Source organism: Paramormyrops kingsleyae, chromosome 2 (genome assembly GCF_048594095.1).
Source record: "Paramormyrops kingsleyae isolate MSU_618 chromosome 2, PKINGS_0.4, whole genome shotgun sequence".
NCBI lineage: Eukaryota > Metazoa > Chordata > Actinopteri > Osteoglossiformes > Mormyridae > Paramormyrops > Paramormyrops kingsleyae.
In genome coordinates this window covers 21,383,024-21,449,593 of record NC_132798.1, presented here as the reverse complement: position 1 = coordinate 21,449,593, position 66,570 = coordinate 21,383,024, and the positions used below count along the sequence as shown (strand labels likewise).

At 46.7% G+C, this 66,570-nt stretch overlaps 3 protein-coding genes across 6 annotated transcripts; 2 read left to right on the top strand and 1 right to left on the bottom strand.

Annotated features, from left to right (window-relative positions):
• The first annotated feature begins 7,545 nt into the window (after positions 1–7,545).
• hpdb (4-hydroxyphenylpyruvate dioxygenase b) lies at positions 7,546–16,570 on the top strand. Of its 2 annotated transcripts, XM_023802902.2 has the most exons (16): positions 7,546–7,670; positions 7,824–8,003; positions 8,283–8,309; positions 8,503–8,565; positions 9,288–9,392; positions 9,943–9,985; positions 10,146–10,228; positions 10,323–10,412; positions 10,601–10,704; positions 11,264–11,341; positions 11,857–12,019; positions 12,295–12,366; positions 12,717–12,839; positions 13,371–13,487; positions 13,596–13,702; positions 16,399–16,570. In XM_023802902.2, exons 2-16 carry the CDS (start codon positions 8,001–8,003, stop codon positions 16,418–16,420), a joined length of 1,200 nt encoding a protein of 399 aa, XP_023658670.1. In that variant the 5' UTR covers positions 7,546–7,670; positions 7,824–8,000; the 3' UTR covers positions 16,421–16,570. The 2 variants fall into 2 exon arrangements, with proteins under 2 accessions (XP_023658670.1, XP_023658669.1); XM_023802901.2 differs by having other exon boundaries at positions 7,577–8,003.
• On the bottom strand, positions 16,110–51,631 carry LOC111839212 (SET domain containing 1B, histone lysine methyltransferase). Of its 3 annotated transcripts, XM_072708002.1 has the most exons (19): positions 51,215–51,631; positions 50,643–50,760; positions 48,334–48,488; positions 47,870–47,968; positions 47,351–47,621; positions 45,234–45,355; positions 43,125–44,246; positions 31,771–32,505; positions 31,224–31,403; positions 30,640–30,733; positions 29,458–29,678; positions 29,244–29,373; positions 28,604–29,059; positions 23,888–25,305; positions 21,744–21,911; positions 20,330–20,455; positions 20,020–20,139; positions 19,714–19,851; positions 16,110–19,556 (listed from the first exon to the last, which is right to left on the bottom strand). In XM_072708002.1, exons 3-19 carry the CDS (start codon positions 48,472–48,474, stop codon positions 19,383–19,385), a joined length of 5,715 nt encoding a protein of 1,904 aa, XP_072564103.1. In that variant the 5' UTR covers positions 48,475–48,488; positions 50,643–50,760; positions 51,215–51,631; the 3' UTR covers positions 16,110–19,382. The 3 variants fall into 3 exon arrangements, with proteins under 3 accessions (XP_072564103.1, XP_072564102.1, XP_072564101.1); XM_072708001.1 differs by lacking the exons at positions 50,643–50,760; positions 51,215–51,631 and adding an exon at positions 48,648–48,896 and having other exon boundaries at positions 23,888–25,302; XM_072708000.1 differs by lacking the exons at positions 50,643–50,760; positions 51,215–51,631 and adding an exon at positions 48,648–48,895.
• Positions 51,632–53,497: 1,866 nt separating this feature from the next.
• On the top strand, positions 53,498–65,404 carry LOC111839175 (rho-related GTP-binding protein RhoF-like). The gene is made up of 6 exons (XM_023802835.2): positions 53,498–53,689; positions 54,268–54,637; positions 55,824–55,911; positions 60,475–60,584; positions 61,052–61,186; positions 61,549–65,404. The coding sequence occupies exons 2-6, from the start codon at positions 54,539–54,541 to the stop codon at positions 61,714–61,716; spliced, it is 600 nt and encodes a 199-aa protein (XP_023658603.1). The 5' UTR covers positions 53,498–53,689; positions 54,268–54,538; the 3' UTR covers positions 61,717–65,404.
• The last annotated feature ends 1,166 nt before the right edge of the window (positions 65,405–66,570 follow it).

Here is a 66,570-nt window from a genome sequence, read left to right as displayed (position 1 = left end):
ACAGAAAAGGATCTTCACCAAACTATTCCCACAAAGTTGAAAGCGTCAAATTATACAAAATGTCTTAGTATGCTGAAGCATTAAGAGTGCCCTTCATTGGAAATAAATGGCTTATCCAAATCCCTGAAAAACAACCCCACACCATTATCCCTCCTCCACTACACTTTACAGTTGGCACAATGCAGTCAGACCGGTAACATTCTCCTGGTATCAGCCATCAGACTGCCAGACAGAGAAGTGTGATTCATCACTCCACAGAACACTTTTCCACTGCTCCAGAGTCCAGTGGTAGCATGCTTTACACCACGCCATCTGACACTTGGAATTGTGCTTGGGGATGTGAGGCTTGCATGCATGAAGGTTAATACCAGAGGACGTTTGGAACTCTGCCACCGGCCCAGCCCCACGGTCATTACATACTGTATGTATATCCCTGTATATAGTACAGTGGTGCCTGCGGTTCACGAACGCTGTGGTCTACAAAAAATTTGGTGTGCGACCAAAAATTTTGTGGGAAAAAAATGCATTGGTTCGCGTACAAAATTTGGCCGTCGAACAGATTCCTCGACCAGATTCCTTTTTTTATACTACTGTAGCAGCGGCGGCGCGCATGTCCCAGTCATGCCCCGCGTGCAATTGTAAATAGAAGTACCACAACAGGCACCCAACGAGCACGGAACCCAAATACACAGACGGGAAACACAAGGTTGAAAGCCGAACAGCAAGATGCACACACGGTGGAAGATTTACGCACGCTAAATACATGCGAGGGTCGGACCGGGTACACACAAGACACGGGCAAACACACACGGGACAATGGGAAAATGCAACTATTAATATTAACAACAACAGCAATACAAGGGTTAAGGACTGTTAATAAAGAGCGTGATTTCCCTGGCAAGCAAGTCTTCACAGTCTCTGCTCCCGCGATGCCTCGGTCCGCCCGGCGCCACACTATGTTGTGTTTTTCTTTGTGTTAAAATTTTTACTGTAAAAACTAGAAAATTAATTAACAAAAAATATTATTTGGTAGGCTTGTGAACGAATTAATCGAATTTCAATGCTTTCTTATGGGGAAAGTTGCCTTGGTTCGCGTACAAATTGGTTCACGACCACTTTCGTGAACCGCAGGCACAATTCTATAGATAGTACTATATCTAATCTCTCTTTCTCTTTTTATACAGTTTTAAATAGTTTTTACCCATATTTCCTCTGAGCATTGCAATAAGCATTTCACTGCAGGTTATAATATGTATGATGATGCATGTGACAAATAATATTTGAATTTGGCCAAAGTATAGGTGCTTGGTTTTATATAGCCTACCCGTGGCAAGGGGCCTGAACGGAACACCGGCTCTACGCTGGGGCAGGAGGGGGCAACGCCCCCTTAAACAAACGTCCTGCCCCCTTAAATCAAACTTTTAGAAGTTAAGGAAGAAAATAATAATTACCCACAAACTGAATATGGACAAGATTTACTACAGTGGTTGAAAAATCCACTGAAAAAGGCACAAACGAGATGATAAGTTTCACTTCTTGTTCGCTCTTTCCCTCCGCGTTCTGTTTGTGCACACGCTCACGCGGCACTCGGCAGAGATCCCCCACTCACCCTCCCCCCAGCTAAACATCCAATCACTGATAGTATGTAAATGAGCCAGTTTCTCAGTAGGCAGGGCAGAGCGAAATGAGTTGCGCGATTGCAGGAGGTTTAGAGGAAGCAGCAATCTCTCTCGTCAAAATCATAACGACTCGTGAAATCATGGTTCGCATTACTGGGGGTACAGTACCCCCCTATCAAGACAAAAATAACAGTTTGGGGGGGGGGGGGTCTTAACATTATTCTTTTGTTTTTTTTTTGTTTTTTTTTTTTAAAAAGAAAGAACGATAACCTCACCTTGTAGGAAAATTTAATGTAAAACGATTTCAGACCGTACCATTTTAACCACCTCGGCGTTAGAAGCAGCTTAGCCAGTCGGTTGCGTCATTCATTCTCATTGAGCGACTTGTTCGTTGTGATTTCAAGATTTCAAGATTCTTTATTCTTCACATTCATAGTTATTACAAGTACAACATGTAGTGAAAGAAACCCCTATATTTCAAGACTTGGTGAATTGATTTTTTCTTTTTCATAACTTAGCCTACCCTTTTTAGTTTTGTTAATATTGGCAACAGTGAAAAGTGTTTTGTTGGGTTCAAATATGTTTGATATAGGCCATCTAATTAAGGTAAATGTCATGTTTTTAGTTTTTTTTAATCTGATGAGGAATATTTTATTTTATTTTTTGTTGTTTTATTTTTCAGTTTTCCCCCCGAGGGATTGCCACCTTACCGTGGTCAGGGGCTTTGCGTGCGTCAGTGACCCTAAGAGCTACACCAGCAGAAGCTTAGCCTTCAGGTGGGACCCCCAAGTTGGACAGGTCTTAGGGTAGAGGCCTGACAAAGTGCAATCCCATTACATGACAAAAACAGTTATCCAGACCACCCCTTTCCCGCCTTCGTCGCCACCATGTGCCCCCTTCACATTTCTGTCTGCCCCCTCATATATGCCTGTCTATAACCGGTCCCAGGTCTGAATGAAACATCTGAATTCAATGATTAAGAAGTGTGTCCCAATACTTTTGTCCATACAGTGTAGTTCCGACATTTCCAGGTTTGATAAATCCGACTTTTTGTGCGTATGCACTTTTTTAGAATGAAATTTAAGCCAAGTTATATAAACGAGACCCCTTGGTTGTCCAAGTGATGAGTTAGTGGCGCTGAGCACAGGTATTGCCACTAGGTGTCACTGTAGGAGCAGTTTTAAAGCCACTTCCATGCAGAATGACAAATTAAGTTTCATTCTGCATTCTCCCTAACAATAATATATTTCTTTGCATTTTTTCTCAAGCCATTTATGATTAAAGTTTAAAAAATAAAAATGCAATAACAAAAGTCGGTTAAAGGTTGTGAATATATTTCATTTTCTGTATATAATCAGGTGTTGTGCTTTACAATAGTATAGTCCTCTTGGTGTTACTGGTATTTTTAATGTATGTATTTCTTCTGCTTGCATCTGTAAATTTGTATTAAAAAAAAAAAAGAAATTGTAAAGCAACAGACTACATACAAAGCATCCATTTTCCAAAACCGCTTATCTTGTATGGGGTCGCAGGGGGTCCGAAACCTATCCCGGAGGTTATGGGTGCAAGGCAGGGAACAACCCAGGAGGGGGCGCCAAACCATTTCAGGGCACACACACATCTATGGGTAATTTAGCAACTCCAATTAGCCTAAGCATGTTTTTTGGACTGTGGGGGGAAACTGGAGTACCTGGAGGAAACCCCAAAACAACATGGAGAGAACCTGCAAACTCCACACACGGAACCATCCTGGAGACACAAACCCTGGTCCCAGAGGTATGAGGTCACACTGCTACCCACTGCAGCACTGCACCACTGCAGCACTGGGATCCCCCCACATGCACAACAGACAATCATAATGTGCAGTGCCGTTATTGGGAGGAAATTATCTTTATGTGAAAAGAACAGTGGCTTATTTTCATGTTTACTACAATCTGCATTACCTGTTTAAGACAGAGGTGTTTTGTGGTATGACTGCAGTTACCTGGGACATACGGCTCTGTATCTGTAACCAGAAGCCATTTCATTTGTTTGGGGGGGCCTGGCTGATAGCAGCGTGGACGTTCATGTTGCCCAGGAAAGCCTTAATTTAAGCATTAATCTACCCCTGGCTGTAATTGGCAAGTTATATGACTTGTTAGGCAGCTAAATGGAACCTCAGAGGCCATCGTGCTAAGAGGACGTATGCGTGAGGTACAGAGCTTTACAGCGGGACTTCTTACACACGGACTGTTTATTTCATGTGTAATTACATCACACCAGTGAATATACAACAAAACTAGAAATTGATTATTTCTCCACTTTCCTAAAGAAGTTTAGTTATTTACTGGCTAAACTTTATAAACTTGCTACCACAAGTCAGTAACATGTGTTGTATTAATTGTCAATATAACAAGTTGGTTTGGCATTTTTAGGCAAGTATAAAGGCATTGGCGTCCTGGAGACAAGCCTGGTGCCAAAAATATTTATTCTACCAAAATATTTAAAAACAAATTTGATAAAAAATCTAATTAGTGTTACTGTCACAAATCAAAAGAGAATTTCAACATGAATTGATTCTAATTCTAATCATCTATGGAGAAACAGGTGAAAAGTAACTATGGGTCTGATGTCGTTCATCATGCTGACGCTGTGATGGCTTAGCATGGACCATATACTATATAAAACAGCTGACAAACATCTGTAGTGTGTTTGATAAAGACCTATAACTAAAAGCTAAATTGGTGAAAATGCTATAAGAGCTCAATCTTCAGCCTTCACCTGTAGATTTGGAATCATCAGTGTGAAAGCTCCTCGCGCCTTCATACGTCTGTGAGGCCGCACAGTCTTCGCTCGCCTCGCCTGCTGCAGCTCAGTGTGACGAGGCTGTTCCTGCTTTCTGCTTCACTCTTCCTGGGTTCTCTACCTTTGCAGTGCCCCTGACCAAAGCCTTGCTGTGTGGCAGAGCCCCCGCTGCCTTCTTCGTCCGGATGCTCCTCGCTGCCATCACCTTGGAGTCAGCATTCTCAGACAAGCCCTCACTGTTCAGGCTGAAGGTCTCCGACTTTGTGCGGCGGGCTTTGGGCCTGGTGCTGGTCGCAGCCCGGTTCGGGACTTTGCCAGGGAGAAGCGAGGGCACAGAGAGGGACTTGTGCCTCCCTACCAGACTCTGGTCTTCAGTCTGGTGTGGCCGTCCTGCTGTGCCCGGCCCCTGGAGAACTTGCAACTGGAAGTTGGCCCTCTGGCTCAGCATCCTGGATTCCAGGCCTTGGGTGACTTTATTGATGTAATCCTGTATCTCGGCTCTTAGCAGATCCAGCTCATGTTTGAACTCTCTCCTCAGTGCCTCCAGGCCGGTCAGCATCTCCTGCCCATCTGGAACTTCCTCTCCTACTGCGTCCCTATCTTGTGCTCGTTCTTGATCCTTGCTCTGGTCTCCTGCCTCCCCGACCCTGTGCTTCATTTCCTGTGCAGCCAGCTGCACCATATCCACGAGCGCCGTCTTCCTGCCGCAGTGCTTGGCTGCCTGGGACCTCACCTGCTCCTGTACCTGCATGAAGAGAAGTCGTGCCCTGGATGAATCTGCCACCATGGTCCCAGGGAGAGGGGCCGCCTCTGGCCTTTCCGGGGTCTCCTTGCCTCTTTGCTCCTCAACTGACTCCTGGTCTTCCTGCGTCCCTCCGCTTCTTGTGTCTACGGGTGGCTCCATTCCACCTTCAGGAGATCTGGAGAGCTCCTTCAGGCTGTGCTGCCGTATCTGGCCTCCTCTCCGTGTTTCCTGGGTGATGTGCCGACTGAGTAAGCTCGCTGCCTGCTAACTCCTCGGAGGGTCTTCCTGCCCACCAATCGGTTTGCAGCACCTGCATTACCCAGTGTGCCCGGCTGGCACCAGCTTGGCAAGTCCCTCCCCAGGGAGTGCTCTGCTGCTCCCGTTAGGAGCCTCAGAAAGACTCACATCGCTTCACTGGACCTGCACTTCAATGCCAATCTTCAGAGAACGTCACAGAACAAGAGGAGCGTCACGGTCTCCTCAACCCATACAGGTGCTTCCACTCTATAACATCTAGAACTTTTGATGAATTGATCTAATTGATATGCAATTGCATGTATATGTAGTGAAGCTAATAACATTAAATTAAAATAAATTATAATAATTAAGAACTTGGGATAAAATATATTTAACTGATATGTCAGTGGATACCCTGGACCCTGACACACTGCTGCTGTACACCTGAAGACTCTCATTTGCAGACCCTAAATGCATCACTTGACAACAGGGGCCTCTGGGAAAAAGGGTGAAAAAAACAAAGGCCGCCAAGGTGGTGGGGGGCAGTGCGCCCCCAGGAGGTCTGCACTGCTTCAGCCTGTCTGCCGTGTCAATGCGCAAAGTGTGAACAGGTCGAGCTGGGTGGTCCTCGCCGTGGCTTCCCCTTGCAAAAGGCTGCTTTTTGATGCCTATGACCTGGTTGTTTGTCTCTGCTGGATGAGTGTATCATGTCTGGGGACGCCTTTGTGTCCTGGGGGCCACAGCCAGCCGCCTGCCACCTGACAGAGCGAGTGCTTCTTATTCCTCCAGGCTCCAATCAACAACAAGACGGCCACAGCTCCGAAAGCACCCTTGCGGTTCACAATAACACCTCTCTGAGATGGACCAGAGCTAACCACAAGGGGGCGTCCCCTGGGCACCTTCACACACAGCCATGCCGTGGAGACCAACGCACAGTCAGGAATTTGATTCGATCCAAAACTGCGCTCATCAGCTCTTAGTTATTTGCCACTTCTACTCTAATCAACAGCTCCTTTCCCCAAGCCATTCAAATTACTAACATCCACACGTCCCCTGGCAGTGACATCCGTGGCACCTGCACATCATAGATCTGTTATTGTGCTTCAGTGGCTGAATAAGTAAGCACTGCAATGCACCTATTGCACATGGTCATAAAGGTCTTGAATCTTGAAATTTTACAGCTAGGGCTGGGCTCTCAGAAAGTGGCTGGGAGACCAGATCCAGATAACAAGAAATGTTTGGTTTGCAAATTTAGCAAATTCTGAAGGCCAATTTTGAAAACATAAAAGAAAGAAAATAAGAACCATCCTTGTAAACAGTGTTTTGTGACTTTGCATTAAAGCCAAATGAAAATCTCTCCATCAGCCTGACTGATGTCAAAGTGTGACAGTGTGTAGCTCAGTAGGTTTGGGGTCTAGAAGGTTGTGGGTTCAAATCTCATGGCCAGTAGAGTAATCATATCATTGTCTTGCCCCTTGAGCAAGGCCCTAAACCCAAATGTTCCTTCAGCACTGAACCCTGCATTACGTCGCTTTAGACTAAACACACCTGCATCATCCATACTTAAGGTCTGTAGTCTTACAATTTGAGTTGTCAAAATTGAAAGGAAAATTAATCTTAATAGCTTAGTACAGTCGTTAGATACGAGAATTAATTTAGTTGTAGTATGTTTCAGATATTTTACCCAGTAATAAAAAATTCTGCTCCAGCCACTAGCAAAGCAATGTAGACATATTTGAAATATATCTGCACCGCAGTCCTGCACAGGGCAAGTGGTTATGGAAGATGGATGAATGGATGGATGGATTGATGGACGGATGAATGCACAGACGGACGGACAGATGGATGGCTTTGACTGGTTTCCTAATGAACTTATTTTTAAATCTGCATTAATCCGTTTTCAATTCTCTTTGCTTATTTGAGACAAACTTATTCGATCTTATTTGTTTTTTTTTGGCCACATGTTTATTTTACTTAAAATGCAGATAGAGCTTTTAAGCTTTTCGGTGAATTATGAGTTCGTTTGATTCTTACAGTTGCTTGCCGTTTTTGTTACATGTAATGGGCAGACATGTCGCCGCTCCCTGCGCGCGGAGACGGCGCGGCTGAGCGCATGAAGGGCTGCGAGCCAATCGGGAGCCAGTTTCGGCGCAACACCTCTCAGCCGGCATATTTAACAGCAAACGCGCTTCTCTTCACATGGGCGGCCTAAAATCTGGAAATACTGCAGAGCATGCAGTTGTTTGCAAAGAAACCTGGTCATTCAAAAAAGAAAAATAATTGAAGTACTAACTACCTGAATTGTTTCTTTTTATATAGTTTCTGCGGTATATTGTCACGCTTTGCGACCTGTTATTATTACTATTATTATTATTGTTGTTAATATTATTATTATTATACTCAGGTTTACTCTTTCTAAGACTCTTTCTTTATTTCAGCGTGAATACGTTTATATCGCTTGCAATCTCTGGCAAGAAATTACGAAACTTCAGCATCATTACCTGCGGCAACACCCGCCCCTCTGCGCGCTCCCGTGCCTGCGATCTGGGAACGATCGTCAATTTTAAGTTGCCAAGTTTTCTGGGCAGGCTGTCGAGCAAGGATCCGAAGCTAAAATGGTAAGAATATGTGTGATTTGTGACATTTTTCTTTAAAGTGTTTATTAACAATTATTATGTTTAGTGTCTTAGTAGGCCATCTAAAGAATTAATTGCATATGTAAACGAAAATTGTATGCGAGAATGACTTCCTAGGTATGTTACTGTTGAGTACTGTTGATATATATCGATATATCTTTATATAGGTATTGTCAAATAAAGTAACTGTTAGTAACATGAAAAAGTGATGTTAGGCATTTTCGGAAGATATTTATAAATAGTTTTTTATTATTATTTTAGACAACATACATCGATAAAGGTGAAAAGGTATGTAACTAAAGTTTTAACATAAATTGTACTTCTAATCAATGCAAACGTCATATTGTTTATATTTAAATGAGTTGCATGCAGTATGTCATACAAGCCCATAAAACATATGGAAATACAATTACATATTTACAAGCGGAAAATCCGACCGTATGTTGCACACGGTTCTTTCTTTGTTCTCTTTGCCCTTCAGCATGAGCGAGGCAGGTTTATCTGCTTCGACCACATCACCTTCTGGGTCGGCAATGCGAAACAGGTAAAGGCGACCACGCGGAATGCGTTTTTTCTTTTTTTATTTCCGGTTTCCTTCTATTATTTTGAGGGGTGTTCCTTCAGAAAATGACTATTGGCTCTCCGGAGGGGTGGGGATAAATCCGTCAGCTCGTAAGTCAAGCCACTCCATTTTTGCTTTAATTAGATCCACATTGAAAGGCTAAACAATTTCATCTGCGGCTTGGGGGAGTCGGGGGTTAAATTAGACACATCTGGGCTGGTAGAAAGCCTCACAAATAACAGCAGTACAGAGAGGGTGGTGATTTGCCATCATATTAAACAATATTATTATTAACAGTCATTATTTTTGTCATACTTTTAGAAAATGAAAAGTTTACAATTGATGTAGCGTGAGCTTTATTTTTAAACCCAAAAGCAAATGTCATTCATTTATAAGACTGGAATATTCTAGGATTTCATTAAAACATTCCAGGAAATCACAGAGCATAAGGTGCTGCTGCTGCTCAGTGACTCTTGTCAGGATATTTATACGATTTCTGTAACATTTTCAAGTACTTTAATATTAAGTATGTTAGAAAAATAATGGAGACACCAAATAGCAGTAAACTATGTACTTATGATGCAAATCTGAAAGCTTATTATAATGATGTGCTCCATGTGTATAATTAGTGTTCAGTAGTGAATCTGGTTACGGGCCGCACATGGCTGTAAAGCCACCTCTATACTCTTGCTTCCTTCCGTTAGGCTGCTTCCTTCTATTGCAACAAGATGGGATTTGAACCTCTAGCCTACCAAGGACTGGAGACAGGGAACCGGGACGTGGTGTCCCACGTGGTCAAGCAGGACAAGGTGGGACTTAGGAGTTGATCCCAGAGATGTGGGCTGTTTGTCCAACTTAATCAGTACTGTATTTAAGATGGAAGTAAGAGATGAGGTGAGAGCAGAAGTCACTTTAGTCGAATTGACTCAATATTTCTTTTTTTTTTTTTAAATTTTTACATTTTTTTTTTATTTTATTGCCCACCACTCTTCGGAGGACAACTTTATTTTACATTAAATTCAAGACCAAAGAGTGTGGCCACTCCAAACTCACCCGTCCCAGTACCGTGGAAAAAACCCGGGGGGGGATACAGAAACAACGATCGTAACAATAACAGACATTAATCACCATGGGGAGAGGGGGAGAAAAAGGTAAAAAGAAAACAAAGGTAAACAGAAATAATAATAATAATAATAATAATAATAATAAAAAAAAAAGGGTTGAGAAAGTCTAGAGTGAGAAAGTCTAACTCATCCTCTGGGCGAGAAGAAAATGTACAGAGGTAACCAATCTGATCTGAGAACAGCAAGTGAACGAGGCCACTGATGATAACTTTATTTTCAATCTGCCTCCTTACAGATAATTTTTGTTTTCTCATCTGCACTGAATCCCGGAAATAAAGGTAAGAAAGTGAAGCTCCCAATGTCTGCATGCAAGGATTTTATAAGACCTCAGACTTGGCATGAGCAGCTGTAGCGCTGAGAGGGTGTAAGTGGGTTACCAAGCCGGGCCTGACTACACCGGAATCCTGCTCCACTCCCTGCCATGACTCGGCCAACCAGAGATGGGGGAGCACCTGGTGAAGCATGGCGACGGGGTCAAAGATGTCGCCTTCAGTGTGGAGGACCTCGACTTCCTAGTTCAGGTAAGGGCACACTCTGAAGACCAGCAACCATTCGGCTCTGCCTTACTGCCATCTCAGTGACGGGGAGCCGTTCTTCTGTCTCGACGTGCTGCAGAAAGCCAAAGAGCGGGGAGCCGTCATCCTGAAGGAGCCCCATGTGCTGGAAGATGGACATGGTTCTGTGAAGATGGCTGTTCTTCAGACTGTAAGTGACAGTGACGTCACTGCTGGAGTGCTACCCTGTAACTGGCAGATGTCTTGAACTACCCATGTCTGCAGAGTGGTTAGAGCTTGGCTGTGTCTCCCATGAGCTCAGACAGCAGATCAGGGTGGCCCTGCTTGAGGGGGTCTGTGCCGATGCAGTGACACGTAGGCCTTTTGCTCTCTTTGCAGTATGGTGACACCACACACACCCTCGTGGAGAGAAAGGCTTACACAGGCCTCTTCTTGCCTGGCTTCCACTCGCCTCCCTTCCAGGATCCACTGCTTGCTAAGCTGTGAGTACGGAGGGCGTGGCCAGCAGGGGCGGGATGTGAGAACGGAGGGCGTGGCCAGCAGGGGTGGGATGTGAGAACGGAGGGCGTGGCCAGCAGGGGCGGGATGTGAGAACGGAGGGCGTGGCCAGCAGGGACGGGATGTGAGAACGGAGGGCGTGGCCAGCAGGGGCAGGATGTGAGAACGGAAAGCCTGGCCAGCAGGGGCGGGATGTGAGAACGGAAGGCCTGGCCAGCAGGGGTGGGATGTGAGAACGGAAAGACTGGCCAGCAGGGGCGGGATGTGAGAGCAGAGGGCGTGGCCAGCAGGGGCGGGATATGAGAGCAGAGGGCCTGGCCAGCAGGGGCGGGATGTGAGAACGGAAGGACTGGCCAGCAGGGGCGGGATGTGAGAACGGAGGGCGTAGCCAGCAGGGGCGGGATGTGAGAACGGAGGGCGTAGCCAGCAGGGGCGGGATGTGAGAACGGAGGGCGTGGCCAGCAGGGGGGGGATATGAGAGCAGACTCCTCAGGGACATACGCCTGGGTCCTGACTGAGTATTGCTGTCCCTTACCCCTGCAGGCCAAGTGGCAATCTGAATTTCATCGACCATGTGGTCGGGAACCAGCCGGACAGCGAGATGATCTCGGTGGTGGAGTGGTAAGGGTGCTGGAGAGAACACAGCAGCAGACAACCACTAACACACTCACGGGACACCAGCGCATACTGACAAAGAGCATTAGCACATGATACACTGTTCTGAGGAGCACTGTTAACGTCTGAACTACACACCAGGACCTGCACTGATAGAGCCTGTTAGCACAATAACTGTTTTGACAAGTGCAGTCAGAATTCTGTTATCTAATATAAGTTTCAGCCTCATGGAGTGAATGAGTGCACACATGGGGGGGTATTATTATTAAGTAAGCACTTGGCACAAGCCCAGACTACTCTTAATGTTTCTCTACTTTTCTGGGCCTCCTTTGCATCTGGAGATATTTAACCCTCCAGCCTTTCTCAGAACTGCTTCACTACTTCTACTCACTGGAGTAAAAGAATTTACAGGCTTTCAGTTCCTGCATCCAGGGGTGCCCACGGGGTCAGATGGGGTTACAGTTGCTGCAGGGCTGGCATGGCCTCTCTTATTGCTGATTGGTTGTGATGGTCTCACAAAGGTACCGGATGAATTTGCTGTTCCACCGCTTCTGGTCGGTGGATGACAAGCAGCTACAGACAGACTTCAGTGCCTTGCGGTCTATAGTGGTAGCCAACCATGAGGAAACAGTGAAGATGCCCATCAATGAGCCAGCCCTGGGGAAACGCAAGTCCCAGATCCAGGTGAGGAAGCACTCACAGCTCACCCTGAAGCATGTGATTCTGTGACCAGAAGGTTATTGGCTTGACTGCTGTCGGACCCTTGAGCAACAGCCCTAACCTCAAAAACTCCTGGTGTGCTGAAAAAATGGCCAACCCTGCACTCTGACCTCAAGCTGCACTCTTGTAGGAGAACAAGAGGGAATTCGTGAAAATTCACGGAATTCCAATGTACTCATGCTTGTCAAAGTGGCAAATCAAGTATTATTTTTGTTTGTTGTTGTTCTTGTTATTTCTAGGAGTATGTGGAGTACTACGGTGGCCCGGGGGTCCAACATATCGCCATGAACACGTCAGACATCATCACAGCTGTGAGTCAACCTCACGGCCTCTTGACTCGGGCAGCTACACAAAATATTCCAGCTTCAATTTAGCAATGCCATGGTCGTTTGGGTCCAGAAATGATAGCAGCCAATCAGAATGAAATCCATATTTCTTTAGACTTTATGGTATTCAAGCATTGTAGCAAGACACATTTGTATAGACATATGGACATTCTGTCATATTTAGTACAATTACCATAGATATATCACAATACAGTGGAAGCAGAACAAAGCAACAGAAAAATTGGAATATCTGGTGATTATTGTATTGTTCCACTTCTTGAATATGCATGCATGCTGTATAGAGGTTTTTTTTTTTTTTTTTACTGTTTTTTTAGATCCGTAACCTGAAGGAACGTGGAATGGAGTTCATGACCGTTCCGGAAACTTACTACCAGCAGCTAAGAGAGAGACTAAAAGTGTCTAAAGTGAAGATCAGCGAGGATTTGGATGTTCTGCAGGTGAGGGGCGGCACACGGAACTCAGCACAGGACACCAAAAGACGGAGCTCAGAGAAACACTGACATTCAGTGACCCCCCCCCCCCAAGGACAGCGATATTCCGGCCTTTATGACCTATTCCAAATGGGATTCAATAAGTAATATAGCAGTTTTACACAGAAGAACCAGATTATGTCCTGCTTTTCAGTCAAAATACAAACTGAGCTCTCCCATAACCTCCTGAGACCCAAGGGAAAAAGTGTCCTTCAGTTTTAGGTTATTTGTCTTTGGAGGAAATAAGACATCTTACAATTTAGATTTTTTCAAATGTATTATTTTTTTTATTTCACAGCATGTCCTCTTTAGTGTACAACAGGAATAAATACGTTTCCTTACATCAGTAAAAAGATTGATGCAAAAACAAAATGTCCACTACATTGGACATAAATGAATGGGTGGGGTCTCAGGAGGTTATACTGTGCAGTGACCATGGAAAAAACATCAGGGATTCAGCAGCTATTGCTGCTTGGACCCCTAATAGTGGTTTTTCAGGAGCTGAAGATCCTGGTGGATTATGACGATCATGGGTACCTGCTCCAGATCTTCACCAAGCCTGTACAGGACCGGCCTACTGTTTTCCTGGAAGTCATTCAGCGACATAACCATCAGGTGTGTTTCAGGGCAAAGCCCTATGCCAGTGCTTATTGAGGCGTTGGTGCTTAATCAAGCCAGTGCCACACTGCTTCCTGTACAGAAGAGCTCTAACTGCAATTCCAGGGTTTTGGCGCCGGAAACTTCAAGTCCCTGTTTGAAGCCATCGAAGCCGACCAGAACGCCAGAGGAAACCTGACTGTGCTGACCCCCACTGGCCTGTCAGAGTCCATGTGAGAGCCTGCCAAAGTGCCAGACACCAAACGCCCTTATACCCCACATGGGGCTGACACCAAACGCCCTTATACCCCACACGAGGCTGACACCAAAGGTCCTTATACCCCACACGAGGCTGACACCAAAGGTCCTTATACCCCACACGAGGCTGACACCAAACGCCCTTATACCCCACACGGAGATGACACCAAACGCCCTTATACCCCACACGGAGATAACACCAAACGCCCTTATACCCCACACGAGGCTGACACCAAATGCCCTTATACCCCACACGAGGCTGACACCAAACGCCCTTATACCCCACATGGAGATGACACCAAAGGCCCTTATACCCCACACGGAGATGACACCAAACGCCCTTATACCCCACACGAGGCTGACACCAAACGCCCTTATACCCCACACGAGGCTGACACCAAACGCCCTTATACCCCACACGGAGATGACACCAAACGCCCTTATACCCCACACGGAGATGACACCAAACGCCCTTATACCCCACACGAGGCTGACACCAAACGCCCTTATACCCCACACGGAGATGACACCAAACGCCCTTATACCCCACACGGAGATGACACCAAACGCCCTTATACCCCACACGAGGCTGACACCAAACGCCCTTATACCCCACACGAGGCTGACACCAAACGCCCTTATACCCCACACGAGGCTGACACCAAACGCCCTTATACCCCACACGGAGATGACACCAAACGTCCTTATACCCCACACGGAGATGACACCAAACGCCCTTATACCCCACACGGAGATGACACCAAACGCCCTTATACCCCACACGGAGATGACACCAAACGTCCTTATACCCCACACGAGGCTGACACCAAACGCCCTTATACCCCACACGGGGATGACATCAAACGCCCTTATACCCCACACGGAGATGACACCAAACGCCCTTATACCCCACACGGAGATGACACCAAACGCCCTTATACCCCACACGGAGATGACACCAAACGCCCTTATACCCCACACGGAGATGACACCAAACGTCCTTATACCCCACACGAGGCTGACACCAAACGCCCTTATACCCCACACGGAGATGACACCAAACGCCCTTATACCCCACACGGAGATGACACCAAACGTCCTTATACCCCACACGAGGCTGACACCAAACGCCCTTATACCCCACACGGGGATGACACCAAACGCCCTTATACCCCACACAGGGATGACACCAAACGCCCTTATACCCCACACGAGGCTGACACCAAACGCCCTTATACCCCACACGGAGATGACACCAAACGCCCTTATACCCCACACGAGGCTGACACCAAACGCCCTTATACCCCACACGAGGCTGACACCAAACGCCCTTATACCCCACACAGGGATGACACCAAACGCCCTTATACCCCACACGAGGCTGACACCAAACGCCCTTATACCCCACACGAGGCTGACACCAAACGCCCTTATACCCCACACGGAGATGACACCAAACGCCCTTATACCCCACACGAGGCTGACACCAAACGCCCTTATACCCCACACGAGGCTGACACCAAACGCCCTTATACCCCACACAGGGATGACACCAAACGCCCTTATACCCCACACGAGGCTGACACCAAACGCCCTTATACCCCACACGAGGCTGACACCAAACGCCCTTATACCCCACACAGGGATGACACCAAACACCCTTATACCCCACACGGGGATGACACCAAACGCCCTTATACCCCACACGGAGATGACACCAAACGCCCTTATACCCCACATGGGGATGATACCAAACGCCCTTATATCCCACACGAGGCTGACACCAACGGTCATATGTATATTCCATAGTATTTAGATGTGATTAGTTGGAATTATTGTAGTGGAAGTATTTTGTCCTCAAGAAAATTATTAATCATAATACTGAAATCCTAGTAAGAAATGTTTTCATAAATCTATATTTTAAATATTCAGAATACCTTGCTGCTGAAGGTTCATCCAAAAACAGTGTGCAAAGTCTTAGAAAACATTTTCCTGTTTAGTGGAAGTAATTTTTTGATAAATCAAAGCAAATAGCGTCAGATCACAGGAATAAAATCATCCAAATCTGATCATCATCTAATAGCTGTATTTTTAAGTTAATTTAGCAGTGAATTAAGTTGTAGTCTTCTGACATAATCAATATTGTGGCCAGTGACACAATACACAGACACGTACAGCCATACTGCCTATACTCATGCCCATTCATTCAGCTAAGGCCCCGCCCTTCGGGCCGTAAGCAGAATGCACACTTGCAACACAAGTGCAGTTACCTCACGTGTAGCCGTAAATGCTTCAGGATACGCCCTGCGAGAGATCTGCGAGGCAGTTGCAGGCTTCTACCCCTCCCATTGTGTGGTAACAAAAGACGCTGACAGACACTGGTTAAAAAAATGTCAGTATGTTTATGGATTGCTTTATAAAAGTTACTATATACAATGATACATAATCATGGATTCACACAAATTAACAATATGCAGAGCAAGACGAGTCAGAGATACCGAGAACTAAAAAACACAAAACAAAAAGGTACATTTATAAACTAAATCATATTAATAACAAAATAACTTGTCCGTAACATTTTTTTATTGCAAACCTTTCCAACATCGACACCCTTCATTTCAGACAACTTGGCGTTTCTAAATGGCATTTAGAAATGTGATTTTCTTTTAAGGGTGCTGACACGCTGCAGATGAAGACAGATTGCAACAAGACTCATTTAAAACACTTCAGCTGGTATTTGATCCTTTTGGAAGGAATCATTTGTGCGTTTCCGTGTCTGTGTAAACGTGCGCATGTGTGTAAGTGTATATATAAACAATAAATACAGTTTAGCTTTGCATGAACACATCTGAACATTTCCTTGTTTTCTTTTAAAACGTTCTTTGCTCATTGTAATAAATAGACCATTTGAGGAATTCGACAAGCCTCCCGATTCGCTGTGTCACCTCTTCTACACCATGAGCAGCTGTACACAGAATTTACAAAAAAAGGAGCAGCTTGACACAAGCTGGGTGTGCGTCTGCAGCTCGCTGGCCATTTCTGCTGCCGGACCGCAGGCCACTTCTCTGTAGCAAACCCCGAGCCTGCCTTGCGCACACTTACAAACCATTTACACTTTTTTTTTTTACATCAAGAAAATAAAATGAGCTAAGAAAGGAGGGGGAGAAGACGTTTCCACAAGAAACACACTTTGCAGGAGAAGTTATGGATTCATGTACATGTATGAGGCACGCCTATGTTTCAAATAAGTCCTTTACTTTTATTTTACATGATTTAATACTCCCTGAAAAGATCACAATTTTTAAAAAATATTTTAAATATGTACTTTGTTTTAAAAACAAATGTAAAAAAAAAAAAAAAAACTCATTCCTCATCCCCGCCCATCATGCACAAGCGGACCTGTACAGTATAAACAAGAGCACAGCTTTAAAAACGCAACGACCTACACACCCTGTTCAAACTCCGGGAGCTGGAGGCAGGACAGGGGCCCCGGGCTCTTGGCCAGCAGGGGCCACAGCCCCTAGTGCATTTGAAACAAAGAAAATTGAACAATAAGACATGAACAAAAACAATACAAAATGTAGTGTATGTGCGAGCTGCCGCCTGCGGTGGTGGATGCGGAGGAGGCGTGGGAGCTGGGCCCTCATGCTGGTGGTATGTTGCTGAGAAGCACCTTATAACCACAGGCAGTAGACTCTTCCTGGGCCTTCTCCAGGTCACTGATGGGGTGGGGTGGGGGTGTCAGAATTGGCGAGGCATGGTGTCAAACAGTCAGTGTTAGGGTATGGGGGGCATTGTCTGGGAGATGTAAACACTGTGAAGCCCCCCCCCCCTTACAGCCCGGCTCAACCCAGTAGTAGCACCAAGATGTCCATGACCACAACAGCTCCACCAAACCAGTATTAACTGGTGCTATTCCTGTGAGAGGGGCACTAAACATGCTTCAAAGTAAAGTCATCCTCTGTGTGGTGAAGGGAAAAGCTTTGGCATCAAGGTCATGTTCTGGTTGGGTGGGGGGGGGCACCAGCCAATCACAAAGCAGCTGTGATGGAGAACGGGGACCTTGTGGACCGCGAGCAGGCTCCTTAGCATGAACCTGACGCAGCTCCCAACAGAGAACGGTGGGGGGAAAAAAATTGGTTGCTGGTTTCACGTTACTTCTCCTGTGCAACCAGCAGATGGCAGCAGTTCCTACAGAATGCCAGGATTTCCTCGGAGGGAAAACACTCAGTCTGGTACAGTGTTATGAGGACGGAACTCGACGTGTAAACTCTTTTAGCAGATGGGTGGGTTTTTTTCATGAGAACTCAGTAAACGTAAAATAACTTATTATGACGGTGTGTAGTGTATGGAGAACGTGCGGGAATGCATTCACTCCCGCGGCCACTCCATCAGCAGCAAAGCCACAGGGCCACAGGTTGCATGCCGTGACCCGCAGACCGGAGACCATGCAGCCCTGGCGCTCCAGGGCCGCGCAGCTTCTTCACATTATGACAGGTGGGGCTGTGCCACACGCCATGCTACACCAGTACATCAATGAACAGCAGCACTGCCAGCAGAAGGAAGAGACACTTGTCATGACCTGGGGGGTCGGAAGGCGGAAGACAAGGGCGAGAAGGGGGAGCTGATGGACAGGATATCCACCGACAATCGACTTGGAAGCACCTCATGTTGTTAAGAAACGGAAAGAAACTCAAAAGGAGGTGCAAATAGTACACAGTCCACGCACCCTATCTGCCTCAAGGAGATGCCTAGAAACAGCCACAGGCCCTTGTACAACATGTCGAGAAGTCCCTCGTGCAATGTGCCGGAAAGCCGCCCGCTCACGTCAGCTCCCTCAGATCCTCGTGCAACATGCCGGGAAGGCGGCCGCTCACGGCAGCTCCCTCTGACCCGCGTACTAAGTGCCGGGAAGCCGCCCGCTAACGCCAGCTCCCTCAGATCCTCGTGCAACATGCCGGGAAGGCGGCCGCTCACGCCAGCTCCCTCCAATCCTCGTGCGACATGCCGGGAAGGCAGCCGCTCTCGCCAGCTCCCTCTGACCTGCGTACTAAGTGCCGGGAAGCCGCCCGCTAACGCCAGCTCCCTCAGATCCTCGTGCAACATGCCGGGAAGGCGGCCGCTCACGCCAGCTCCCTCCAATCCTCGTGCGACATGCCGGGAAGGCAGCCGCTTTCGCCAGCTCCCTCTGACCCGCGTACTAAGTGCCAGGAAGCTGCCCGCTCATGCCAGCTCCCTCCGGTCCTCGTGCGATGTGGCGGGAAGCTGCCCGCTCACACCAGCTCCCTCCGTCCCTCGCACGATGAGCTGGGAAGTGGCCTGCTCACGCCAGCTCCCTCTATCCCTCGTACGACGTACCAGGAAGCTGCCTGCTCACACCAGCTCCCGCCCTCCCATGCCAAGTTCAGCCAAGGATGCCTGCAACACCACACCACAGCTCACTGGAGGGTGAACGACCGTTACTGTGCCAGGCCAGGGTTTAAGGGGCCCTCCTCACCAAATACTGATTCTCACGGTGCTGAGCTCTGGATTAGGGCATCTTCTACACCGACTCTGGGCTACTCTGCCCCTAGGATGTTAGAAGAAGGGGAGGACCCCCTATAATGCTGGGCTATACTTCGGGGTGACTCTCAGGGACCCACACCCTGGGAGACACTAGTTAAGGGTGCCCCGGCAGTTTTCGGCCCCACAGAGGCAGGGGATTTTCTCGTCTTCAATGGGGAACTTGTAGTCATAGGTGATCTCCTCATTGACGTTGATGGGCTGCCTTGAGTAGATCACAATTTTCTTCTGTGACTCCACTGTAATGACTTTTGCATAGCAATTAGGCTGGAAAAGCAAAAAGAAAGTGCCAAGTAAGTCCTGAGAAAGCCCCAAGGTACACAAACTGTGACCGTAACGCAGCAGTTAGTGGCAGGCAGACATCCACAGACAGGCCAACCACAAAGAGCTCACATCCCCCTTTGGGCCACACGGCATCACCTACATTGCAGCTGTGGTTGATGAAGCGAGCGAAATTGCCGCACTTGGTGGCATCGATGATGGTGTCATGGTCAACCCGGAACATGTAGCTGCTCCCAATGCCCTCGTCTTCGTATCTCTTCTCCCGCATGTCGGCAATCACCTGAAGGAATGAGGGTGTGCATTGGGTGGGTATGTATTCGAGGGAAAAGACAGACATCTTCCATGAGATCTTACCAAGGGTTCAGGGTCACCCTCAGAAAAAAAGACCAGGGGCTTGTAGACCACAGACGGTTCATGACTAACCCAGTGAGCCTGGCCAGTTCCTCACCTGTCTGATGTTCTGGCCCACATACTCAATCACCATCTCATCTGCAGCTATGGGCTCCAGCGCAAAGAGCCCCCAGTCGTGGATGTGACTCTTGCAGAAGCGGATTTTCTTCTTGCGGAACTGGGGGTGGGGGAAAAGTCCTCATTATTACAGGCTGGCAGGAGAGTCAAGGCGCACCAATCAGAAGCAAGGACGCATCTTACAGCTTTATCACAAGGCCAATGATAGGGCTGCATAATGTTCGGCTGTTTGATAAGTACCATCGTCAGCCCCAATGACGGACCCAAACAAACAGCAGAGGGCGCCGTACCTTGAGCTGGTTGAACTTCAGCAGGTCGCTGTCACAACTGAAGGAGGACAGGAGACGTCGCTGCTCAGACCGGCGCTCGGAACCCGCCCGAGTGGAGAGGTGTGGCTGGGCTGGGATGCTCATGCCCTGTAAGAAGAAGCGCCCCCCAGAGGCTCAGCCCAGAAACACTACATTTCCATGAAGATAATTCTGAAATGTACAAACACTTAATACAGGACATTAAACAAGGTCACTCAGAGCTGCTGTAAAGTATAAGAGCAGCTGTGTTGGGACACACAAAAAGGCCGCCCCGGCCACATCAGCAAGCTGACGAGTATCCAATTGGAAACCGCCATGCGAGGGTATGCTGCTCTGGGGGCAGATCTGATGACCTCATCCTTATTTATGCTAATGTGAGAATACGCATCCGAGGAGGCTTAGAAGTGACAGCTGTCTGAACACGAGCATAACCGTTTAGCAAAAGACAGAAATTAAAAATCAAACTTATCGCCTGACCAAAACAGGCTAAAGTGTCTCTTTTGCCTCATGTCTGATGTCCTGCTTTACTGAACACACCCTGAACTGCACGTTATACAAACCCCAAAGCAAAAAGTTTTAGGTTCATGGTTCAGCAGGGGAAAACAGAATTTGTTTTGTAATTTATTATTAAATATGCAAACACAAAGACAGTTCAGCTGTAAACTAAAAGCAATGCACCTGTAGTCATTTTTATAACAAAACAGATGCTTATTTACATAGTGTAAACATAAATATGAAAAATAAATTCAGCAGAAATATCATAATGAACTAAATCCCATCTAAATCCTGTGTTTTTTTACTACTGTACAAACACCCCTATATAGTCATAGTTATTTTTTTAGCCTGGTCTGAATTTCCTGGCATAAGTGGCTTATGGCGCTTTCCCACTGGAATATAGGAACCAGGCCGTACCCAAACCGTACCGCTGCTTTCCCACTGGAATACAGGAACCAGGCCATACCCGATCCGTACTGCTGCTTTACCACTGGAATACATGAACCAGGCCGTACCCGAACCATACCGCTGCTTTCCCACTAGAATACAGGAACTAGGTCGTACCCGATCTGTACTGCTGCTTTCCCAATGGAATACAGGAACCAGGTCGTACCCGAACCGTACCGCTGCTTTCCCACTAGAATACAGGAACTAGGTCGTACCCGATCTGTACCGCTGCTTTCCCACTGGCATACAGGAACCAGGCTGTACACGAACCTTACCGCTGCTTACCCACTAGAATACAGGAACCAGGCCGTACCCGATCCGTACCACTGCTTCCCCACTGGAATACAGGAACCAGGCCTTACCTGAACTGTACTACTGCTTGCCCACTGGCATACAGGAACCAGGCCGTACCCGATCCGGCCCAGGGCAGACCCCCCCAGAGAACGTGGCTCACCTGCGTATCCATGGGCGGCTCATCTGGCACGGGCCGCGAGCTGTTCAGGTACTTCACTTTGTCCTTCTTGTCGATCTTGTAGTAGCCCTCGCTACGCGCACAGCCAGTCATGTGATCACGCATGCCATCCTCCCACTTCTTCCTTTTCACCAGAGGGATACTGGTAGGTACCAGGGAGTCAAGGAACAAATGACCACGAGTGGAGTACACCTCAGCCACCTAAGCCCTTTAGGGGACAGGGATCCAGGTTGTAACAGTGTTTATGGGGCCACACACACACACACACACACACACACACACACAGGTGTACTGACACCCCTGCACATGCACACACACATACAAGTGCAGCTTGGGTGGAGAGCACAGGTTTAGCCATTAATCCAGAACGTTTAGTGCACTTGGGGTTAAGGGTCTCGCTCAAGGGCTCAACAGTGACATCATTCTGCCAGCCATGGTATTCGAACTCACAACCTTCCAATCACAGGCACACAGTCCTAACCAGCAGAAGCGCACATCAACCCATACGGAAACTGCACTGGCAAGGATTCAGACCCGGGCCTCTTGTGAGGCAGCCGCGAACACTACCACCGAAGCATCAATGCCTTTCCAGAGAATTTATACAGGCAGGTTGGCAACTCAGGAGAAGTACAAATACAGTCACTGCTTCAGGTTTGCGAGGATAAGGAGCAGGAGATCCCTACGGACTTGGAAATTTGTGATTAGTTCCTGACCCCCCTTAACCTCAGCTTCTAAGAGTCTGCTAGCCTGAGCGACAACGTAAAAAGTCTATTTCTTACCAATGTCTAAACAAACAGTACTGCACTCAGACTTTCCACTAGGAAGCATATCTAGCAAATCCACCTTTTGTGTCAGAGACATCACAGTCTTCTTCCTTTTAGGAACAATTTCAGAAGCACTGGGAGCATTACAATTTCGACACATTATTAAAAATGCTAAATTAACGGCACTAAAAAGTTTAAAAGGGCGGGGGGCAAGAAATCGATCTGACTTTCCATCAGAGATAAGCCCAGCCTGAAAAATCGTGAAAATGCTTGTAGCCTTAGAGCGACATACGGTGAACAGAAGTGAGGGTGAACAGTGAGGATGAGTGTGTGTGTCAGTCGTCTTATGGGCTGTGTGGAAATGCAGAAAGGAAGAAAAAAGCTAAACTGCAGAGTGTAGTGCATGCAGGGCTAGGGCTGATTTTTCTTATGCCTGAATACAGTAACATTTATGCAAATTAGATGTCTTCAGACTTTTTCTTTTTTCTAAAGTTCAATTAATTACTACTAAAAAGTCTTATCTGTGCTCCATTGTATATTTTGTACTCGAGACTTGTGTATTTTGCGGCTATAAATGGTTAGCTGGAGTATACAGTGATATTTTTATGACTGATTTCTTAATTATATTTAATTTGGCAACAGATTGCACAACCTGCCATTTAAGAAATATTTCTGTTCATTTTTGTGGAAGTTGTTACTGAATAATACGAAGTTGCAGACTTGTATAAATCATGTTGGCATGTTGTCCTTCCTGTACTGTAGTGGCGTAGCTTTTGTTTGAGCAACATGACCATTATATTTCCATGTTCTTAGCATACGCAAACAATGCTGCTACTGTACTAAATGCAGAATCTTTGCCATGTTAACTGAAATGTATGGATACAAATATCTCATTTAACACTCACTAAGGTGGATTGGTGTCAATATCGACAGATGGGCGAAAGTTGATTGCGATCGGACCAGAAAAAAATTATATTGTTAGTGTATATATATATATATACACACTAACAAATATTATGTATTGTTAATATTTATGTTATATTACATGTGATCTGAATAATTTTCAGAATTTTTTATATATTTGATACCCATAGTGGTTGTTCAGCAAGCTCCGAAAATATTCCCGTTTAATTGTTCATAGCCAATTGTGTTCATAGCTAATGGCAACTGTATACTGGCTAGCAGAGAAATCATTCTTAACTAAAACTATGAATCATGTCCTGTTCAAAGACTACAACACCATACCCATAACCTGAAAATGACCATTTAGAATATCTGCAGATCCAAAGGATTGCACCCGTACCAGCTGGTGCTATGACTGATTCTGCCACAAAGGGGCAAAACTAAGAGTGAAAGGATATGGGGATGGGGAACCCATAGGGTGTCATTCAGCCAGTCGTTGCCAATGTCCTGCTGCAGCATCTTCTCATAGGTGACCTGGAGGTAGCGGATGTCCTCATCGTCAATCCCCTCATTCCAAATGTCATACAGGATGGTCATTTCCTCGAATTCGGTGCGTGGGTGGAAGCAGGGTGGGGGGGGGGTCGGAGGGGCAGAGGGCGTGGCCAGCAGCAGCAGCTCCTCCTGCCTGCGACGCACCCTCCGCTGGGGTTTCTTTGCTGGCTCGACCCCCTCTGGCTGCATGGGTTCTGCTGGCTCCATGCCTGGTTCTGGCCCCTGGGACTCTGGCCAGGCTTCCCGGAAATCCAGTGTCACTGCGGCAGGTTCTGCGGGGCAGCCGGCTGCCGCCGCCACCTCTGCCACCGGGTCCGTGACGCCGGCGGGCACCTCATTCACCGGAGGGTCGCTGGGTAAAGACGGCGGTGCCTCTGCTCCAGGAAGCTCCTCTGCAGGCAGGGCCGCCACCACCGCTGCTGGCTTCTTCGTCCGTGGGCGCCCAGGTTTCCGCTTGGGTGGGGTGACGTCTGGCTCAATGGCAGGCTGGTCGCTGGGGACGGCGTCCCCATCCGGGAAGGCCTCGGCCAGTGGGGACCGGAGGCCTGCCGGGGGGGGCTCTGTCTCCTTTGGTCCGACAGGGACAGGGGCCAGAAGGGGGCCTGATGGAGCAGCAGGGGGGGGGCTCGCTGACGGCGGCTCCTCCAGGATGTCAGGGGCGGGAAGACTGGGAAGCGCATAAGTGGCAGCTGCTGGATCGAGCAGGGTGGGAGCGAAGGTGGGGGTGAAGATGAAGTCCCTCCCTGGGGTAAGCGGGAGCCCAGAGCTGAGGCTCGGAGACTGGGAGGGGTAGGAGAAAGGGCTGCCGAGCACGTGGGGGGAGAGCAGGCTCAGGCTGCTCCCCGAGAGCGGCGCCTCCCCGCCCGGCGTCACTGGCACCGTCTCCGTGCTCTGCGACTTGGCCATCGATGTGGCTCTCCTGCCCGCCACATCCCTCCCAGGCGTGCGCGGGATGTCCTCATCCAGTAAGAGCTTCCCTGTAGACAGAAGCTCGGCCAGCTGCTCTGGGGCGGCCGGGCAGGGCGGTGCTTCAGGGAGGGCAGGGGGGGAGGGGGGGGGCAGGGGCACACAGGGCAAAGCGAGGACTTTGTTGGTGGGCAGCTCGACCTCCAAGAGGGCAGCGAGCGCCTCACGGCCCGGCGTGCGGGGTAGCTCCTCCTCCTCCAGGGGGGGCGAGGAGAGCTTGGCCTTGGTGCTGCGCGGGTCCAGGTCACCGTCCGCTAGTGAGCCCGTTGGCGTGGGGGGTTGCAAGCTGCCAAAGTCTTCCATGGTCTCCATCTTCACCTCCGGGATCTCAGCCTCAACTTCCAGCTCCGGCTCCTCTGCTGATACAGAGACGGACAGCACCAATAAGTACCACAGTCACCACTAGAGGGCAACACAAGACATCCAGCATTACTATGGACTCAAGGGAAGGAGCTGGAACCCTGACCAGAATAACTGGCCTGAAGATAGAGAAAAGGAAAGGACCTATTGTCCCTGATTTTAGACTGCGAAGGTCAACTCAAAAAATGCACCAATTAGTTAGGGCTGGGCAATACGACAAAATATTTTATTGCGATCATTTTTTTCATATCAGTCTACGTCGACAGTTATCATGATGTAATACATCATAATTTGAAATTTATTTTGAGGCATGATTTATGCTTAAAGTTCCCTTACGATTCCCCTCAAACAGAACATGACAAAGATGACACATTGAATGGACTGCAAACGGTTAAAAGTGCCATAGAAAGCGTATATTTTTTCAAACCGTTCTCTGGTATTTACACCGAAAGGTATGTGAACGTGTTTTGGTAGAAAAATGTCCAGAGGTGGCTTTATGAGCCCAATTACACCCTATTATTTGGCCCTAGAATGAAACAGGCTGTTTTCCCTTATTTTGTGAACTCATTAATATGTTTTTGAGCACTGCTTTTGTTACTATATCTGTTAATTCTGTAAATCTTAGTGAACTACTGAAGGAACAAGTAATGAATAACACAAGGGAAATACTGATCTCATGTTTATTCACCATTAATGAATCATGACGCATCTTTCATCTTAAGCAGAGACTATACAGCAATTTATGATTTGTACTTCAGAGTAACGGAGTTATTACTAAGTATTTGTGTCCCCTCAAATAAAGTGCTACCATGTTTACTGTTGCCCTGTTAAGCTGGGGTACGTTTTTCCAAAAGCACACCTGCTAACAACATAATTAGCAACTTTCATAGCTAGAAAGATGCAACTGAATGATTCCAACTATGTAAGTTGTTAACGGGTACATTTGTGAAACGTAACCCTGACTTACCCGTTAAACATACCAATGACTTACCCGTTAAACGTACCCCTGACTTACCCGTTAAAGATGAACATCAGCCGTGCCTGTTGACAGTTCAGTTCCTTAGCGATGGTATGAACAGTGCCGACATCCCCGTCACAGCCTCAATCGGCACACTTACGCATACAGCCTGCCATTTGTGCTGTCGCCCTCCGCTTTGTTATTCACAATACCTGCAGAACTCTAAGTCCATTGAGCTTGAAAGCGGGTAGGCATACGTTATGCTTGAGGGCGTGGTTAAGACTGCTACGTAACGGTCTAGCAATTTTGAAACAGCCCATTTCACGTCCTTCTTTCATATTTAGGAATTATATTTGAAACAACGGTATTTGAGATTCACAGTATGTCATTTCTATGCATCAATCTCTCCTTTTTCACCTATGCCGAGGTACAAACAGCTTTTCATTCTATGGCACCTTTAACTATTTATTGACTAATGTTAATAAAATCATACAATAATAAATTTATTGTCAGTGGGCATAACATTATTAATCCGCTGACAGTACCGTTTAGTGCTGGGTTTTTTCTCTGACTGCCTCACTGCTTGTAACAGAGGATGGGTTTAACATCCCTAGTACAGTTGCCACCTGCCTTCTACTAAAAAATGCTGTGTCCCATCTCGAACCAGTACAGGATGCCAGTGAAAGTTGCAACACTAATTGCTGGTGTCTGTGAAGCGCTTGAATTCTGTACGTCCTACTGGATGGTGATGCTTCTACTGGTGAAATAAATTCATTGTATTCCCAGGTTTAGTTGGCACAAGTTTCAGGCAGATTACAATACACAGCAGCAGTCTGTTGCGTGTCATGGGCTTCTTTAAACGACCAAAGTACCGCCACACCACCACCGTCTTTTTACCGGGGTATCCGCAATATCTCCTTTTTAAAAAGATGTTATGGCTACTGACAGCGACGCCGCACTTTCCTCTGAGGGAGGGAGCGCTTTTCTCTGAGGGAGGGAGCGCTTTCCTCTGAGGGAGGGAGCACTTTTCTCTGAGGGAGGGAGCGCTTTCCTCTGAGGGAGGGAGCGCTTTCCTCTGAGGGAGGGAGCGCTTTTCTCTGAGGGAGGGAGCGCTTTTCTCTGAGGGAGGGAGCGCTTTCCTCTGAGGGAGGGAGCGCTTTTCTCTGAGGGAGGGAGCGCTTTCCTCTGAGGGAGGGAGCGCTTTTCTCTGAGGGAGGGAGCGCTTTCCTCTGAGGGAGGGAGCGCTTTCCTCTGAGGGAGGGAGCGCTTTTCTCTGAGGGAGGGAGCGCTTTTCTCTGAGGGAGGGAGCGCTTTTCTCTGAGGGAGGGAGCGCTTTTCTCTCACTTGATTCACGTGTTTTACCAGAACAGTAGAATGCAGAGTGCTCCCCTAAGTCGATAAGCCTTACTGTGCGTTTGCTGTGCAGTGGTTGTTCCTTACTGTGCGTTTGTTGTGCAGTGGTTGTTCCTTACTGTGCGTTTGTTGTGCAGTGGTTGTTCCTTACTGTGCGTTTGTTGTGCAGTGGTTGTTCCTTACTGTGAGTTTGTTGTGCAGTGGTTGTTCCTTACTGTGCGTTTGTTGTGCAGTGGTTGTTCCTTACTGTGCGTTTGTTGTGCAGTGGTTGTTCCTTACTGTGTGTTTGTTGTGCAGTGGTTGTTCCTTACTGTGTGTTTGTTGTGCAGTGGTTGTTCCTTACTGTGTTTGTTGTGCAGTGGTTGCTCCTTACTGTGTGTTTGTTGTGCAGTGGTTGCTCCTTACTGTGTGTTTGTTGTGCAGTGGTTGCTCATCCTCAAAACACTGTGACTGGCAGCAAGCCAGGTTATTTTAGTCAGCACTGACAGAATGCCACCGCTTGCATTCTTCCTAGCATTTCTGAATTCTCTGTGGATGATTATTGTGTGGATTTCTCGTGGACTGAATTTGACTGTGCACTTTTGTTTTGGATTCCACTGGATTATCCTTATTGGACGGGTTGCTTTGGACTTACCTGCTCTCCTGATAAGTTGCCCTGTTATTTTGACTGTGTTCCCTTTTGTCTACCTGCCTGCCCAATTGCATTCTCTTATTTGTTCAATAAATCCCCCACAGACTGTGCCTGTGCTCTACTGATGGAGTTAACAAGCAGTCACAGAGAAAGTGATGATATTTCATGGCAAACGTCCATCGAGCATTTACCGTACTTACGGCGAGGGAAATTATATTGTGATAATTACTGTTATATTTTTATCGCCCAGCCCTACCATTAGCTCACTGCGATGAAGTTAATATTCACCATAAATCAATGTGTTAGTAATGGTGATAGCCTGAAGAGGGAGCCCTAGCCACAGAGATACACAAACCTGGAAGTCCCTTGGGGGAGGGGGGGCGCAGCTCCAGCCCTGCCTCCAGGGGGAGCAGCTGAGCGATGGGGTCGTCCAGGCGGGCCCTCAAGATACTGGCTGCTTCCTCTCCCTCCAGAAAGACGCGATGTTGCTGCTCTTCCTCAGTCTCCATCTGCTCCTCCTCCTCCTCCTGCCGGCCCAGCTCAGACACTGCCAGCAGTGCCATCTCTAGCTCTTCATCTGGGGCAGCTGGCGCTGTCGGAGTAGCTGGGGGTACCACTGCCATTTCTTCCTCCTCCTCATCTTCCTCCTCCTCAGAGAACACCTGGAGCTGTTCATCTTCTTCTTCCTCCTCCTCATCTTCTGCATCTACTTCCTCTTCTTCGTCCTCGGAGCTGGAGTCATACTCAGAGGAGTCTGCGCTTTCCTCCGAAGAATCAGAGTCGGTCTTTGAGGAGGAAGCAACAGCAGCTTCTGGGGAGTAAATGGGGGGAAAGGAGGACCAATGAGAATACATCAGGAAAGCACCTGATGAACACGAACAAGAAACCAACCAAAAGTTTGCAGGGCCCAAAGTTCTCCAGACCTGATCTATGTGAACGGGAACATCACCAGCCCATGACGGCCGTGCTCAGCTCGCCGGCTCTGTGCCACTCACCCTCATCGGAGGAGGACTCCCTCTCACTGGAGGCAGAGCTGACTCTGTCACCATCATCTTCGTCATCGTCAGCCTCATCATCGTCCTCTTCGTCACGCTCATTGTCATCTTCTTCCTCATCCCCCTCCTCCTGAAAACCCACGCCACACTGGGTCACCCTGGCTCTCCCCGAAGCGTCTGCATGTGCCGCCTGACCGGCAGGATCCCATCGTACCTTAGGGGAGGAAAGCTTATCTGACACCTCTGGGCCCTCGTCCTCCTTGTCTGATGGCGAAGACTCCTCCTCTTCCTCTTTGCCAGAAGTTTCCTCTTCCTCCTCCCCCTCACTGTCCAGCTCGAGTGGCCTGGCATGTCTTCGCCTTATCGTGGCCACATCTCCATCTCGCTTGGGGCCGTCCAAGGGGGGGTCTCCCAATTCTTGGTCCCTCTCTAACTCTGGGGGTCAGGTATTATTATTATGATTATTATGTCATCCATTCATTATTATAAGTATTATTACTAATAATGAGCAGGGAGACAAACCTCCAACCCCAATAAAGACGGACTCACAAAACCACGACAATTTAAATCAGAATTCAGCATTTTCAAATATTTCAAATATCGAGGCATGGCTTGTATAGTCACTCTCACAAGAATGGGGCTGATGGTCAAATAAATATCCAAGAAAAGGTCAGCTAAATGCACCTGGTTTATCTGCAGACAAGATCAAAGACAGGCCCACAGGAGCAGAAACATCCATGCCAGTGACGCTTGAATCATTAAAAAAAAACAAGCGAATTAAAACCCCCTGAAGTGTCATAGTGCCGAAGGCCTCATGCCCCTGTCTGATGCTCACAACACCGCCGTGGAGGAACATGCAGGAAGCATCTTCTTGCTGAACACCAGAGAGGAACCATCCATGAGATGTACACCCTGGGTCCCCTCGGTGGCTCGATTCAGGTGCCCACAGTTCATGAAAAGAGCACTTGGGCACTCTGGGTTTATGAATGACCTGGCTATCAGCTCAGCTCGTGCCGATGGAATGGCAGAAAGGATCCTACACTGTGCCGTCATTTTATAGATTGTAATATGCAAACCCCATCACCGTAAATAACAGTTAATTGCACCGGTGACCTGCTACTCGGGGCATTTTATTACACCCACTCTCAAGGCTAGATGTTCCCATACAGTTGATGCCAAACCCAAACTTGAACCCTTGCTTCTACAGTCATGCCACCTTTGCTGTGCAATCGCAGGCCTGTCCTGGTGAGGGTATGGGCTTGGCGCTATGCTACAACACACCTGCTACCCTGCAGTTAGCCATTAGCATGGAGAGTGAAAGAGACGCCTTCTTTAGCATACAGGCTAACAGCTGAGCACTAATGGTGAGTAGCAGCCACGCATGCTGGGTTCAGACCTTCGTCTTCCAGCTCCTCATCCGCGGGGGTGGAGGGTCGCGCCCGTTTGGTGTCCGCCGTGGAGGCAGGGTCTGGGGGCTCTTTCCGCTTCACCTACAGATGGAGCGAGACAGAAGCGCCCATCAAGAATGGCTTCACGCGACGAAATAAAAAGCCGTTCCCTTACGGATTCAGTCACAGCCAAGAAAATGAGGGAGATCCACCAGCTTGTGATGCTGTTGCTGGCTAAGGACGTGTGGCTCTGCATTAAGCATGACCGCTCCATCCACAACATCCTTCACCATCCCAAATCATTTGGGACCCATCCTAGATCATTCATTCAGTAATATCTCTACTCAAATGAACATGATCTGCGGAGATCCAAACAGGCAAAAGTTGAAGCTACTTTAGATACAGTGGTTTCCACACCTGGTTTATCATGCTCATCGGAGTATATCTATACGGGAAACCTCTGGAATGAACGATGCCAACAGGAATCCCACAAATCATGCTGCATGTCACAATAGCCCTGCCATGATGGAGATTCTTTTGTCACCTCTATGCAGGGAAGGAGCAGCGAGCTGCAGACAGGGTGGGTCTGTACCTTGAAGGAGGGCAGGCGGATGGCGCCGCGCAGGCCGATGCCGAGCCCCATGCCTTCGTAGCCCAGGCCCTCGCCCTTGTTCCAGCCCTCCAGCAGGCTGGAGGCAACAGTTTCCCGGGGCCGCGGCTTCTCCTTCTCCTCTTCTTTAGGCTCGCCGCTCTTGACAGGCGTGAGTGAGGCCTGTGAACCAGCAGAGTGAGTGAATGTGACTGTGGTGGTGGTGGGGGGGGGGGGGTCATAGAGTGTAACGGAGACAGAGGCTCAGATCATTCATATTAGAACCATGATTCAGTCTGTGAGAATAAGGCAGAGTGCTGCACACTGCCACAGACAGCCACTCTTCATATGCTACTGATACCATGCAGGACAGACAGTATAAAAACATGGGAAACCAGAATAAACCTGCTGAGCCTGAGCACGGCATGAGCCTGAGGTGTTGAGTGCCTGAGCACAGCATGAGCCCGAGTCGGTGTGTGCCTGAGCAAGGCAGAGCTTGAGCTAGTGTGTGGCTCAACACAGCTGAGCCTGAACACAGCATAAGCCTCACCTTGGCTGAACGCTCCTTCCGGTCCCACCACTCATCGAAGGCTCGAAAGGCAACCACCTCCACCATCTTGCGGTTCAGGTCCCTCTTCATGATGGCCTTCAGCTCCTTGACAATGACCAACAGGACCCCATCCACGGTGGCCTTGTGCGGGTCCTCCTTCTGCGGCTGGTAGCCAGGGGGGGGCACAGCTGGGTTGAAGCGGGGGAAGGCGTGCAGGGGCCAGGGCTGTCCGGCCGGGGGAATGCCTCCCGCCACTGAGAAAGGCCGGTACGGTTCATTGAAGGGCACGGCCCCGCCCCCCGGCCCACCCACGTAGGGGGGGTAGGGGTAGGCGCGTTGGCCCTGCAGCATGCGGCTCAACATCTGCGTCTGCATCTGGAAGGACATGTGCATGCCCCCCCACTGTGGCAGGCAGCCCACCAGCTCCACAGGCATGACGGGCACCAGGCCAGGTGCGTAGGGGTGCAGTGGGTGCAGCATGGGATGTGGGGGCGGGCCTGGCAGCGGTGGTGGCGGCGGGGGCCCGGGCGGGAGGTGCGGGGGCAAAGGTGGGAATCCGGCCTGGGGAGGCGGGAGTGGGGGGAAGCCCGGAGGGGGCATGGAAATGGCTTGTGGGGGCAAGGCGCCCACAGAGGGACTGAGCACCAGCCCTTCGGCACAGTCGCCAGCTGCAATGGGGGTCCCCGGCATCTCGTCGTCCGATATCTCCATGTCTTCCCCAGAAGAGGGCGCGCCCTGAGGGGGGGGGTAGAGTTACGTCACAATCATGGAGGACAGAGGACAGCAAGCCCCCCCAAATTCCCATATAATAACATCACCCTAACAAAAGCTAAAGTTACTAGCTACCAAAAGGAAGGAGGTGAATATACCAGGCAGCAGCTTCCTATCAAATCTACATGGAAGGCTGTCACGTTGGCAGGATACTGGCACACGGCAGCAAGCGTGGCACACGCTAAAAAGCGAGGTCGCGAAGGGGCACTGCACACACTAAATGGCGGGGTCGCGGATACGCACACGCTAAATGGCAGGGTCGCGGATACGCACACGCTAAATGGCGGGGTCCAGGATACGCACACGCTAAATGGCGGGGTCCAGGATACGCACACGCTAAATGGCAGGGTCGCGGATACGCACACGCTAAATGGCGGGGTCCAGGATACGCACACGCTAAATGGCGGGGTCCAGGATACGCACACGCTAAATGGCAGGGTCGCGGATACGCACACGCTAAATGGCGGGGTCCAGGATACGCACACGCTAAATGGCGGGGTCGCGGATACACACACGCTAAATGGCGGGGTCGCGGATACGCACACGCTAAATGGCGGGGTCCAGGATATGCACACGCTAAATGGCGGGGTCCAGGATACGCACACGCTAAATGGCAGGGTCGCGGATACGCACACGCTAAATGGCAGGGTCACGGATACACACACGCTAAATGGCGGGGTCGCGGATACGCACACGCTAAATGGTTGGGGGCGCGGATACGCACACGCTAAATGGCGGGGTCGCGGATACGCACACGCTAAATGGCGGGGTCCAGGATACACACACGCTAAATGGCGGGGTCCAGGATACGCACACGCTAAATGGCGGGGTCCAGGATACGCACACGCTAAATGGCGGGGTCGCGGATACGCACACGCTAAATGGCGGGGTCCAGGATACGCACACGCTAAATGGCAGGGTCGCGGATACGCACACGCTAAATGGCGGGGTCGCGGATACGCACACGCTAAATGGCGGGGTCCAGGATATGCACACGCTAAATGGCGGGGTCACGGATACACACACGCTAAATGGCGGGGTCGCGGATACGCACACGCTAAATGGCGGGGTCCAGGATACGCACACGCTAAATGGCGGGGTCCAGGATACGCACACGCTAAATGGCAGGGTCGCGGATACGCACACGCTAAATGGCAGGGTCACGGATACGCACACGCTAAATGGCGGGGTCCAGGATACGCACACGCTAAATGGCGGGGTCCAGGATACGCACACGCTAAATGGCGGGGTCGCGGATACGCACACGCTAAATGGTTGGGGGCGCGGATACGCACACGCTAAATGGCGGGGTCGCGGATACGCACACGCTAAATGGCGGGGTCCAGGATACGCACACGCTAAATGGCGGGGTCGCGGATACGCACACGCTAAATGGCGGGGTCCAGGATATGCACACGCTAAATGGCGGGGTCACGGATACACACACGCTAAATGGCGGGGTCGCGGATACGCACACGCTAAATGGCGGGGTCCAGGATACGCACACGCTAAATGGCGGGGTCCAGGATACGCACACGCTAAATGGCAGGGTCGCGAATACGCACACGCTAAATGGCGGGGTCCAGGATACGCACACGCTAAATGGCGGGGTCACGGATACACACACGCTAAATGGCGGGGTCGCGGATACGCACACGCTAAATGGTTGGGGGCGCGGATATGCACACGCTAAATGGCGGGGTCGCGGATACGCACACGCTAAATGGCGGGGTCGCGGATACGCACACACTAAATGGCAGGGTCACGGATACGCACACGCTAAATGGCGGGGTCGCGCAGTGGCCCGACACATGCACATGCTAAAGCACTGACTAGGGTGCACAAACCAGCCCAGACACCAAGGTCAGGGCAGACGTTTGTAAAAGGTTGCAGTATAGATTATTCATGGCGACCCCCCCCGCCCCCACCCCATGGGGAGAGTGACCGTGCCACGCCAGCTCATTATTAACTCCATCTTGGGGTTGTTGCCGTTGATCTGTATTGCACCTTTATGACACTGGGCCAAACCCACAGCAATCAGCCAACCACATCGTGCTAAGCGAAGCGAACAGAACCACAGAATCCGGGGGGGGAGAGCCTCCGAAACAGGCAGGGGGGAGACAGACGCCTGCAGAATCCAGGGGAGGCAGACAGCTGGTGGGATGTTGGGGGGGGGGGGGGACAGAAAGCCAAAAGGATGGGATGGGGGGACAGAGGGACAGAGTGTCGAGTTTGGAGGAGTCAGAGAGCTGCCGGGACAGAAGGGGGACAGAGCCACCAGCCCCCTCCCCTCCATAGCAGACGGTAGCGGTTGCCACCCTCAGCGATCTGCGGCCATGACCTTTGACAGACCGTGTCACGGAAAGACCAGCAGCGTCAGACAGATGTTATTTACCGATCGCTGCTTTGGCTCCTCAAGGAACCGACAGGTGACACCGAATAACTGACAAGACAAAAAAATACAGAGATGGCTGGTTGGCCAGTGGGGCTGGCATAGCAGTTAAATAAGGCACACAAAGTACCCCTTCCTGCTGGTCAGGGCCTCCTGCCTGTGATCCACTGCCAAATCAGAAGAGAAGACAATGCAGTACTTCATTCATCTATGTGGGAAAACTTTCTGGTTTTCATACAGCTCCTCCTGATCTCCATAAGGGACACAGACACATGTATAATATAGACGTGGCAAGAAGTTCTGGGGTCAGAGCACAGGGTCAGCCAGCGTCCAGTGCCCTGGAACAGTAGGGTTATATGATATGGCAACTTGCCATGAGATTTGAAGCCATAATCTTCTGGACACAGACACAGATACAGATCCCAACCACACCAAGCTACATGTTGCTCCAAAAAGAAACAAAATAATCTATTCTCCACTATGCATAATCTATTTCTGGAAAGAATTTGAATCTCAACTGTTGAGAGATTTCCATGAACGGCATGATGCTGCTCTCTTCATTTTCCCATTTTCGGTGCCCTCCGCTGGCACACCGTAAAGCGGTAGGCCTACAGGTCCCATTGCTTACCTCTATTCCAGAGATTCCTCCATAGGGATCTAAAGCTGAAAAGCGTTCCATGTTTGCAGGCGTAACGTTTCATATTGCCACAGCTAGCAGCATTGTCATAGTTTACCCATAATAAAAAAATCAATAATACATTTTTATCCATGCTGCAATCCAAGGGAACAGATCACTTATGTAGTTTGGCTAACATGGATATGAGCTGATGCTCATGCATTCTACTTTTTTATCACGTAATCAGTTACGTAAATATGTTGATTAGTGTGGTGTAAGCCGCCACATCACGTTATTGCGAACTTTGAAGAGTGCAAGGTGGCAGCGCCGAGTAATGAATATCCTGTGATATCAAAGGCCAGGGCATATAATAAGGAAAATACACACAAACAATGTGGAAAATTTACCAACACAATCAATATATTGTTGTTAAATAACACAGATACTGATAACTGGGTAACCTCTGAATCCCTTGGGGGGGGGGGGTTTGCTGGCGGTGCAGGTTAGCCGGTGCAGATTATTTATTCAACAATTCTGTCATTAGTGATTTTTTTTTTTTTTAGAAGAACTAATCTAGATTAACTGATCCACAAATAATCATTAAGCACGACCGATTTATTCCAGCACCTAAAACAGAGGCAAACAGCGGAGTGGGAGAAGTGCAGCTCCCAGCGAAATGAAAAAACCCGCAGCACCAGTGCAACATTCAAAGTTAAGCAAGCAACCGTCCCTGACACGTTTTCGAACTGTGTGCCATGTGATAAGAATGGGGCACGATGGAAGGCGATAACAAACGCCGTCGCGATGTATATTGCAAAAGACATGGTGCCCATACATACTGTGGAAAAGCCGGGATTCATTAACATGCTAAAAGTTTTTACAAGTTTCTAAAAGTGTTTACAATGGCGTGGTCTGCCATTTCACTTACAAGCATCTTTTTTGGCTTGTCAAATTGCACTTTAACTCTAAAGTAAAGAAAAAATAAAATTAAAACTTGTTCTGAACCTGTAGTTTGATTTTGAGTAGGGGAGGGGAAAATCGATTAAAATCGAAAATCGGATTTATTGTGAAAAAAATCAGAGATTTTATTTTTAGGTTATATCGCCCAGCTCTAGTTTCTGCTATATATTTACAGCCTGCACACATCCATGCAGGCACCCAACCTGATGAGGTGTCTATGGTCTATGTGACCGACAAGAGGGAGAAAGAAGAAAGAGAAAAATACGGATGGGCTGATCCACATTTTTTCAGTTCTGATCAGATACAGATACACTACTGCCGATACCGATACCGATACATTACTGCCGATTCCGATTCCGATACACTACTGCCGATATGATACAGATTCCGATACACAACTGCCGATACCGATACAAGAGCTTTTTTACATTCATTTTATCATTAGTGGTGCACCCATTCCACTTTTTCAGTGCCGCTCCAATCCTCTAAGCAGAGGGTATCGGCTGATATGAGTACTGATCTGATAAGCAGAGCTCTTTTTTAAAATAGTAAATACAAATGAGAAGATGTATGCCATAAAAGTATAATTATGCTACAACAAAAACATGCAAAACATACCGTTCCACCTCATTTGTACATCTTGTTTTAAGCGTTTTTGAGGCATTTTTCAGCTCAATTTGAATATCTTCCAAGCGAGGATACGCAAGTGGCGAATGCTTAAAATGCCCCACAATTTTTCTCCCACTGACAACAGCATCACTTACACTTCACTGTGACAGCAGCCCAAGCCAGCGACTCCCAAATCAGCAGCTGCTTTTTTCATATTACTCACATCGTCTCACACAATTGTGTGCAACTTTAGAGGGATTTCGCACTAAATGCTACTTCCACCTCTCAAAACTTTGGTTTTACAAAGATTGCAAATCTCTGTGCTACAAATTGTTGTTAAAAGCATAAAATACTTCCCGATCCTCACCCTCTTATCTGATGTTCTTACACTCCCGCTACTGTAAAGGGTATGCGCATGACGTCACAGCAGGCAGGGGGCACTGCTCTCACACCCACTGAGTGGCAAATAGACTGAGTGGCAGCGTTAGAATTCGGCTGGCATGCCACAAAAAAACACACCTAAGATGGGAAAGAGATGTCATGTTATTTACTGTACAAAATTATTTAACAAGAAATGTTTTTACTGCCAAAAACGAAATAAGTAAGTATCCGACGTGGATTGCTAACATATGGCCGATACCCAATCTGTTTAATAGGTATGAATCGGTACCAATACCGATCCAGAATATTGGTGCATCTCTGCAAAAAAAAGGGGAAAAAAGGAGAGCGATTTAGTTAGCTAACGTTGACATTTGGCCTTTTAAAACTGTAAAAACTTTCACAATGGTGTCCATTGCCAGTTTATTATTATTAATATATTGTGAAATAATGAATCAGCTAATCTAATGGTAACATTAGCAAATTCAGTACATCATAATATCGGTAACATGGATGAAGTGGTTACTGGTTTCACTGTACACCACAGTAAAATTGCTGATGGTTAGTATTACTGTTTCAAATTTTAATTACCAATAAAACCGTGGTTGACTACTGCCAGTGCTTGAAGTGGGGAAGACAGGTGCAGATGTTCTCGTTATTTGGTTCCAGCAGACGCTGAGAGGTACTCTGGTACTCTGAAGAGAAAAGCCAAGTGGTCCACTTCAAGCACTGATTACCACATTTTGAAAAACTTAAATATCGTCCAGCATCAACCAAAGTTACCAATAGTTTCCCAGACACAGGTGTACAGGTGCAGCATGGAACATGGATTTGTTTAGTGTCAGTGAAATATGGCAGAAGGGAGTGACGGTGCTCTGGAGATTTTGCAGCCTTATAAGAGGACTGAGCCTGGTGGGGTCATATTTTGGTCTTACTCTTCCTGATCACCATGCACTACTTTACAGCGAATGCCAAGTAAGCCGAATTTTAGCTCAATGCGGGCTTTGGAATGGGGGGAAAACATCATGGTTTGTCTGTCTAACTTGCTAATCGCTTGTCAGGAAGGTAAAATGCCTTCAGTGTTACCTACTCTTGTAAAAACATGATGCAAGTGGCGTAGTGGAGCCTGCACTTTTCTGCTGAAGCCCATTTGTTGTTAAGAATGAATTCTGTTTACATTTGCATATTCTTGTAACAGAACACTATTTTCTTCTTCTGTATAGATTTTTTAGTGTAACTACCATGTGACAGCATTATTTGTATTTATCTGACGTTCAGTAAACAGTTGAACTTTTCCGAGTTGATATGGTTTTCATTTGTTTACATTAGGTTATTTTAATGTTTATGCAAAAAAAGTGTGGTGCTAATTAGTAGTTTTCAATGTAAAACTTGCCGAAGTGGTTTCAGTTTGTGTATCAGTACTTTTTGAACATATGCAGCACATTTTAAGAACACCGCAATACTGATAAACATGATAATTCTCATCACTATAACCATATTAATCTTAATCTCTAGACAGTAATGTTACTTCAATAAACATCAGTAAAATAATTGCCATCTATGTTTATACAAGCTATGTATTAAAAGATTTCTGATGGCATTTTCAGATGAGTTAGATAAAATATTTCCCCAAGAAGGGGAAGACCGTCAGATGAGGAAGACCAGTGACATTACTTTAGCTAGGGAGAGGTTCACAGTTCTTAGCTATGCCCTGAAGTTTTGAAGGGAAAGAAATGCTTTGTGGTTCTACAATATGTAATGTTATCGGTGGCTACTACAGTATTTTAATGCTCTTACTGGTTGTGCGACCAAATATTTGTAATGTGAGAGGAATATCTAATGTGTTACACATGTGCACCACCCAGGTACAAAGAAACCCTTTTGGGGGGGGGGGGGGGGGGGGCAACAGTAAACTGTTCGGGGGTGGTGTGGTAGGAAAAGGGGGGGATGTGGGGTCAAAAACAAGGTGGGGGAACAGCCTCAGTACTGGGGGGAGTAAGAAATGGGGGGGGGGGACATGAGACATGGGAGCATCATTCAGGTTCATGGAATACAGGGCAGACACAGGGCAGACACATATCAGACACGCAGCAGACACGCAGCAGACACAGGGGAGACACACGGCAGACATATCAGACACACGGCAGACATGCGGCAGACACAGGGGAGACACACGGCAGACATGCAGCAGACATGCGGCAGATTCGCAGCAGAGACATATCAGACACGCGGCAGACTCGCGGCAGACACATATCAGACACGCGGCAGACATGCAGCAGACACAAGGGAGACACACGGCAGACTCGCGGCAGACACACGGCAGACATATCAGACTCGCGGCAGACACATATCAGACTCGCGGCAGACACATATCAGACACGCGGCAGACTCGCGGCAGACACATATCAGACTCGCGGCAGACTCGCGGCAGACACATATCAGACACGCGGCAGACACACGGCAGACTCGCGGCAGACATATCAGACTCGCGGCAGACATATCAGACTCGCGGCAGACACATATCAGACTCGCGGCAGACACACGGCAGACTCGCGGCAGACACATATCAGACACGCGGCAGACTCGCGGCAGACACATATCAGACTCGCTGCAGACACATATCAGACTCGCGGCAGACACATATCAGACACGCGGCAGACTCGCGGCAGACACACGGCAGACATATCAGACACGCGGCAGACTCGCATCAGACACATATCAGACACGCGGCAGACTCGCATCAGACACATATCAGACACGCGGCAGACTCGCATCAGACACATATCAGACACGCGGCAGACTCGCGGCAGACTCACAGCAGACACATATCAGACTCGCGGCAGACACGGGAGACACACGGCAGACTCGCAGCAGAGCCCAGACAGGCAAGCAGACAGAAACCACTGCTACTCACTCTCTGAAACCACAGCGGAAAGAACGTCTCATGGGATGGGAAGTGAAGTGAAAGCGAAACCTGAAGGGCACTCTCACTCTCTAACCACAACACCATTGAGGGAGGGTGGGTTGGAGGGAGGGAATGAGATACAGGAGGAGGGAGCCAGCTCCCAGCACACCGCAGTGACGTGTCCCCACACTATTCAGGGGAAGGTGACATTCCTATTGACATGTAGCCCGCATCACCCACACGTCACAGCAGCACAGCGGGGTTCTGATGCACGTGTGTCATGAGTTTCTAAGTGTTTGAAAAGCGGCTGTGGCTGATGTCAGTCTGAGGACAATCTATGAATGAATGAAAAGCACACAGATGGGTACAGGGGTCTGTGTGATTCACCTTTCAAACACTCACAGGAATTCAGAGCTGTTCATAAATCACATTCGACTAATTTCAACATTCCGCCTTGTGACCCTCTATCTGATGTGAAGCTAAATAGTATCAGTAACAAAACAAGCAAAGACTAAGTACTGTAAGAAAGACATTTTAACTGTTGAGCATGTGTCTCATGGTCTGTTTGAATGGGGTCTGGTGCCAGCAGGTCCAACTAACACAGACTTTTTCCAAGGGGCTCATAAGGAACGCGTATGATGGCAGGACTGGATCGGCCCAACAAGAACTTTAATCAGAGCCTCTGATACACATCTGCTACCTGCCACCAAATATGATCCGACATATTCACATATCATACCATAGAGCTGGGCGGTATGACCAAAAATTAATATCACAATATTTCAAAGTTATATCGGTTTCACGATATACGACGGTATTTTTATTTTTTTTTTAAGTATGACTGGGCGTTTACCACATTTTGTAGGATTTTACAGGACACATTTTTGTTATACGTTTTTGCATTGTTCCCACATTAACTATATGACTTTATTAGCCATTGCGCCTATGCGCTACCTTAATGATAACATCCGGCTAACGTGTTTGTTGGCTAACTGCTTATAGATAAACAGCTAATGTTAAGGTGTGCACCAGCCAAGTTAACATTTTTGATAAGTGTTTAATAGCTCAGTGTTGCTGGAACGTGAGCTTTACTGACCTCGCGAAATTTCTCATAAAGACTGGGAAGACTGGTCTTTAAGATGCTTCGCCAGGTTCAACGTGCTACTTGACTTCGTCGCCACATCTTTGTAGCACTGTTTGCTTAGAGCCTTATTGACATCCTTAGCCTTTCCATGCTCCTCTGCAAAATACTTCCAAGCAGCACTTTCGCGTTTTTTTTTTTTTTTACTAAAGCAGCTTGTGAAGTGCCTTCAACTGCAGCGTATGCCATGTTCGGCCAACTCGGTATGTGTGTGTTAACCAGCGCAAATGCATTCAGTGGCTACTGAGAGGAGGGGAGGGGCTGCGCAAGTGTGTGCATGTGCGTGCGCGTGCGTGCCTGCGTGTCTGCGCTGTAGTGGTGCTGTGTGAAATGTGGCAAATGAGGCAAAACGGCACCGTTGGTATCAATAATGGTGAAAATGAGTATCTAATCAGATCATTTTTAATATCGATTAGTATCTGAGAATCGATTTTTTGAGAACCCCAGTGTCTCCTTATTTTCAACTCCAGCATCAGCTCTTTTGCGGTACATTTTTAGCAGTGCAACAGTGAAAAAGGTCCCCCCCCCTAAACAGTTTCCAGTTGCGCCACTTTCTGAACATTGTGTAGGCTATTTAAACCGGTATTGTGGTATAAGAAGAATTCATCTCATAACAATAAAAAAAAAACTGTTTTCGGTATGAACCGGTATACTGCCCAACACTATCATAAATTTTTTTTTTTAAATATCCTACACGCATGCATAACATACATTGCATTGTATTATCTGCATGTTGCTGAGACACTATAAAGCATTTGTCCAGTGTCAGGATGTATACATGGGAAAACCCCCAGGCCCACCACATGGAACATTCCTCTTTCAAGGAGGCATGACATGAACCCCCCCCTCCCGCTACACCACAATGGATTATTCCTCTGTCAATGAAGCATATGAAACCCCCCCAGCTACACCGCAATGGATCATTCTGCTGCCAAGGCGGCATGACATAAAACCACCTCAGCTACACTGCAATGGATTCATTCCTCTGTGAAGGAGGCGTGACATAAACCCCCCCAGTCACACTGCAATGGATCATTCCTCTGTCAAGGCGGCATGACATGAAACCACCTCAGCTATACTGCAATGGATTCATTCCTCTGTGAAGGAGGCATGACATGAAACCCCCCAGTTGCACCAGAATGGATCATTCCTCTGTGAAGGAGGCATAACATGAAAACACCCAGCTACACCGTGAAGAATTATTTGTTTGCGAAAGAGAGGTGATGCAAAAGCTCTGAACTACAGCTCAATACATCTGGAGTCACAGCAAATAGTCCTAAAAGTTCAGAGCCCAGGGCCACTTCACAAATGAGGCACAACTGTAATTAGCAGGTAACAAAAATGGATAAATCTGCAAGTACAGGCTAAACACCAATAAGAGATGTATGTGCTCTCACAGAGCCAGATGACGTTCTACAGAGCATGAGGCCACTCAGGACGCTGTTCAACAACAGAACCTGTACTTTGAGAAGGCCCATCATCCCACCATCAACTAAAACTCCTAAAAGAAAGTGCTAGCGATGTTTTTAAACATATTAGAAATGGTTTAGACCTGAGAAGTGAATAAGAAAATCAGCCTTACCACATCCATCTTGTCAGTAGGTGTCTGACCTCTGGAGACAGATTCGTTGGTCGGTGCCCCGTCTGCTGCCCCCTGGGGGTTGGCAGTGCCTGGCGAGCGGGAGTAGGGGCTGCACAGCAAAGCGGCCATGCCAAGTACAGGCTCGTCCTCATCCGAGTCCGGCAAGGGGGTGGGGCTGATGTCCTCCAGGCCGGTGCTAGGGGGCCGGGGGCCGGACGTATAGGGAGGGATGGGGGAGAGCTGTGACGAAGACGAGGAGATGGGGCTGCCCTCCATGCGCACCTCTGTGTCCGAGTCCCTCTCGCTCAGGAAGGGCAGCTTGGTCCTCTTCTCCTTAAGCAGCATCTCGATGCGTGAGTCCAGGCTGTGCCGCTCGGATTCCAGCGTGGGGGTGCCAGGGGAAGAGCAATGCTCGGGGGTCCTACCAGGGGGTGCTGCCGGCAGAGAATCGGCAGCAGGTGGGGGTTCAGGGAGCGGGGGCGTTTCTGGCTTCTCCCTCACAGGGACAAAGTCGGTGGGAGTGGGGGGGGCACTGCTCAGGGTAAAGGTCTTGTTGAGAGGTGGGAGCAGCCGCCGATACTCCGGATCCCGGGAGTGCTCCGTGTGAGGGGGGGCATACATAGAGGGTGGGGGTGCCTGATAGGGGGAGAAGGCCGACTTGTAGCTGGTGTTGACAGGAGGAGTTGAGGGTGCAGGCTCAGGCGGGGCCGGGGGGGGAGGCAGGTGGTGCTTGAATGTGGGGCCAGGGAAGGGCGGGGGCTCAGCCGTGCGGTACACACCCCCCGTGCCATGTACGTAGCGGCGCTCGGGTCGCCGGTTGTAGGCGTCCTGAAACTTGGCCTCGTGTCTCCGGCCACCGCGGTAGCCTCCCGCCAACTGGTGCACTGGGGTGCTCTGGCGACTGGAGTAGTTGGAGTCCTGGGAAAAGGGCGTTCCGGAAAGGCGTGGGGTGAGAGGCGTGCCCTGGGACTGCGGGGTATGGCCAAAGCTGCTGGGGGTGTCTTGGCGCAGGCTGGAGTAGGCAGTGTCCAGTGAGAGAGGAGTGAGAGTGCTGTTGGGGGTGCTGGTGCCCCCCAGGGTGGAACAGCTGCCCTCTGAGAGCCTCCGGGTGGCGTCGCGGGGCTGAGTAAAGCAACAGCAAAGAGAGAGTCAGGTCCTGCAGAGTGGAATCACATTGGCAGAGGGCTCTGACATCGGCTGCTCTGAGGGGACTTTGGAAGCACAGGAAACAATCTGGGATGCTGGGAAGATGACGGGGAATGCAGGGACGTGCACTCTGATTGGCTGGAATAACAAGCTGTTGGTTATGTCCACGCACTCAAGAGGAAAATGCTCAGCCTCACTGGCGCAGCCACCACACACAGACACGGCGCACAGATACTTCCAGGAGAAACTTATCGTAAAAATCTTGGAACAGATACACAAACAGAAGCCCTGAAATATCCACCATAAACAAAGCTTCAAAAACTGAACAGCGATGTCCCCACAACAAGTCATGGGGTGCTGCTCCCGGTGCTTTACTCAGAACTGCTCAGCGCCAGCACAGAGTAACTATGGTGAAAGACGACGATGACAATGATGAAGACCACCACAAAACAGGGACGAGGCGAGCTTGAGGCCAGAGAGGTGCCTGGCTGTGCCAGCAGCAGCCTGAGAGCAGCGCAGGACCAGACTGAGCATGACGGCATGTGACGCCAAAGGAAAGACCGGCAGAAATGGCTCACTCCCCTCCCACTTTACCTTTGCGCCAAACCAGCACTCCACAGGTCCTACAAAATGAGGCCACACTGAGGCAGACACGCTCAGGCATGAGAGCAGCACGGGGCGGGCAGGAGCGGCGGAATGTGTGTACTTTTCTGAAGTCTGTCAAGTCACGGCTGCGTGGAGTGGGGGGCTGACAGCGACTAGCACAGGCAAATTCATGAAGCAATAGCAGCCAAAAACGGCCAATAAGACATCTAAACGAACACTCGGTACAGTGCGGAGAGTGGTTTGACCTTGAAATCAGCCAGCTGTAGTTGCATGATAAGCATTTTTCATCCTGATGAAGGTGAGCAGACCTCGTATTTACCTCCGCCGCTTCCTCTGGGGGGCGGTACGTGGGCTTACCATCTGGAGGTCCGTCACGCCATGGGGTGAGGTGCCCAAGGTGTCATCGCTCCCCAGGGGCAGTGTCCAGGGGGTGTAGAAGCCACTGATGAGCAGCTGGAAATACCGCATGCGCTTCTCACCTGGACAGCGGACAGCAAAGGGGGACAAGAGCTGGTCACCTTAGGAGTGCCGACACACTGACTGAAAACTATTCAGAAAAATCATAAAACCGCTTATTCTCAACTGGTCAAGTATTGTCTCTGCAAACATTTTGAGAGAGAAGCTATGAAGACAAGCATGCCAAAAGATGCACTTATAAATCATTGTTTCCAGTGCAGCACCTTTTACTGGCAGCTAAAGAACGACAAGTTTTTAAAATACTATCAACTGAAATTCTAAATGCATAAATACAACAGCCCAATGACAAACTGTGGGCAATTTGCATTTCAACAGTTTGCGGTGGATTATAATATGAAATGTTTGGCTTTTTATGAATCACTCATTAAGGCTGCACAGTTTTAATTCCTTAACAGGCTGCATTCTGGTACTGAGGTTATGGGGCAGCAAGCTGGGTTCTATTATTGAGGTTACAGGGTACCGAGCTGGGTTCTGGTACTGAAGTTAGGGGAAATCAAACAGCGTTCCTGTGATAAGGTCATGGGCACTGGCACTGGGCTTGTTCTGGTATTGAGAACCTGAGGTCACAAAACATCTGGGTTCTGGAATTGTAGTTATGGGGCACCAGGCTGGGTTCTGGTACTGAAGATACAGGGCATCGAGCTGGGTTCTTGTATTGTGGTCCTGGGGCACCGGGCTGGGTTCTGGTACTGAGGTCACGGGGCACCAAGCAAGGATATGGTACTGAGATTGTGGGGCACCAAGCTGGGTTCTGGTACTGAGATTATGGGGCACGCAGCTGGGTTCTGGTACTGAGGTCATGGGGCACCAGGGTGTGTTCTGGTACTGAGGTTAGGCGATATCGAACGGCATTCTCGTACTAAGGTCATGGGCACTGGAACTGGGCTTGTTCTGGTACTGAGGTCACAGGACATCTGGGTTCTGTTACTATAGTTATGGGGCACCAGGCTGGGTTCTGGTACTGAAGATACAGGGCATGGAGCTGGGTTCTGGTATTGTGGTTATGGGGCACCAGGCTGGGTTCTGGTACCAAGGTTACAGGGCACCAAGCTGGGTTCTGGTACTGAGGTTACGGGGAACCAAGCTGGGTTCTGGTACTGAGGTTACGGGGCACCAAGCTGGGTTCTGGTACTGAGGTTACGGGGCACCAAGCTGATCTCCATGAGGGAAGTGCTAACGTGATGCCTGGACAGGCAGCACTGTGGCTTCATGCCTCCAGCACTGTGGCCTCAAATGAGATCCCATTTCTATGCGTCAGAAGTTTGGATTGCCAAGATGCCTGGTTCAGGTGAATTTGTCCTTTTGTATATGTGTGTATGTATGTGTATGCATTTGTGATTAGCATGACACGGTGTGATGTCTTGCATTTCAGGACAGGCTACAGACCTGACAGGGTAAGCTGTTTTTGGAAGTGGATGACTAAGGTAAAACCTGTTTAGAATAAACATATGCACCAAACAATTCATACTGTATCCATAAACCATTTCACAAGAATATATAAAAAACAGCAATGAAGTGTGGAAGAGCAGATACAATAGTATTTCATACATCTTCATACAGTAAGGTATTATTGGTAAAAGGCTTCTCAAATGACTACAGTCACTAATACTAATAATAAACTGCTTGGTAATAAAGGTAATGTACTAATAAAAGGCCGATTCACCGAAATCAAGCACAGAAGTCCGATGAAACGCTACAAGATGGGCTACTTTAAGTCTGAAAACTATCAATAAAGTTTCATTAATCTTTAAGCGAAGTAAATCAGCAAATATCCTTTACTCGTAGTTTTACTGCGCAATTTCATGCATGTCGCATGTCAAAACGAGTAAAATGTTAAAGCTGAATGTGCTGTATTTTTAAAAACACCACGCGCCATGGTCTGCTCCGTTTCCGGGCAACCGAAAACATGCTCTGCACGCGACTTCAGCTGCGATCTCAGGACCGTGACACGCTTCCCAAACCGCGGCGGAACGCAGAGGGCGCGCGACGCCGCTTACCCTTCGGGTCGATCTCCACGTGAATGATGTTCCCCATGACGGACGTCTTGTGCAGATTCTGAACGGTGTCCTTGGCCGCCTTTACGGTACCGAACAAAACTTTCGCGATTCCTAAATGCTTTTTGTTCTTTGGATTATACAAAATTTCCACCTCCTCGATATCTCCAAATTTCTTGCACATGTCTGTTAAAAATCCCTCTCTGATGTTATCGTTCAGCCCGGCAAATGTCACCTCTTTCGGAGGGACCGGTCCGACATAGCATTCATCGATCTGCAGGAAAAAGTACATTGCAAAAGATGTTTGGTTTTTCCCTCAGTTTAAACTGTCTCGTGTCAGTGGACCTTTCGAAAAACACGTAAATTAAAATCTCATGCACATTCATTCATGTTTTCAACCAAGGGATCATTATCTGTGTATAATAATAGGTGTAATATTTGCAAATAATTGTGATAACAGTGCAAAGTTTAATCTAGGTAACCCAATCGCCTCTGACAATTTAAGCATCCACATGTGGCTACCTTGAACTTCGGAACCGGGAGATCAGTCTCCTTGTATTTGGTCCAGAGACGACCGATTCTTGGGTCCCGGACGGTATCCACTGGGGGCATGCCCGGGTTCTGGGAAATGGGAGGGGAGAAATCAGCGTGTTCATACACACAACAAACAGATAAATGGACGAACACGCCTCCCTCAGTGTGAAACTGCAGAAATCAGAGTGCGTGCATCATCAGAAAACAATCAGACTAATAAAATGCACATGTGTTCTTGCAAAAAACAGTAAAAGCAAAATGTTTCCTTATTGGAATGGCCACTAATCGCGTTCGCAACATCACGGTGATGCTCTGGTACAATTTGTCAGGTGTGGGGAGTTGGGTGTACAGCACTTAGTACCATCCGCTGCTACATTCACCTAGCCTGAATGAATCACGCATGCATCACTCTACCCCGCTTGTTTCGCACCAAGAGGGGAGAAAATACTTACGGGCATGCTGAAATTCTGTCCATCGTAGCGATATAGTTTATGCGGTCCCTTCTTCAAAGCCGGGTCAATAAGCAGCTTATAACTTCTCCAGTGATGACTCCGTTTCTCCCCTGAACTGCAAACTGGATGGCTGTTTTCCATTCCGTTCGCCAAACCTATAAAGAGAAACGGTCAGAATGCAATGCAAAGTATGAATTGCAATTACAGACAACATGCGCTGCTTTTCCCCGTGCAAATATGTTGGGTCAAAAATGGGGGCTTAAAGCTGGTCCCCATTATCGAAACAGACATGAGAAGAAAAAAAGCAAGCTCACTTGAACTCTGCTTTCTACCGTGATCTTCATGAAGCCTGCTTTTTTCCCCCGGCTTGGACATGATGGAGCTTATTCCGATATTTTTTTCTTCCAAAACGGAGGGATCTTTTACATTTCTCTGATTGCATTACATGCTTTTAAAGGATCCTGCCTCCTTTTTGCGAGCCAACGCATATTGTGTGCCTCTGGTCTAGGTTTTCTGTGTCTCCCACAATACACCACTATTGGGCTACAAGCCGCACTAGCATCTACCCAGCCATCCCGTGGCACATTCGCCATTCAAATCTTTCAAGTCAGTTTAAGAAAAATCACTTATATTATCTCAACAAATACATTTTGAACAAATACGTATTTATTGGAGGAAAAATGGCGTGTCGCTAGTGGCGATTGTACATTTGCGTAGAAAATGCCGCCTCGAAAAATTGTGTTGAATCTGCCGCCTCAATTTACGCAAACAGGAAACAAGATGGATAGGAGCCACTAGTAGTTGTAGGGGACTACTACCGAACTGGTGCTGTCAATGTTTCCGTTTTAATACTGATCCAAGATGTATGTTTCTTTCAATTTTCGATCTCTTCTTAATTTACAGTGTACTGTAACACATAAATAACGGCCCAAATGAGAATATTGGACTCATTCATTTACTTAAGCCTAGCAAGCCGCTGGAGCCAATCAGAGGGAAGGTTCCATTTCGCCTTTCGCCTTTTCATCCCTACGAAAATCCTACATGAACGTTTTACATTGGCAGTTTAAAGACAACTAGAGATTTTTAACACACACTGGAGTATGTTGTGTACTTTATATTTATTTTTGCATTTGCGGAACGGACATCATCGCCACGAACATTATGTGATATTTTGCAGTGCTTGGGAATTGGCTGGTTAACAACGGCAGATCTGACGGGCCAATCAGAGAGCAGCTACCATCTTAACTCCTCTATTAGAAGGCGAACGGACACCGCACGGAGCGGAGAGCAGAGAGAGGAGGCCTGGCGCGCGGGTGGCCATTTTTCTGCAATGGAGCTCAGTGGTCACTTGTTTTCTATGGTTCCAAAAGGGATCTTATGCATCATATCGCCGTCTCTTTATGGACTTCATCAGTGTGTTGTAATGTTTGCACCATTTAAAGGATTTGGGAAGAAGGAAGATTAAAAATTGGACGTTATCACTGACATTTTTTTCCCTTCCTGGAATCCATCTTTGTCCTAACTAGGTCATGGCACACCCATATGTCAGCATTTTGCTTATGTTAAAGTCTACTGAATAAATGGTTAAATTTTATTTTTATTATGTTTAAACAGAGTGCATTATTTACTATAATTATTAGCAATACCTGTAGTTGTCTAATGCTGCTAATTCACATCATTGACCCTGCCCACTAAAGTGGCCAAGTGTGACTATAGCTAAATGTAAGTTTTTCAATGTTTATTTATGAATACAGCTTTTACAATTAATGCTTCATTAAGAAAGTGTCAGCGCTATAACGTGATGACGAGCTGTCCTTCAGTGAATAGACCAAAAGGTAATGAATGACGTGCCTCCCGTCTAAAGCGTTCGTTAAGTAATTGCATGCTTTGTCTTAAGCTTTAATGCTTTTCACATTACAGAAAATACATATGGGCAAATTTTAAATAAATAGTATGTTTAATGTTTAATCACTACTAAGGAGTTATTCAGTAATCCTGAATTAACTTATTACTAATTCCCCATTTTAAATAATACAATGAGCCTTTTTCCATCCCAAACAACACATGGAAAATATCTGACCACGTACAACTGTTAGATCCTAAAACAATATTTCAGATACATTTAAAACGTGTTCATGTTTGCATTTGATTCCAGTCAGCTGTGAAGGTAAGTAAATATCTGACCTCGATTCAAGGACATTTTAATGATCCTGGTTGTAGATGCACATACAGAGTTTAAGTGCATTTAGACCAATGACTTCAAACACCAGGCTAGACCAAGCCAATGAAATAATGCTCAAAATATTTACCTGAACATTGTGGCGAATCATATGTACCAGGCCTTTACATGAGAGAAAAGGGAACCGTTTCAGTCCCATCTTCGAATCCATTAACATAAAGGTTGGTTTTTAGATTTGATGATGATCCCTTAGGGGAAAAAAAGAAAGAGGGAATAAATTCCTTAGTATTTTACCCTATAATTTATAAAACTGCTCACTGAGAAAACGCCCTGACAGCATCAGCTACAGTAATGTCCAAAGCTGATTGTTCTCCTTTTCTTCAAGACTGTATGTACACTCAAATGCTGTCAATTAATCAAGCTCGTCATGGGGAAAATAAAACAAGCGTATGTTTTGTAAGTTGTTACATATACATTCTCAAATTACTCACTTAAAATCTATTAGAAATGTAAATCAATTTACTTAAAACAGACCACATCCATGTTTTGAAAACGTACTAAAGACGTCTGGAGTTGATTTAATTGAATAAATATTAACAAGCATTTTTAACCTTCAGATCTTTCAACAGACAATTCAAACCATCTGTATGCCAGGAAATGCCGAATGTTAAGTAAAAAAAAATGCATACCAGACAAACTTACAGTAAATATTAGGCAAAAGTAATCCTTGTAGAAGACGATGTCTTAATAAAGACCATACAAATAGTGTAAGGGGGTAAATTAGAGTTTGAGAACACTGTTCCCTTTCCTCCAAAGCGACTTTTTAAAATAAGCAGCATTAATGGCTTCTCTGTTGTTCGCAATCTCAAAATGGCTTCTTCACCCGACTTGGAAGTGAAACTGCGCCATTGCAGGGTGCAGGCGATTCTCTCGAAGAATACGCTTGACTTTCCGAGTTCAAGTAGCTTTTCTGCCACTCTGTCTATTTTATTTTGACCATGGGTGTAATAATTGTGACAAAGACTGACTCTGCTTGTATGTGTAGTGAGTGATTCTCCTGCGACACCCAGCGCAGTGGACAGGCAGCCATGTGAGGCGCAGCCATCCCTCGGACCGCAGGCGCGGCTCTCCGCACTCCCTGCCCGGCAGCTGCTCCGGCGGCGCCGGCAGCCTGGCGGCTTGCCAGCCCCGTCCCTGCTTTTTCACCCTCCTCAATGTGATACGATCAGCCAGTGGGGGGAAAATCCGCAGCCTTTCAGACGACTTTCTCAGATATGAATTAGAGGACACCAACTGCATTTTTGCTCATGTTCTTCAACAAAAAAGGATTTTTTTTGGTCGCTTGAAAATGTCGACGTTTTCTTTTAAATAAGAAGTGTCAGTCAACTTGTATTTAATGTAAATAAAATATAGTTTAAACGCGGGATAGTGCTGTATGTGTCACATTTGTAGTTAAATATGATGGTCATACTTTAATTCGATCCCACAGAAACTGTCCAAACCGCATCTTCAATGTGAGCATTTTGATGTGGCCACGCGCAAGAGACAAGCCACCGGAGGATAAAGTCACTGCAGAGATAAAGTCTTATTTCTCAGAGGCACATTTCCATTCAAACGCGGCGCTCACCTGGAAAAGAGTTTTTGGAAATTAAAAGATGGGTGGATTTTCACTTTCAAGCGCAAGATAAATGTATGCGTATCCTGGAGCACAACACAACAATGAATCGGCCACTTTTTAAGGATTCTGTCACAAACGGGATTTGCCAGCCTGACAAATTTACATTATCTGTTAAGATTATAATGCGTGTAATGACCATTTTATAATACTGGGGAAGTACTTCGTGCTTTAATCATGCGTTAAACTATTTATTTTGAAATTAAACTATTTTATGGATTTATTTTCATATGATTGTGAAAATTTGTAATAATTTTAAATTAGCCTATATCAATGCGATTAGTCATGGCAGTTGGATTTCTTTGTATTGTACAATCTTGGAGGGTAGTGTTTTAATGTATAATACGACATGAATACATGTATTGATAAAACATTGAAATACTATAGCTACAGTCTTTAGATAGGCAGCAAAAACGAAAAGACGTGCTTTACGCAGTCTTCCAGGTACGGAAGGCGAAAATGCCGGTGATCCACATAAAATCTATTTATAAAAACAGCGCGCGTTTCTGCTTCTGCCAAACCCACAGCTGTCTGCTTTAAGCACAAATGTCCCTCCGCATCGGGGCGGCCTACTTAGTATCCACCATCCGCAATACCAGTTCAAGTGCGTCAATTGGTCACATGTTAACTGTAACGGATTTATAGCTATTACAGCTGCTACTGCTCTACCACAGGGACACATAAGAAACAACGCATTTGCTTTGCGATTTTTTTAGAATATAATTACTACTGATTTTTAGCTACATTTCGATCCTGACAACTGGAAATCCGTTTTTTGACGAGGATTAATTTGCTAGTGCTTCACATAAAACCACATACACTTGCTACTTATGGATTTTTATTCGACATATTTTCGTTTGCATTCCCAAAATCAGTTAAGGCAATATGATCGCGTAGTGGTATCGAATGTAGGAATTAAGACAAGTCATATGCAAAATAAACAATTATAATTTTCTATGTGTTTCCACGTACAGGTAGCAATGAATGATGTGAGAAGGATCGTTCTCTTGGTGAACCCGCCTCTTAAATATATTTCATGTACGTTTGTGCTATTATATTAATGTTTAAATTATCTGAAATAACGAAACTAGCATATTTCGCATTGACAGATAAGGATGGGACGTAACGTCAAGTTTAGGGTACATCATGGATTCTACTTTTCTACAACGGGATTTTGGTGCAAGGGAACAAAATGTGGGTAAACACACGCGTACAATATGTTGCATGAATCTTTAATGGGAAAAAATATGTGCATTACCGTTAATAAACTTGCCCCGAGCACCAAACACATTCTTCATAATAACGTCTTTGTGGCGATGCCACTCGCGAGACAGTCACCAGCTGTAACAGCGCCATCTTTAAAAATTCGAATCCATTCAAGAGTTACCTGCCTCCTGTTCCTCTAGGTGGCGCCACATGATACACGGAGGAAATTATAGTTTCACATAATGTGGATGAATGAATCATAAAAGGCGACGCCCCCTTGGGCAACGGGTGATTTCGTAAGTCTGACGATGATCATAGATAACATTTATAGGCAGTCTTCTGGGAAGACATTTCATCCATCCATTTTATAATCGCTAAACCTGGGCAGGATCGCGAGGGGATTAAAGATATTATTCATTTGCTTATATATTACTATTACATATTTAGGCTTACTTACACATTTTATTACACATTTTAACCAGCAGCCATTATTTGTCTTGCTTTACTATAAATTGTGGTACCCAAACTTTTACATGTGTATACAATGTGATGTAAATCAAACTGAACAGGTGCTCTCCATGCATGTCTCTCTGAAAACGGAACTTTTAATCAGTTCACGTCATTAAAATGTCTGACTAATTATATTCTGTATGTGAAGTAATCTGACATGGCCGTGTTGCTATGCAACGGCGTAGGAGACAGTTTGCAATTGGGGGACACACAACTTAATAATATAAATACAAAGGTCTATTTATTGGTGCATGAATTAAGCCAAATTAAATATTGGAAGGTACACGTCCCCGCCCCTGCAGCTCCAACACTGTTACTATGTATGTCATGGCACTGATGATGCTCATGGTGATTCACGGACCAGGATCGAGGAAGCGAAGGAAAACCTGCTGTCTTGGGGCAGCTGATCATCTCCCAGGCATGGAGGTGGCGGTCACACCTCCGCTCCCTCCCTCCCTCCCCACACACATCAGAAAAGGAGCGCTGTTAAACAGACCAGGTGAGATCGAGAGAGACACAGATCAGCCTCCAGAATACGCCGGCAGGAGTAACTCATCTGTTCCCAGTCAGACCACATACCGCCCACCGTTTAACGCAGCAGCAGAAAGATACGCCAGACGGAGCCGAGGACCCACATGGCTCAACCCGAAAATCTCAACATGGTGATCGTAGGCGACGGTGGTTGCGGGAAGACGTCCCTGCTCATGGCGTACTCCAAGAGAGACTTCTCGGAGGTAGCGTACTAGACACCTGGTGCCCGTACACCTGATGAGGTTTATTAGTTTATTTTCATTCAGTTCAATCAGTTTTTTCACTTTAATTACTCATTCATTCCTGAAAGAGTAGTAAACACGCCGGTTATTAACGGTGTTATCGTTTAAGGTGGGCTGGTAATAGTAATTATGCATCTTATAGCAACCAATAAGACTGAGCACTGAATTCATGCCTAATTCGGCCCACAGGAAAAAAAAAAAACTTCGCGAGTCAGAAACACTACTGTAGCCCTCTTGGGTAAATTTAGAAATCAGCTTTAGTGAAAGAATCGCTTATCGTTGGTGTCATGGATACGTTTGGTTGTAGGTTAGAGCTGAGAAATGCAGCTGATTCATTCAGTACTGAGGTGTTTATGCCAACCTGGGATCGTCAACTTGTCCATACACAGATAAACGTGTGTTTCCTCTGGACCGTGGGAGTGTGATTTTGAACTCTCTGTGATCCCCGTGAACTGTGGATGGGTGATGCCATCTCTTTCTGATCCCCATGGACCGTGGGAGTGTGATGTTGATCTCTCTCTTCCCCATGGACTGTGGTGGTGTGATGCTCATCTCTCTCTGATCCCCATGAACCATGGGGGTGTGATGTTGATCTCTCTCTGATCCCCATGGACCATGGGGGTGTGATGCTCATCTCTCTCTGATCCTCATGGGCCATGAGGGTGGGATGCTGATCTCTCTCTGATCCCCATGGAGCATGGGGGTGTGATGCTGGTCTCTCTCTGATCCCCGTGGACTTTGGGGGTGTGATGCTCATCTCTCTTTTAAAATGTAACACTACACTTTATGTTGTTGTTTGTGCATTATTACATTCTGAATCTAACTTCCATTCATTGAGTAGAGGGTCCCAGGGGGCACAGGGCACAGGGCACAGGGCTGGGGTACACCCTGGAAGTGATCGCAGGACATGTACACTGTAGGAAAATGCATGGATTTGGTCATGGAAGGAAACTGCAGTACCCAGAGCAGATGTGCGAGGTCCACACACACAGCAAGGGGGTGAAAATAAATCCCCACACTCAGGGCTGTGAGGCGGCAGAGGGCCCATCAACCCACCCTGTTATTTCATTTTAAGTATTTAGATTTTTAAAGCAGCCACAAATCACCTCTAATAGCCAACTGACATGTTCTTGCCCTTTTTTCTCAGAAATACGTGCCCTCTGTCTTTGAAAAAGTGACCACCACATCAAATTTTGGAGGCAGAGATATCATTCTGAACATATATGACACAGCAGGTATGCCACCTTTCTATTCTTTCAGAGGGAGGCAGGAAGTGACTCATGGGACCTATCTTACAGGGTAGATTATGGGGACTGAGCTGGGTGGGGCAATTTTACACAACTGCCACCCTTTAAAAAAATGTGAGAAATGGAAACAACTTTAATGCTTAAATGCTTGAGCTGCATCAATGAAACTAACACAACACAAGGGAGGGGAAGAAGCCTAACAAGGTTACTGAGCAGGAAGTACACACAGGAGCCAATCAAATCGCACATCTTTATTTTATGTGTATTTTTACTGGCATGCAGTTGTGAGGTCTAGGCAGACTGTGGCAATGGGCGGGGGACAGCTGGGACAGGAGAATGGTACTTGTCACTGGGATTATATTCCAGGGCAGAGATCGGCACTGGCATTACAGCACAGAGCACCTGTCTGGGTGCAAAGTCTGCATGAAAATGTCAGATTGCTTAAGAGCAATGACTTTTGATTCATTAATAGCTGTGGCATGATTTATGCTCTGGATATCTGTGCGTGTGAGGTCACACTACTCAGGTATGAAGTGTGTTTGCCTTGCCTTCTTTCATATAAGTTTGATAAAAGATTTTCTGAGAGCGGTGTCCTCAGCTCCATTTTCAATAAGCCAACAGTCCTGAAGAAAAATGGTTCTTTTTTGAGAACGATGAGTGAAGGGTGTGCCAGTGGTCAGGAGGGACAAGCTTGCTATTCTGTGCTCATGAAGCGTGTTATGCAGTGGTCATTAAGGACACGGTCGCTGTTTCGTGCCTGTGAAGGCTGTCCCAGTGGTCAGGAGGGACATGGTCATAGCAGCATGCATTTGAACATTTTTTAGGTAATTTGTACATCCCTTTGTGAGCTAAAATGCATAGTGATTTCTTATCATAACAGAGCAAATACACATAAACATGCATTTGTAGAACCCTATGAAAAAGTATACAAACAAAGTCCCGTTTCCCTCGCCCGGACTAGGGTCACCGGGGCCCCACCCTGGAGCCAGGCCTGGGGGAGGGGCCCGTTGGCTAGCGCCTGGTGGCCGGGCCTTGGCCCGTGGGGCCCGGCTGGGCACAGCCCGAAAGAGGCATGCGGGACTGTCCCCAGGTGGGCCCACCACCCACAGGGGGAATGTCAGGGGTTCGGTGCTTTGTGGATCGGGTGGCGGCCAAGGGAGGCCCTGGCGGTCCGATCCCCGGCTGACAAAACTGGCTTTCGGGACATGGAATGTCACCTCTCTGGTGGGGAAGGAGCCTGAGCTTGTGCGTGAGGTTGAGAGGTATCGACTAGATATAGTCGGGCTCACCTCAACACATAGCTTGGGTTCTGGAACCGATCTGCTGGAGAGGGGCTGGACACTCTTTTATTCTGGAGTTGAGGGTGAGCGGCGCCGGGCTGGGTTGGGGCTATTGGTGGCCCCACAGCTCGGTGCATTAACAATGGAGTTTACCCCGTTGAACGAGAGGGCTGTTTCCCTGCGCCTTCGGGTCGGGGAGAGGTCTCTGACTGTCATCTGTGCTTATGCGGGGGACAGCCGGGACAGGAGAATGGCACTTGTCACTGGGATTATATTCCAGGGCAGAGATTGGCTCTGGCATTACAGCACAGAGCACCTGTCTAGGTGCAAATGTCAGTTCAGAGTACCCGGCCTTCTTGGATTCCCTTAGCGGTATGCTATTTGGCGTGCCGCGGGGGGATTCCGTTGTTTTGCTGGGGGACTTCAACGCTCACGTGGGCAATGACAGTGTGACCTGGAAGGGGGTGATTGGGAGGAAAGGCCTCCCTGATCTGAATCCGAGTGGTGTTCTGTTATTGGACTTCTGTGCAATGCATGGTTTGTCCATAACGAACACCATGTTCGAGCATAAGGGTGTCCATAAGTGGACATGGTACGAACATGCCCGGGGCTACAGGTCGATGATCGATTTTATAATCGTATCATCTGATCTGCGGCCTTCCGTCTTGGACACTCGGGTAAAGAGAGGAGCAGAGCTGTCAACTGATCACCACCTGGTGATGAGTTGGCTCAGGTGGCGGGAGAGGAAACCGGTCACACCTGGTAGGCCCAAGCGCATAGTGAGGGTCTGCTGGGAACGTCTGGCAGAGGGTCATGTTCGCTGGAGCTTTAACTCGTGCCTCCGGCAGAATTTCAACTGCATACTGGGGGAGGTTGGGGACATTAATCCCTTGTATGGATCCTTTGTATGGACATGTGTTTAAATGAATAAAATAAAGATTCAAAAAGTGGCAGTACTTGTGCAAATGGCAAATAAAGCATGTTTGTAATTTAGTGCCGTAAATGAAATTATATTGGTGCGATGTCTAAATGTGATACAAAATTTCTCTGTCATTATTCTAGTGATTATATCGCAGATAAACCTAGTCCTACCCCACCCCCCCATCCAGAAAAAATAAAAATGAACTATCTGTCTTTCATTTAAACGGCCAGGACCGGAACCGTAAGACTCATTATTCCCATTGCTACTCTTTACTGTGGTTTTGATTGTGTGTAGATGAGAGTTTGATCCGTGTTATGTTGCTGATTATCGTTATTATAACGTGTATAGTTCAATGTTTCTTTTGAACTGATAAATGCATTTATTGTTGTGAATTATGTTTATCTGAAGTAAAATGTAAACCTTGTTACAATTCTCTTTACTTCATATTCTTAGTCAGTGAGCGTGTATTTAAACACCTGCTGGGTATTAGTGTTTAGTACCATCAGGGAAAACCCCATACCTAACCCATTATACAGCGAAGAGGTGATCTAGGGGGAACCCCCATACCTAACCCATTTGACAGCTAAGAGGTGATCTAGGGGGAACCCCATACCTAACCCATTTTACAGCTAAGAGTTAATCTAGGGGGAACCCCATACCTAACCCATTATACAGCTAAGAGGTGATCTAGGGGGAACCCCCATACCTAACCCATTTGACAGCTAAGAGGTGATCTAGGGGGAACCCCATACCTAACCCATTATACAGCTAAGAGGTGATCTAGGGGGAACCCCCATACCTAACCCATTTGACAGTTAAGAGGTGATCTAGGGGGAACCCCATACCTAACCCATTATACAGCTAAGAGGTGATCTAGGGGGAACCCCCAAACTTAACCCATTATACAGCTAAGAGGTGATCTAGGGGGAACCCGCATACCTAACCCATTATACAGCTAAGAGGTGATCTAGGGGGAACCCCATACCTAACCCATTATACAGCAAAGAGGTGATCTTGGGGGAACCCCCAAACCTAACCCATTATACAGCAAAGAGGTGATCTAGGGGGAACCCCCATACCTAACCCATTATACAGCTAAGAGGTGATCTAGGGGGAACCCCCATACCTAACCCATTTGACAGCTAAGAGGTGATCTAGGGGGAACCCCCATACCTAACCCATTATACAGCTAAGAGGTGATCTAGGGGGAACCCCATACCTAACCCATTTGACAGCTAAGAGGTGATCTAGGGTCCCAGATTTCCTAACCTCCTAGGTACTGGGCGCTACAGTTATATATTTTGCTTAAGGTTGTACTAATTTTATTTCTAGGCAGTAGCTAGAAATGCCCCTGGCAACGGACAATGCTTGTGAAAAACTGCAACAAATAGCTACTGTGTAACAAAATGTAGGGTGAAAAAGCGAACGTGTGTTTTTGTAATTATTACGTTATGATTAAAATATTATTTAAAACCTGTACAATTAGGTCCCCACTATAAACCTCAATAAAAAAAATGAATACAATCAAAAAACTAACAATGCTTTTAACAAGAACTGTTTTGTTTGGTTACATATGCTTAAGGTTAGAGTTGGGTAGGGGTTAAGGTTGTCATACTTAGGATTAGGGTTATGCCCATAAATATGAATGGGTGGTCCCCACAAAAGATATGAATACAACCCTTTTTTTGGACTTCATGGGATAGTGTTTTTCTGTAATTCGTCGAGTGAATTCTACAATTCTACGAATGCTACAAAATTCTACAATGCTACAAAACCTTTTTTTTCCCACCTGTGCTTCTTAGAGAAATGGCTTTGTGTCGGACCCTGGCCATACTTGCAGAACACCTGAAGTTTGCACGAATTCCTTTTGGCACAATGCAGCTTGAAATCAAGTTTAATGAATAAATGGATGCTTGTGTGAGCATCATTGTGAAATCTGTATGCAAGTGTGTTAACCTCCTATGAGAGTAATGACCTCTGTGCTGCTCCCAAAATAGATCTGCCAGGTGCACATGCATCAAAAACCAGATCACCTGCATATCCTCAGCCCTGTGATGTCTATTGTCACCATTTATTTTGTCTGATATTACTCATGGACTATAATTACATTGAGAGTCTGGTCTGGATACCGACAAGGGCCCTTTCAGTGTAGACTGTCTACATTGTCTGTGTCCAGAGAGATGAAGAGACATGAAAATTAAATGAAAATGTTAGTATATAAAAAACCAAAGAAATGTTCTGGTCCTCAGACTGGTACTAAGTGCAGTATAGTGACATCATATTTAAGAGGAACCTCCAAGTGTATCACTGGCAAACTGACGTGGGACCTCCCTTGTGCCCTCCTTCCAGGTCAAGAGGACTATGACCGACTGAGACCGCTGTCCTACCCAGACGCAAACCTCGTCTTCATCTGCTATGATGTCACAAACCCCACCAGCTTTGAAAATGTCCTGCTAAAGGTATTGACCTTAAATACATGTTTGCATGCAGTAAGCTGTCGTCAAATTACTGGATAAGAGATCCGATCAAATCAGTGATGCATCGTTAGCAAATGAAAGCCGTTCCAACCAGGCAGAGAACCATCCAGGAAATGCTCATACTGTTTATACTTATTTATTTCCCTTGGCAACAGTTTCCAAGAAAGAGGTATGTGCTTAACCCTGATCAAATAAATCCAGTTCAGTCTAACATCATCATGCTCTTGGGTGACTCAGTGGGTAGTGCTGCCCCCCCACCCCCTACACTTCCAGCCCTGGGGGTTTGAGTCCCACTCCCGCTCCGCATTGGGGGTTTGAGTCCGACACCCACTCTCTGTTGTGGGTTTGAGTCCTACACCCACTCTCCGTTAGGGGTTTGAGTTCCACACCTGATCTCTGTTGTGTGCTTCACATAAAGGTAGGTGAATCTTCATGGTCTTTTTCCACAGTGGTACCCAGAAGTTCATCACTTTTGTCGGGGACTGCCCATCCTCCTGATCGGCTGTAAGACAGACCTGCGCAAAAACAAGGAGCAGACAAGAAAGCTCCGGGCCTTGGGTCTGGCCCCCATAACCTACTTGCAGGTAAGGGAGAACATCTAGGTTTCATAGCTGCACAGAAAACCTTCAAACAGTTCAGCAGACAGTGGAGGCAGCATTTCCCCCCAGATTAAAAAAGCACAGCTGTCAGGAGGACATGAGAATTCTGCCAGGCAGCTGGTGTCCCCTTGTGCCTCTTTGTCTACTAGCTGGTGTCCCCGTGTGCCTGCTTGTCTGCTAGCTGGTGTCCCCTTGTGCCTCTTTGTCTGCTAGTTGGTGTCCCCATGTGCCTGCTTGTCTGCTAAAGGGTCCCCAGTCAGAATGCAGTCTCTGTAAGGGTTAGTATCACTATGCATGTGCTCCGTAGATCTGCCAAGCTCTCATTCTCCTTCCTTATACCTGTCTAGGGTGTGGAAGCCATGCGGCAAATGAAGGCAGAACTCTACCTGGAATGTTCCGCAAAGTACCAGGAGAACGTGATGGACATATTCAGAGAGGCAGTCAAGCGGGGGCTGACAGCAACCCAAAGGGCAAGGCAGGCACGCAGAAAGGCCAACTTTTGCACAATGTTGTAATACAGCACCCCCTGATGGACAGGCATGGAAACCAGTGTGGCCCATGAGCACTCAAAGACTCAATTAGACAGATGGATTCTCAGCCTCTTCACCACAGATAAAACATATCTGTTTGGGCCATTCAGTTCTTTACAAGGTGTTTCCACTGAGGTATGAAAGCGTAAATATTTTATAGGAGACTGCTGGCAACCTGAGGGTCTCCATCCATAATTCACTCAACTGCTGAACTTAAGAACTAAGGACTTCTTTGCTGATTCCCGCCATTTTGTGCAGACGTGAATCAAAACTGTTACTGACTGTTATTTTAAACAAGAAGATATTTATTGATGCCTAATATGACCTACATTTGTTTTGCAGAGCTTTACTTTTTTAAATAAAGGAAAACTGTACTGGGATGCAAATTGGTGAGATTGTGACTGTGTGGGGTAAACTTTGCCAGAGCAACCTGCCATTTACTGACACACTCACAGATGCACACGTGCATGTGCACACAAACACACACACACACACACACACACACACACATTTTACTGCAAACGGCATGCTATTGCTGAAACTTATGATTGTTTGTTTAATGTTTTGTCTCTTTATACTTTGTTCCTGTTTTGCGGTTAAACAACCAAGCATTTCACGACATATTGTACCAAGTATAACTGTGTGCTTGATACAACTTTTAATTGACACACATACCATAGAAAAATTAAGGGCATTGAAAGTATATGTATGACACACATACACACGCAACATGAATACATCTTGGTGACACTGGTAGCAATTATTGTTCACTGTCTCTTTTTTGCAGTCAGCTTTTCCAGGACACATTACACCCACCTGCTGCAGAGAATGTCACAATAGGGCTGTTTTGCTGAATTTGGCTCCTGCTCAAAATGTTTCATGTGATAAGCCAGTGGGACACACGGGGTCAGTACTGGCCCATAAACAAATATTACAAAAGTTTGGTGTGGCCCCCAAACATTATTATACCAGGCCTTTTTCCTGAAAGGAAACAAGAGACATTACATATTACAAAACCTGAAAAACAATACCTTAAAAGTATTAGGATCACTTAAAATCATAAAATAGATATTGATGATATTTGTTAGTCTAAGTGCATATTGTAGCTTTCATATTAAAAGTCTTGGCTTGGCTACACCGTGCATCTTTGTCGCGGCAACCAGCCTCACTCACATGTGTTAGCTGTCTGTGGCCATGGAATCTTGCATTTCTCTTTGTAACTTTTAAACTTTTCAGTGCAGGTAATTTTCAATTTTTAATCATAATTTAGATGCTTTGTATACAACATAAAAAGGTCTACTGTTTGTTTAGAAATTGCTAATAGATTCTTACAGTTTTTCTCAGTTGCTTTGATGCATTTCTTACAACAGAATTGAAGTTCTCAAAACTGCTTGTTCAATTCCCACAACCTCTAGTCAGTTGTGCACATCATAACAGCAATTTCTGGCTGTTTTTGTCATTTTGCAATTGTTTTAGTGCACTCAGGCAGATGCTTATGTGCAATTCTCAGCTATATCATACATCAGCGGTTGCTTATGTCATGATGATCAAAATGCATTGTGCAAACCCTCTTTTGCATCATCTTACACTCCAAACAAACTTGTCATTTTGTCAAGTCATTGCAGTCAAAAGTTCAAGAAGATATCATTGGCTGTCAAGTGTATGTTATAGGTTTCTACAAAACTTTTTTGGTATGTATTCACAATACTAGCGATTCCTGCACCAACTTACAGTTTTTCTCAGTCGCTTTAGTGCTTTTCTCACATCACTATTAACATTTGCACAGCAGTTAGTGTATTTCTCAAAACAATTAGTGCAAACTGCAAAACCTAGTGGATAACCTGCAAAAGCAGGTCACTTGCTCAAAATCGATAATCCATTCCTCAAAAGCAAGTATTCATGTCAATGAAACTGCCAGTGTCATCAAAATGAGAAGTCTTGACACCATCTTTATGAACAAGATAGTCAAATGGCTTTGTCATGTTTTCATTATGACAGTTTACAGTATTCAGTTTTCCAATGGAAAAAAAGGTCAGAACTCGGTGAGACTACCTGAAAATGCTCAAGACAGCACTATACACTTTTTGTACAGCCATTTACAGTAAAATTACAGTAATGTACACTAAACATGAGATATTATGAGATGTTGGATTACTGTCCAATACTATACATACCTGTTCTCCCTACGAAATGTTTGAATGATTGAATTCACAGTGGTTCTTCCAACATTTGGTTGCACCCTCCGACCAGCCTCATCCATTGTGAGGCCGTGATTGACAACATGGTCAACAAGTGTTGCCCTAATTTCATTAGGAATCTGCCTATGTATTTGGCGTCTTCTCCCTCTTCCCCTGTTTTGTCCCCCCCGCATCCTCACCCCTCTTCCACGATGCTGACCTTCCATTTCTGTGTCACAGAATTGTAGAAATGGTACACCTGCTCCTGCTCGGTTCATATATGCTGGCAATTGAGGGTTCATGGGATTGATCCATGAGTGACTGTGAACAAGTGGCTTGTCATTGGTTACAACTAATACTTCACACACCTCCTCGTCGTCACCTGAGAGAAATTGTTCAATTTAGGAGACATTTCCAGAAAAAAATAATAAAGAAAGGTATAAAATTTGCTTGACAGAATTTGATAACTAATTCAACAATTTTGTATGTAATGACTCAAGCAATGAAATGAAGACTATTAGTTTTATTGGGAACGACTATTCAGCATCCAAAAGTATAGTTCATTTTGACTGACATGACATAAGCAAATGATAATGTTATAAAACGGCAGAGAATTGTATGAAAGCAACTGATACATGTCCAAGGGCATTTGCAATTTGTTCAGAGGAAGGAGAAATTGCTACTATGATGTGCACAAATGACTAAATGTTGTGGAGGTTGCACTAATGGTTTTGAGACTTTTCATTCTGATGTGAGAAAAGCACCAAAGCGACTGAGAAAAACTGTAAACAGGAACATCACTATGTGTGCAGCTATTCCAGACAATGGGGTCCTCACTCACATCCCTCTTGTGGGGCCATACAACACCCAGCATCTGCTGACCTTCTTGAACACCCTCTACAGGGATCTCATTCCTGAAAAGGAGATTGGTCAAGAAAATGTACTAAAGTATGTGATCATTTGTGATAATGTGAGTTTCCATCACTCCTACCCAATCAGGCAATGGTTTGCCAACCACCCCAGGATGGTGATGGAATTCCTACCTCCATATTCCCCATTCCTCAACCCCACTGAGGAGTTCTTCTCAGCTTGGAGGTGGAAGGTATATGACTGTAACCCACATACACAAATGACATTGCTTGCTGACATGGCAGCTGCGTGTGGGGATATAATAGCAGACGCTTGCAGAGACTGGATAAGATATTCTAGGTGGTTCTTTCCACGCTGCACTGCAAAGGAAGATATCTGTTGTGAAGTGGATGAGAACATGTGGCCCAATATACAGGACTGTCTGCAATTGCACAAAGCATTTAGAGTTTCAGTATGTATATATTGTTTCCCTTTTCGATTTTGTAATTGTTTTTTTTTTCATTTCATATGATATGCACACAAGGCAAATAAGGCATTGAAATGCATTTTTTTGCTAGACTGCAATTGCAGTGCATGTTATGTCAACATATACTTGTGCAATAAATAAAATATTCTTCTTGAATCAATCTTCCGCAATCAGTGTTTTTTATTTTTATGTTTCATGCCCTTGTCATTTCATTCAGATGTTTTGTGCATCAGAAAATGTTTAGACTGTGCCAATTTTATATTGATGACATGACTTTACATTTTGGCTATCATGTCTGTGGATGATGATGTCCATGGACTTTGGATTCTGATGGCACTGATATATCCAGTGACGCAAATACTTGCTTTTGAGGCATGGGCTAAGGACTTTGGATTCAGATGTCACTGACATATCCAGTGACGTAAATACTTGCTTTTGAGGCATGGGCTAAGGACTTTGGATTCAGATGTCACTGACATATCCAGTGACGTAAATACTTGCTTTTGAGGCATGGGCTAAGGACTTTGGATTCAGATGTCACTGACATATCCAGTGACGTAAATACTTGCTTTTGAGGCATGGGCTAAGGACTTTGGATTCAGATGTCACTGACATATCCAGTGACGTAAATACTTGCTTTTGAGGCATGGGCTAAGGACTTTGGATTCAGATGTCACTGGCATATCCAGTGACGTAAATACTTGCTTTTGAGGCATGGGCTAAGGACTTTGGATTCTGATGGCACTGACATATCCAGTGACGTAAATACTTGCTTTTGAGGCATGGGCTAAGGACTTTGGATTCAGATGTCACTGACATATCCAGTGACGTAAATACTTGCTTTTGAGGCATGGGCTAAGGACTTTGGATTCTGATGGCACTGACATATCCAGTGACGTAAATACTTGCTTTTGAGGCATGGGCTAAGGACTTTGGATTCAGATGTCACTGACATATCCAGTGACGTAAATACTTGCTTTTGAGGCATGGGCTAAGGACTTTGGATTCTGATGGCACTGACATATCCAGTGACGTAAATACTTGCTTTTGAGGCATGGGCTAAGGACTTTGGATTCAGATGTCACTGGCATATCCAGTGACGTAAATACTTGCTTTTGAGGCATGGGCTAAGGACTTTGGATTCTGATGGCACTGACATATCCAGTGACGTAAATACTTGCTTTTGAGGCATGGGCTAAGGATTATGTTAACATTTTATATTGTTTAAATTCTGGCATCTTCATCACTATCTTATTTGGTGCTCCAAACTTCCATTTAAACACATTTGCTGCTAAGGAATAACAACACGCACTAACACTTATTAGA

Bases quoted from the DNA above. Each gene is read 5' to 3' on its own strand.
- hpdb (XM_023802902.2), top strand. The intron at 8,566-9,287 runs GTAAAGGCGACC...TCCTTCCGTTAG, and splicing joins GGGTCGGCAATGCGAAACAG to GCTGCTTCCTTCTATTGCAA. The intron at 9,986-10,145 runs GTAAGAAAGTGA...TCGGCCAACCAG, and splicing joins ACTGAATCCCGGAAATAAAG to AGATGGGGGAGCACCTGGTG.
- LOC111839212 (XM_072708000.1), bottom strand. From the start codon at position 48,708: ATGTCCAAGCCGGGGGAAAAAAGCAGGCTTCATGAAGATCACGGTAGA. The intron at 29,679-30,639 runs GTCTGAACCCAG...CCTGACCCCCAG, and splicing joins TGAGGAGCTGGAAGACGAAG to AGTTAGAGAGGGACCAAGAA. The intron at 29,060-29,243 runs GTGAGTGGCACA...TTTACTCCCCAG, and splicing joins GGAGTCCTCCTCCGATGAGG to AAGCTGCTGTTGCTTCCTCC.
- LOC111839175 (XM_023802835.2), top strand. From the start codon at position 54,539: ATGGCTCAACCCGAAAATCTCAACATGGTGATCGTAGGCGACGGTGGT. The intron at 54,638-55,823 runs GTAGCGTACTAG...CTTTTTTCTCAG, and splicing joins CCAAGAGAGACTTCTCGGAG to AAATACGTGCCCTCTGTCTT. The intron at 61,187-61,548 runs GTAAGGGAGAAC...ATACCTGTCTAG, and splicing joins CCCCCATAACCTACTTGCAG to GGTGTGGAAGCCATGCGGCA.